Below are 72,089 nucleotides of genomic sequence, written 5' to 3'. Positions count from 1 at the left end.
TAGGTAGATATTCTTTACCACTGAGAGAAATATCTATTTTATTTCTCTAAGGGTTTTCTTGTTGTTTACTTGTATTAACTAGTAATTCATGTTGAATGTTAACAATAAAGAATCTTTCTAATACAATTATTTTCTTTTGATTTATTAATATGATAGATTATACGAATAGATTTAGATTTCCTACCATTGAGCATTTATCCCATTTCTCTTTTTTTGTGAGGAAGATTGGCCCTGAGGTAACACCTGTTGCCAATCTTTTTCTTTTTGCTTGAGGAAGATTGTTGCTGAGCTAACATCTGTACCAACGTCTCTGCTCTGCATACAGACGGTCAGTTAATGCCAGCCTTCCAATCCCACTTCTCTCTCTTGCCCCCCTGTTAATATCTGAGTCTGTGCTGTGCAATACAATGGTAATGGGCCACACAAATTTATTGAGGACTTAGAATGGGACAAATCTGAACTGAGATGTGCCAGAAGTGTAAAACACACCTTAGATTTTGGACATTAGTACAAAAAAAGAATGTAAAATCTCTCAGTAATAATCTTTATATTGAGTACCTGTTGAAATGATACTACTTACACATTGGGTTAAATAAAATATAGTAGTAGGGCTGGCCCAGTGGCGCAGTGGTTGAGTGCCCATGTTCAGCTTCTTGGTGGCCCGGGGTTCGCCGGTTCAGACCCTGGGTGCGGACATGGCACCACTTGGCACGGCATGCTGTGGTAGGCGTCCCACATATAAAGTAGAGGAAGATGGGCAGGGATGTTAGCTCAGGGCCAGCCTTCCTCAGAAAAAAGAGGAGGATTGGCAGCAATTAGCTCAGCGCTAATATTCCTCAAAAACAAAAAAGAAATATAGTAGTAAAATTAATTTTGCTTGTTTCTTTTTACCTTTTTTTAATGTGGCCACTAGAACGTTTTAAATTACTTTGACATATATAAATATGTACGTACATAGTTACCTATATCTCTATTTGGACCGTACTGATCTAGATGAATTCTACTCCTTGGTTGCAAATATTCCCAAGATATTTTGAAATTCCTATTCAAAGATAGTTGAGCATACTTGTGATGGATGGTTGCAGTAATGGCTCTGATTTGTTCTCATCTTTCTCTCTATCCATGCCCTGGATAATCCCTTCCCACACTCACCTGGGCTTGGCCACGTGACTTAGTAAATATGAGCAGAGCCTTGAAGAGTGCTGTGCATTAGGGCTGCCCTCTCTTGCTGCTGGAACTCTGAAACCCCAAGTGAAGCAGCCCTGGGTACCCTCACAGAGGATGAGAGACCATGAGGAGAGAGGCCACGCTGTGTTCGGCACCCGTGCTGTCCCAGCAGAGCCCAGCCCCAAGCCCCAGTGCCAGCAGACCAAGCCATGTGACTAAACCCAATCAAGACCAGCAGAAGTGTCACCCACCCAAGCCACAGAATCAAAAGCAATAATAAAATGTTATTGTTTTCAGCCACGAAATTTGGATATAATTTTTATGCAGCAAAGGCCAACTGATTCAATACTTTCAGTCTTCAAGACAGAGAGCATGCCATATGCATAGTGAGGAGTGGTCATAATTCAATCGAATGATATGTAAATATAAAACACATTGCCAAATTCCCTAAAGTCTCCTACAAATGGATTTTAAACTAGCCAAATATGTCACTGGTGTGTCATTTCTTACCAATGTCCTCCCTAACTTCATGGGCCTTATCATACAGTTCAAAATTTACATACTTGATAGGTTTCTCTCAAGAAACTTCCTCCTCTCCTGACCATTTATAGACAAGCACTCTTGCCTCCATGTGGCAAGTTTTATTGCCCCTACAATAAGTAACTTTTCGTAGGGGATGTGACCAACGAGTGGCATAGCCAGGACATCTGGATCCTAATTCATGACTTTCTTCCAGCTGACTAATCCTCTAAAGCTGGCCTCCTCCCCATGGGGTCAGCAGGCGTTCCCCGGGGCCAAGAGGGAGCTCATCTCCCAACCGGTTAAACCTGCCACTGAGAGCAGATCCAGGAGCCAAGTAACATCCTGACTAGAGTGGTTCATGCATTGCGCTCTAATCAAATCAATTGTCCGAGAAATTTAAAACACGTTTAAATGAAAAACACAAAGAACATGTGGCTGGGGTGTGATAATAGCGTAGGGTAGAGCCTCCTTCCAGGTTTCTTAAAGAGACATTCCCATCCTAATGTGTTTGCTTTCTTTCGATTCTCTGTCTTCCCCATACCGACTGTGCTTTGTATCCCCTTAACAAAGTGTTATTCCAATTCGGAACTTTACATCCAAATTGTCCAATTATCATAAACAGTCTACTTTCAGAAATGCCCATTACATTTTCAATGACTGAGAAAAAATATTTTTGATTAGCCTTAGACTTCTGTATCAAAATTAGCCAGAACCAACTTCTAAGATTTTTATATAACTCTTTCTGCAAAACTAACTCAATTTCAAGTGTCTAGGTTTTCAACATTTGAATTTGACTTACCGAATGAATAACTCAGGTCTAAAGACACAACGAGCAAGAGCCAGGGTTCAGGGTATCGCCAGTGCTCCATGCTCTACATGGAGGTGTAGATTGCACACGCTTGTTCTAAAGCCACCACATTGTATGTTGGCTCTTTATCTTCTAACTCATAGCTACAGAAAACTAGATACACCTAAATATTGCCTTTTGTTTCAAGTCACTGCCACATCATCAATAAGAGCACACTACTCTCCATTATATTCTTTTTTTTTTTTTGAGGAAGGTTAGTCCTGAGCTAACATCTGCCTCCAATCCTCCTCTTTTTCTGAGGAAGTCTGGTCCTGAGCTAACATCCATGCCCATCTTCCTCTACTTTATATGTGGGACACCTGTCACAGCATGGCTTGACAAACGGCGTGCATAGGTCCTCACCCGGCATCCAAGCCGCCAAAGTGGAATGTGGGAACTTACCCGCTATGCCACTGGGGGGCCCCTCTCCATTATATTCGTGAGACTTGTAGGTTCCATTTTTATTATAAATTTTAGAAACACTAGATAAAGAGTTAAACTGAAGTTTAAACTCAATAACACTCAAATATGGATTAATCCAGTTTTGTTAATAATAATAAAAAATACTATTTTGTAAAATATTTACATATTTTATAAAAGTTATCGCATTCATCCTCACGCGAATCCTGTTGAGTAGAAAGAGCTCCATTGTACACTTGAAGAAAGAAGTTAAGATTCTGAGAGTCCAACTTGCACAAAGGCAAATACTGCCTGGCAGAGCCAGCTTTACTGTCAGATCTGTTCCATGGCAAAGCTGCCTCGAATTACTCTCACTACATCAGTCTGAAAGTTGCTTCTCCTCTCGGCGCCTCTGAATTCACATCAGGAAAATAAGGAGATTAGAAGTTGTGTTCTCATGGTCCTTCCAGCCCCAACATTTGTTTATTTGGGTCTATCATGGTGGGTTTGCCCATTTCTCTATTGTTGGCTTCTCTTCAAGTCTTGATGATGCGTTACAGGGTCAGGAAACTGAAGTATGCCTGCTCAGTTGTTAACATCATGTGTTACTATTGATCCAGGTGAACCGAAACACTGATAAAATGTCTGACTGATGGCATCAAACTTCACAAACAACGGACAAGTTTTGCAAGTTTAACAAGTTCTGTTTTGAATTGCTTCTGCTAGATGGAGGTGGAGAAGAATGTTGAACTGATGGGAAAATGGTCTTTCTCAAAAGCACATGCTTAGAAAGTTTTCTATTTTATGATATTCATTTTCTGGCTACTAGAATAAGCAAATCTCACACCAACCAAGAAGTAATACAAATTTCTGCACGTTTCTATACGATGTGCTTGTGAAATCACTACCTAGATGTTAGTTCTCCATTTCTATTTTGTTCTCTATTTCTGTTTCTCGTATTGTGGTTGTTTCAGTGCAGTTCACGTCATTTCTGTCTGTCGGTGTGAAGCGTAACTGTGAACAGAAGCAAGACAGGACAAAGAACTTTCCAGCACAGTTCTACCCTGTTTTCTATTTTTAGCAATGAGTGGCAAAGAAGGAACATGGCCTACAATTGTACAGGCAACCGGGATTATCTTTGCTCTGAAAATAAGCAGGGAGACACTTTTTTTCACTCCTTTTTATTCCCAAGTCCAGAGGCTCCATCAGTCAAAACAACATTTGTTAAATTCATTAAATTTTACTTCGTCCAAAATAATTAAGTCCCATGAGATGGGGCAATAGTCCCTTTGAAAGCCACTATAGTTCTACTTGATATCTTTAGGCTAAAATTTTCCCCTTTAATCTAATCTAAACTTTCTAATTGAAGTTTATGGGCTAGCCGTATGCAACTTTTGCCTGTGTTACTAGCTTCGATGAGTTTCTCCCGTGTAGTCACAATTCACATAGCGTAACATTGTAAACATAACATCAGGTCATTCATATAATTGTCTTATTTGCTTAGTGACCACAGGAAAACGTAATCAGAGTTCCAAGAAGAGAAAGAGGAAGTACGCTTCTTAATATATCTGAGTATACAGCATTCACCACAATTATGAACATGTTGGTGGTAAAAATGACCTTCCAAAACAAGAAGTAATGTAAAAATGAGAAAACACGTCAAATGGTTCTTCTGTTTACTGGTATACAACATATTTGCCAAACATATTCTTGAAGTTCAAAGTCAATGCCAAATGTGAATTTTGAGGCTTATGGCTGATTTATATGTTGAAATTTGCCCTTGCTATTTCTTGCTAAGCAAAGAGTGTTTCTATATCATGCATAAATAAGAAAAGTACTGGAAATATATAGACAAATACCACCCAATTTTCTTCCTGGAATAAGTGCATATAGTTTATTATGCATGCATTTCTGTGAACAACTTGATGTTACATCAAGACAGGATTCAACTCTTCTGCTTTTCACATAAGTCTCAGCCTAGTCATGCCCATAAAAGACTGGACATTCACGATTAGCAAAGAGAAATGTGTGTCACAAGAATATCGGACTTGACTTCAAAGTCAACGAAATGGAGAAAACTAACTGGCAGTGAACTTTTAAAAATAAGCTTTTTCAAAGTTAAAAAGTTCTAGAGAAAGGAAATTTTGAAAATTTATTAAAGCTCGGAGAAAATAAAAATCAGCTATAAATTCTACCACTCCAAGAATGACCACATTTTGGCGTATTTCCTTCTAGTATTTTTCTATACACATATATTCTTTTTTAACCTAGTTGGTTTTATACTACAGTACTATTTTATAATCTGCTTATTATAAAGGGCACCACAGTGAAGATCCTCAAGGCTAAATCTTTGCACAATCTGTTTGTTTCCTTGGAGCAAATATCTGGAAGGCTAATTGAGAAATCAAAGGGAAAGTGCAATATTTAAGGCTTTTGAAAGCAAGTTGCAACATCACCTCTGAAATAACTATACTACTTACTCTACCTCCAGTAATGACATTTCCCCCAAATCTAGCCAAAATTGGGTAGCGCTTTTCCTTTGAACTTTTCCAGTTTAAGAAGAGAAAGATGGGTTCTCCTTGTTTTATTTTGCATTTGTGTGAATAAAAGGGTCATTTAATTGATCGCCTCTGAAAATGCTTATTAGGCACTTCTTTTCTCCTGTGATCTTACATTTTCTTTGCGCATTTTTTCACTGTGATAATAAGTACTCTTATTGATTTGCCAGTTAGATATGAAATATTTACCTCTTTTCTGCCACATAAACCAAAAGGATTTGTCCTAACTTTGTTTCAGGCATTTTGAAGTGAAAAAATGTTAAGCTTCTGTATAGTAAAGTCTATCAAATTTTTTCTCTATAATTGTCATCTTTGATGTTTGGGTTAGAAAATCTTTCTCATGTTAGATATTTATCTCCACTCCCACCACCTCTGTAAAGGAGACAGCCTTGATGCTAAGCCAAGAAGAGTTTGAAGTCTCTAAGACAAAACTGAAGCAGGCGTTTTTTTTTTAAATGGCATGATGTCACATGATACCTTCTGATATGTATGAGGGATGACATATCGATTCTTGCTTTAGACAGCCAATCACCACACACAAATGAAATAGCATAAATTAAAAACGATGTACTGTCATAGCAGTATTATGCACAATAGCCAAAAAGTGGAAGCAAACGGAGTGTCCATCAATAGATGAATGGATAGCAAAATGTGGTACACACGTACAGGGGAATATTATTCAGCCTTAAAAAGGAAGACACTTCTGACACAGGCTATAGCATGGATGAAACTTGAGGACGTTACGCTAAGAGAAATAAGTCAGTCACAAAAAACCAACTATTGTATAATTCCACTTATGTAAGTTGCATAGAGAAGTCAAATTCACGGAGACAGAAAGTAGAATGGGGGTTGCCAGGAGCTGGGAGGAGGAGAGAATGGAGAGTTGTTTTAATAGGTATGGAGTTTCAGTTTTGCAAGATGAAAAGGGTTCTGGAGATGGTTGCACAACAATGTGAATGTACCTAACACTACCGAACTGCACACTTAAAAATAAAGATGGTACGTTTTATGTTAGGTGTATTTTACCAGGATTTTAAAAAATAACGTATGCTATATCTTCCCTTTGTGTTACTGTGTAGGAAATTTACAAAACCTCATTCATTTATTTAACAAATATTTATTGAGTACCCACTATGAGTTGGGAGGAAACAAGACCAGCAAGGTCCCTAGTGTTTGGAACTTACAACGCAGTGGGAGAAAACAGACAATAAATAGATCAATACACAATTAATAAGAAAATATTTGGTAGTGATAAGTTCTATAAAGAAAATAAATTAGGGTTTTGTGATATTGAGCTAACTGGGGACTACTTTAAATTGGATGTCAAAAGTTGTTTACTTATTTTCTACGATATTAAGCATACGAGGCGAGAAAAACAGCCATTGGGCTATATGCCAGCAAGGAAAGTGAATACCATGTTGAAGGGCTTAGTTCAATTCAGGCTGTGTTAATGCTGTTTTAAAATAGAGAATGATCAGAGTTTAACTTTTTTTCATAGTTTAACTTTTTGTCATAGTTTAGCTTTTATTCTATAGCCTACCGAACTGGACTTGCCATTGGCAGACCAGTGACAGTGTTTGGGGCCTTATTCTACGGAGAAAGTAAAATATAAAGACCTGGTCTAGGGGCTCTGATGACACCTCATAACAGCATGCTGATCTGGTGGTCTCTCTCTTTGTCTGCCAAAGTTTGTAGCTTGACTTCCAAGATTTCTGCAGTGATTGGGATATGCAGTAGGAGGTGTCTGGTATCCAGCCTGTGCCGGCTCGCGAGGGACCCAGCATTAGCCCCTTTAGAATTAGTCTCTGGGAGCCTGCTATTCATCTGGAAGCCTGTGGCACTGTAAACAGATTCTTATCTTACCACGGGGCCCCTCTTCAGAAAGAAAACTATGATAGGGCTGGGGATCAGCTTACACAGACAGGTACTAATCTCAGCAATAATTCATTCCTGCCCCACTGCGAATCATGCTTTATTTCCCACACAGCCTTACGTTGAACTCTGAACTCGGAAGCCTGTGGCACAAAGAGCCCAGGGCCATAATCAGGTGCTATATTTAGGGCAATCCTCTCTTTCTCTTATTACCACAGAAAGTTACTCCCACAGGGCTGCATTCTTTGTCATAAATATCTGGAGCTATCCTATATCTCACTGTTTTCTATGCTGAGGACAAGCAAACATTCAAACAACAAACAAACAAGCTTGTTTACTGAGATGCATTAACGATCTATTTTGGCCAAGCAGACATCTGTCCGTGGATTCTGTGGATACCACGTGGAAGAATACAGAGCAGAAAGAGATGAAATTGATTTGCTGAGTGGCTCCTGTGGGCCGGGCACCGAGATGGATTTGAAGGCTGAAGAGAACAAGACGAACATGGTACCTGTTGCAGTGAATTTACAGACTAGCTAGACAACTAGATGATTCAAGTAATAAGGAACGGTGGCAAGTGCTAGGATAGAAGAGGGAGCGTATGGAAGTCCGCAGGAGGAAAAGTTAACTCCATCTAGGGAGCTGAGAAACCGTCCCAGAGAAAATGACATTTAAGCAACGATGGGAAGCATGCCTTGGGGTTGGGAAGCAGAAGGCGGGACTCGAGGAAAAGAAAACAGCACTTGCAAAGGTCTAGAGGCAAAAGGGAGCCCAATACTTTGGAAAAATGAGGAAAGAATCTGGCTTTCCTGGGTTATGGGGTGAGGAGATGGTGATGGGACGGAGCGGGAGATGAGCGGGGTGCACGCCTGGGGCTGGACTGGAGAAGGTCGTACAAAGGGTTGATGCAGGCACAAGATCTGATTTAAATTTTACAGCATCAGCTCTGAGGGCCTGTGTGGGTACGAGAAAGGGAGAGAGCAAGCCCGGGTGTAGGAAACCAGTTAGGAGTCCCTTAAAGAGAAAGATGGGAGGGGGTCTGGCTTAGGCAGAGGCGGTAGGAAGGAGTAAGTGGAAGGACTAGAGAGCTTTAGGAGGCAGGACATACAGGACTCTCTTCCCCCTCACAGGGGAAGAAGACTGGGGCTTCGTTCACTCTACAGAGGAGTCCAAGTGAGAAGGAAACTCCCTGCTGTTCTAAACAACAATAATTTAGGTTTTAAAGTAGAGACAAACTGTAAACCACTTTCAAAAGCAAAAACGTCAGGGCTGGCCCGGTGGCCCAGGGGTTAAGTGAGCATGTTCTGCTTCGGCGGCCCGGGGTTCACCGCTTGGCAAGCCATGCTGTAGTAGGCGTCCCACATATAAAGTAGAGGAAGATGGGCACGGATGTTAGCTCAGGGCCAGTCTTCCTCAGCAAAAAGAGGAGGATTGGCAGCAGATGTTAGCTCAGGGCTAACCTTCCTCAAAAAACAAAAACAAAAGCAAAAATGTCCTCTCAGAACTGATGGGGATTTCAACGCTTTTGGCCACACTGGCTTTGTGTCCCATACTTTCCTAACCCTAAGAATCCCCTCGGGGCTTATAAACACGCGAAGTCCCATCACACTTCCCTGGGGAGTCCCATTCAGGAGGAATCTGTACTTTCCCAAAGTGATCACCCCGGGAGATCTTTATTTCAGACAAATTAGGGAGTTTCTGGGGCATGGGACACCCACACTGATGATGTTCTCGTATACGCTATGTATATTGTATGACTCCGTTTATACAAAACTTTAGAAATTATAAGCTAATCTGTACTGACAGAAAGCACATCAGTGGTTGCCTGGGGACAGGGGTGCTGGGAGAGAGAAGAGAGGACATTGTCAAGAACAGAAGGAAACTTCTGTGGGTGATGGATTCGCGTATTATCTTGATTACGGAGATGGTTTCACAGGAGTACACATATATCCAAACTTAGCAAATTTAATATGTGCAGTATATTGTATGCCAATTACATCTCACTTTTAAAAATTAAAAAATACACCAGTAGCTTCCAATATTCAGTCTCAGAGAAAGTCTTAGACCAAATCTCACAACACATTCATCCTTTTATTAGTAAGCAGATGCAAAAACAGTCTTTCAGCCTGTTCCATAAATGTGATGAAGTCCCAGGTGTCTGTCCATTTAGATGCTCCAACAGCCGCTGTCGGGAAAGTTCACTGGAGGCCACATCCTCGCTCGCATCAGGATTGGCCAACCTTCGGGCTGGGGTCGGCAGAGATGGAATCTTCTGGGGCAGCCTCTAAACACAGGGTATTTCGTCAATCAAGCCTGGGGCAGTATTCTTACAGGTCTTGTTACTGGGCTGTCTAGATTCTAACACCCTGTTCCTGGAGGGGCAAGAATGCCTGGCTGGCCAGTCCACGAATCTTAGACGGCAATGAATTCACCAGTGAAAGAGCGTTAGTAACCGGTATTGTGTTAACCATCAAAGTCTGGTTCTGATTGGAGGCAAAGAGAACTGAAGCCTGGAGATCCTGCTTCTGGAGCGCGGCTTTTTGACTCGAGTCTTTGAAATGGCAGCTAATCACCCTCAGTGCAACCATCCTAATCTGGGCAACCGGCTCCTACTAAAGCCTCAATGAAAACTAATGCTCTCATTCACACCGCAGTGCCCACGCCGATGTGTCTGGAAGTAAACTACCCACGATACAATAACCATTCCAAGTTTGTCTCTCTTTTTTCCCATTCTTTCTGAAAACGTCTCGGCAAAAACAAAGGAAAACATCACTATACCCATCCCCATTCTTTGCACCAAAACAGAGATTAAAAAAACATTTGAAAAGCACTTTGAAAAACTAAGGTTCTACTGGGGCCCACATGGTAGCATAGCTGTTAAGTGTACATGTTCCACTTCGGGGTCCAGGGTTCACTGGTTCAGATCCCGGGTGCAGACATGGCACCACTTGCAAGCCATGCTGTAGTAGGCGTCCCACATATAAAGTAGAGGAAGATGGGCACGGGTGTTAGCCCAGGGCCAGCCTTCCTCAGCAAAAAGAGGAGGATTGGCAGCAGATGTTAGCTCAGGGCTAATCTTCCTCAAAAAATAAAAAAGTAGGTTCTACTAAATCCATTTAAAACAAAGGTAGTTGGAGAAATTGTAGCCCTTGTACACTGTTGGTGGGAGTATAAAATTATGCAGCTGCTGTGGAACACAGTAGGGCATTTCTTCAAAAAATTAAAAATAGAATTACCATATGATCCAGGAATTCTACTTCTGGAGAACTGAAAGCAGGCACTCCAAGAGATATTAGTACACCTATGGTCATAGCAGGATTATCTGCTGTAGCCAAAAGGTGGAAGCAACTGAAGTCCATCCATCACAGGACGAATGGATAAACAAATGTGGTATGTCCATACAATGGAATATTACTCAGCCCTGAAAAGGAAGGAAATTCTGACACATGCTACAACGTGGAGGAACCTTGAGGACATTATGCTAATTCATATAAGCCAGTAATAAATATTATATGACTCCACTTACATGAAATATCTAGAATACTAGAATTGATCAAGACCGAAAATAGAATGGTGGTTGCCAGGAGCTGAGAGTAAGGCAAGGGGGTAGAATGGAGAGTTATTGATAAATGGGTAGACTTTCGGTTTGGGAAGATGAAAAAGTTCTGGAAATGGATAGTAGCGATGGTAGTTCAACAACATGAATGTACTTAATGCCAATGAGCTGACCACTTAAAAATGGTTAAGATGGTAAATTCTATGTTATGCGTATTTTACCACAATTTCTTAAAAATCTAAAGCTTTTCGAAAAACAAAAGTAGTGATTCCTATCCCTCGTCCACTCAAACCAACACTTAATTAACTTCGATTTTTAGAAGCAGTTTTAATTTTAACCGATTATAGCGATAATCCATTTCCATTGTAAGAAATATGGAAAAGGAGAAAAATATTGCTAAAGGATAATTTTTAGAGAAATGTGAAATCATGACTCTCACACAAATATAAAATGAACACGTGTCAAAGATTTTATGTAACTCATTATTAATAAGGGAACCAGAACAGTGTCATGACTAATTCAAAGGAGAATGCAAAGAACACAGAGACATCTCCAGGCAAACAGGCACGCTAAAATGAGTTTACAGATCAATGTCAGTTCATCAGTACCCACTGGGCAAAATCCTTTACATTCTCCTGACACCAACTCATTTGCATTTCTGTGGACAAAAATCATTGGCAATACTAGGTTTTCCACAATTTGCAGAGTTGTAAAATAGTTCAGAGACAAAGCCACAGGATCCTATACAGTTAGATAAACCTGAAAAGTGTGCTAGACAGGACACGCAGTAACACCCTCTCTTTTTGTCTGCTTAAGTCTTCTATTTGGCTGAAAAAAGTAAAATAAAATCCTCTGTAACTCACTTTGATTCTTTTTGTGTTTGGTAAATTTTTTTCTTCATTGCTCCTTCCTTCCTTTCTTCCTTCCTTCCTCCCTTCCTCTCTTCCTCCCTTCCTTTTCTTTCTTTTCTTTTTTTTCTTTTTTTGGTAAGGAAGATTGGCCCTGAGCTAACATCTGTTTCCAATCTTCCTCTATTTTCATTCTCCCCAAAGCCCTAGTACATATTTGTAGGTCATTCTAGTTCTTCTATGTGGGACGCCGTCACAGCATGACCTGATGAACAGTGCTAGGACCGCGCAGGGGACGTGGAACCGGGGGCCCCACGTTCTGGAAGCCCTACGTGATCTTAACCACTGGGCCGGCCCCAACTTTGATTCTTTCGAGTCAAACTTAATCGGGAGTGTGGAACCTTATTAAGCACACTAAGCAAGGTTTATTAAACAAATTAAACAAAAGCAACATTCTGGGACACGTTACTCGACCAGGTAGATCCTCCGCGCACACCTGCCCGGCGCATCTCAGGTGGCGCGGGAAGCGGGGCACCGCCCACTTGGCCACGAGTGGCTGCAAGTCAACAGCCTAGAGCTTCGAGGGGCCATCGCATCCCGCTGGGAGTGGAGGAAGGAGAGGCTAGGTCTGCAGGGCGCACGGGCCAGGACGGGAGTAACACTTTAGCAGCCGAGATCCAGCGAGAAGCAGGGCAAGAGCGCACGGGGAGCGGGCGCGGCAGCCAGCGCAGCGCCGCGTCTTTCCAGCCCCGCCCCCGCCGGCCCGGCCCGCGGGGAGCCCGGGGCGGGGCGACCTTTGCTCGGTCCTGGAGCGCCCCGGCCGCGGGGAGCCGGGAGGTGGCCGCGCGAGGGGGCGCGCCGCTTTTTGCTCGCCCCTCCCGCGCCTGCTCCCGGGTCGGGTTTGGCCCCGGCGGCCGCCCCTGGATGCTGGCACTCGGTCCACGGTTTCGGTCAGACCCGCCCGCGAGCTGGTTTCGATTAAGGCCGAGCGGGAGGGCGGAGCGGCCGAGTGGGGACAAAGCGCGGCCTGGAAAGGGCGGGGGCAGGAGCCCGGCGCCCTGCTGACTTCGGGGAACCGGAGTCCGGGGCGCTCTCCGGGTGTTCGAGGGCCCGATCGCGAGGCCGCGGCCGCGGAGAAGGCAGCAGGTGCGACGTCCGGCGGGAGCGCGGCGGCCCGGGATGCGGACGCCGGTGGCGATGACGGTGGGCATGGTATTCGCGCCCTGCGGGCTGCTGCTCAACCTGACCAGCACGCTGACGCCCGGCTGGCGGCTGGTGAAGGGCTTCCTCAACCAGCCGGTGGACGTGGTGCTCTACCAGGGCCTGTGGGACATGTGCCGCGAGCAGAGCAGCCGCGAGCGCGAGTGCGGCCAGCCCGACGACTGGGGCTACTTCGCGGCCGAGCCCGTGCGCGTGGCGCGGGGGCTCATGGTCACATCGCTGGCCATCACGGCCCTGGGGCTGCTGCTGGCGTCGCTCGGCGTGCGCTGCTGGCAGGAAGAGCCCCGCTCCGCGCTGGCCGGCCTCTCCGGCTTGGTGCTCTTTGCCGCGGGCCTCTTCAGCCTCATCCCGGTCTCCTGGTACAACCACGTCTTGGGGGACCGCGCCGTCCTGCCCGCCCCGTCCAGCCCGGTCACGGTGCAGGTCAGCTACAGCCTGGTGCTGGGCTACCTGGGCAGCTGTCTGCTGCTGCTGGGCGGCTTCTCGCTGGCACTCAGCTTCGCGCCCTGGTGCGAGGAGCGCTGCCGTCGCAAGGCGCCCTCGGGCGGCCAGCGCCGCAGCAGCATCAGCACCGTGCACGTGGACTGGCCCGAGCCCGCGCTCACGCCCGCCATCAAGTACTACAGCGGGGGCCAGCACCGGCCGCGGCCCGCCGACCTCGGCGCCGCCGGCCCGGCCAAGGTGGGCTTCCCCATGCCGCGGCCGCCGCCCAAGGCCCACAGCGACCCGGAGGAGGACACGCTCGACGGGGAGAAGGCGGCCGACTCCCACAGCGCCTCCTCGCGCAGCACCCGGCTCTGCCACGGCTCGCTGCCCTGCGACTCCGACCTGTAGGCGGCGCCCCGCAGCCTGCTCTGGCCAGACGCTGTCTGGGCGAAGGACTCGCGCCACCAGGGGCCGACCATGAACTTGTCTGTTACCTGGCCCCTGGAAACACCTGCCTCGGAGGCGAGCCCCGGACGCGTTCCTGTAACTCGTTTGGAAGGCGATCTTCCTCTCCTGTGGCCAAACTAGACTCCGTGGACGATTAGTTCAGGTTGGATGTGGTTTTCTTTTTTACAGAGTTTAGCTTTCCTCCCCAGAGGAATTAGGGTCCTCTTAAGGAGTAACAGGCTTTTCTTTTAGCTGAAGGAGGTATAGGAAGGGTGACGTTTGCATCGTGTGGACCAGGGACAATAACAACAAAAAGTCCAAATCAGCAAATAGAAGCTCAAAAACGATTTAACACCTTGAAACAATAATATTCTGAGATGCCGATGAACTTTGCACCAGTATAATTATCAACTTTTTTCTGCTGTATACTTCATTTTCATGCAAACTCTCAAGAGACCAATATATTTCTGGCTATGTTCGAATGAGGCTCTGAAACGTAGAGCCGAGCAAATACCAGCAGCTTTAATGGCTTTTATGGAATGAAATAAGCTGATTAACTCCTATGTACATTTCTTCATGTATAAATAGCAGTTATCTTCTTTATCACTTATTTTTGGTGTGAAAGTGAGTCTTGAGGTCACTCCAGGTTTCTCTTCTAGAAGCCAGAAGGAGAATGAATGGACTAACGCTTTACTGTTCTATTTCTTGGCTACCTCACCCTGGATAGAGACTACAGATCAAATATTTGGTACAAAATGGAATCTGTTCATCACAGTAGGTTAATGTACAAGTGTATATATCTCTTATTTATAAATTATAAATTTGAAAACAAGAGTTTCAGTATACTTACAAAAGCTTTTTATTTTATTTTATTTTTGGTGAGGAAGATTGGCCTTGAGCTAACATCTGTGCCAGTCTTCTTCTATTTTGTATGTGGGATGCCACCACAGTGTGGCCTGATGAGTGGTGTGTAGATCTGCACCCGGAATGAACCCCAGGCTGCTGAAGCTGAGCCCTCAAACTTAACCACTGCGCCACTAGGCAGGCCCCTACAAAAGCTTTTTTGTCTCCTGTGCAACCTGTGGGAGTTTAAATGTTCATTACTAACAATATCCTGGTTGCCTAGGCACTGTTTCTGAAATCTAGCTCTCAGATCTTTGCACCTCTTAGCATAAGATTACTAAAAGAAGCCAATAGGCCCCACTTAAATCCATGATTGCATTCAGGTTCATGCTGTTTCTGTGCAAAGCCAAGTATTGTTGAAAAAACTAGACGCACCAGTTTCTACGTGAGGTGACACTAGAAATCTTTTCCTCTTGTAACAGTGGAGCCTAAAGTCACAGGGAGGCAGCTGTGAGTTCCATGAGCAGGAAGCCCTAATTCCAAGTGGTTGATTTAATGGTACCCTTACCTGAACTGAATCTCATCTTGAAAACCTGCCGTTGGGGCCAATTCAGAGGTAGGGACGTTCAATTCAGTAAGGGCTGATAACTAAACAGCACAAGCTGCTCACTAGCAGTGGAAGGGACAATATAGATTCACTTCCCTTGCCATTTTGTGCTGGAATCACCTGTCTCTATCTTTTTGCGACCAAACTTAAATGTGGAGTCATATCAGGTGGGGATCTCTTTCAAATGCAAATTCTGATTGGCTAGGTCTGCAATGAGGCCCCCGAATGGATTTCCCAACTAGTTCCCAGGAGGCAATGCAGATGCTGATGGTTCATGGCTCCCACTTGGGGGCTGCAAGGCTTTCCCTGAGACTGTGCCTCTCTCAAATTTCAATCCCAACTGGCAGCAAATAATCGGACCTTTGAGAGCCTGCCACCTTGAAGAGTGAGGGGACTTGCCCTAGGGAACAAAGCCAGAGGGAGAAAAAAGCAACAGTGCTTTTTTTTCAGCTAACACCTCAAAAGGCAGAGATTAGGGGCCTGAGAAGTCAGGACCTAGCAGACACATAAAGCTACTGGGTTTCGGGCAGGTACCGAATCGACTGAATCTTGCCTGCATGGTGATTCCAAATATTTCTAGGGAGGCCTTGATAAAAACAAACAAAACTGGTGTTTTGTATATTTTCACTTTTCCTTCTTCTCAGTTGTTCTCCGCTGGCTTACATTCAAAACACTTCCTCTCTGGTGAATAAGATTTTGTTGCCAAGAGTTAGAATTCCGTTTTTGCCCTATCAATAGAAGTAAACCCCGAACTCCCTTTCAAAAATACAAACTTCCTTTTGCTATAATAGTATGCAAGAGGCGTGGAAGGAAACTCTGCCTCAGGCTGAGAGGAGAAACTTTTCCTCCCTCTTGCAGGTCAAAAGAAAGCTTTTATTCAGGACTTGAATATTTTTTGGGGGGGAGCTTGTCAAAAATATTAAAAGGTTCAAAACATTTGTTCAGCTAGGTAACAACGCTGACTCTGAAACCATGTTCTGGTATCTATTCAAAGTGACAACAGAAACAGTCAAAGGGAAACAGAGTAAAAATAGTTTTTAAAAAAAAATTTTATAATCTTTTTATCAAGAGCAGATAAAAAGTTCAGGAAAGTTATCCTTTTTTTAAGAAAGAGAAGACCCAGTTTTAATTTCGTACCAGTTTACTTTTGATATATAAATTTGTTTACTTAATTAAATGTTTTTTCATCTCAGCCAACTTGACCATACATAAAACTCTTCAGGGTTTTACTTTCATAAAACTTCTGTCGCTTATTTTTTATATTCAGAATTTGTCCCAGTGCTTTAGACAAATTTATCTTTCTTAACTCAACAAACAAAAATATTTCCATTCTTTATACCTTTTTAACTGAAAACATATATTTTACTTTTCTTGTACACAGACCTTTTAAAAATATGTTTTTTCATAGAAAGTTCCTCAATATGCATAAAACATGTTTATCAATAAACCTGAGCACCTTTCAGTTTCTTTGAGATAAGAAACCAAAGGCAGACAAATCTATGCTTACTAATCAACTTTTAATATTTTATCTTATGTGGAAATGACCTAGATACCCAATAAACTGTTATTATTTAACTTAACTTAGTAAAGCTATAAAGTTTGTTTCCAAGAAGATTTTGGAAGCTGTTTTTTAAGTACACAGACCATAAAACGTAATTATTGTTAAAAAGTTTCTCCAAAAACCTATTATCTTTTTACATCTATTTAATTTACCTGTTTTCAACAATGATATTTAGATCGTCTATCAAAACCTCATCAGACATTAAACAAAATCAGCTATTATTCTGTTATTACTCTTGCTGACAAATTTTGTAACAGAGAAAACATGAGCTCATTTCTGCATCACATCCAATGCTGATAACTCAGGGGACATGCCTATTTTAAATCAAACCAGCAAACTTAAACAGGCTTTTATTTACCAAAGGTCATTTTATATCATGTTAAATAACTTTGCTTTTTAAAAGTTTCTGTATATTAGAGACTGTGTTTCGTTAGGAGAGATTTAGAATCATGTCTTTTAAGGGTGACCCCTAAGGTGGACTCATCTGAGACAGATCTTCCCCAGAATGGCCATTACAATTCCAAATTGTCTCAAAAGTTTGCTTATTTTCATTTGCTTAATTTTAGATCAGGAATTTCGGGGGAGTTGAAGTGGTGAATCTCAGTGAGAGAAGAGAGAGGAGCAGCAGATTTGGCTTTGGCTGCTGGCATATTTTATTTATTTATTTTTTTAAAGAGGCAGTAAAGTATTCCTGATTTTATTTAGAAGCCTCAACTGATTAAAAGAGGCTTCCAGTTGTTGTAGCTGGGTTTTTCCAATTGCATATGTAAATACACCAGTTTGGGTAAACTGAAATTGCCCCATTTTGGCCATTTTAAAGTGAGATCTCCTTTAGTATGTTTAATTAATGTTGCCTGAATGGTGGATTTATATGCTCTTACAATATCAGGCAGGGGAAACGTCCCCCAGTGAGACATAATGTTTATCCCCACAATATAGTCTATAATACAATCAGGCAAAAGAGATATAATCATTTTATATAAAGCTGATTTAAATATACCAATTTTTACAAAACCTTATCTTAATTTTTCCAACTCTTATACTTCTAGTTATAACTTATATTAGAATTCCATTAGCAAGTTCTGGCATTACATTATTATGTAGGGAAAGCATTTCTAGCTAGACATAACATCCATTCCCAAAGAAAACATCCAGGCAAAGTTGACATAACCTCTTCATATAATATTAGCTTAAACACTTTAATCTTTTTTTTTATTTTCTTTAAGATTGACACCTGAGCTAACAACTGTTGCCAATCTTTTTTTTTTTTTCCTGCTTTTCCTCCTCATATCCCTCCAATACATAGTTGTACATTCCAGCCATGGGTCCCCCTAGTTGTGGCATGTGGGACACTGCCTCAGTGTGGCCCAGCGAGCAGTGCCATGTCCGTGCCCAGGATCCAAACCGGAAACCCTGGGCCGCCAAAGCGGAGCGCATGAACTTAACCACTCAGCCATGGGGCCAGCCCCTAAACACTTTAATCTTTGTAGTCTTATAAACCTGAGCAGCCTAACTGTTGTCCCAAACAATTGCTGGTCAGGTTTCTCACTGTGATTTCAGCCTCCTGACCTTTTAAATTTTTTCAAACTGGGGTGAATAGAACAGGCCTGTCTGATGTCCTTTAATGTTCGGGGGCCAAAAGCGGGATCCCTTTAGCCCATTCAACTTTAGGCAGTGTTTTAATAAAACCTTTGTCTTAACTTTATGTCTGTTCTATTGATCCCATTTTACCCTTTAATAACTAGCTAAAGATTTCCATCCTGTTGGGGTGAGTTCTGTGACAATTCCCTTTCTGTTTTCTTTTTGTTAACTTAATATTTTCATAAGCACATGTAAAACCACAAGAAGAAGCTGAGACCCCAAGTCTGATTAAGTTTGTAAGACTAGTGATTGTATTTTCCTTTTAATTTGGTCCTTTCATAGGTACTAATAAAACAGCTCTTTATGGTGAGAGCACTCTAAAAATTTTCCAACTTAAGGATCCATTGTCTGGCCATTTTCTCTCCAGAGTTTAAAGAATATTGTGGCCATGCAGTGTTACAAAAGAAAATCATCCCCTTTAGACATTGGCTTATAACTATAATTAGAGCATTTACTCAGAACCAGACCCAATGGGCTCTGCTTGGGCACAGACAGCATGTTTCCCATTCTGATACACAGAAACAGACAGACACACAGATCCAGACACAGAAAAGCCAGACACCAGTGAACCGTGTCTCAGATTTACGGCAGAAAGTCCTACAACTGTTTCTGCTCCAAATGTGGGCCCAGATGGCCCCTCCATGAACCGAAAGGACCCCAGATGGCCCCTCTCTGAATGGGAAGAAACCCAGATGGCCCCTCAGTGAATGGAAAGAAACCCAGATGGCCCCTCAGTGAATGGAAGGGACCCCAGATGGTCCCTCTGTGAATAGAAAGGACCCCAGATAGCCCCTCCATAAATGGAAGGGACCCCAGAGGAGGGGAAGGAAGTTCACAGGTGTCCCCAAGGTGACTTACCCTATTTCAGATGGAGTCCATTGATTCACCAGAAGAACAGACAAACAAATCTAGAACCTGTTTCCTTGCCATAAGAAATGTGCCTAGGGTCAGTGGTGCCAGGCCAGATGGAAAGTACTGGGGACAGTCCCTAGGGCAAAGCACCTAGGCAGCAGCTGGACTGCTTCCCAGGAAATCCCAGTCAGTCTGGGGCCATGGAGCCAGGGGCAAGAGCCTCCTGGCTGGCTCACCAAATTGTTAGCACCTACAAACATAGGTTCCCTATCCACCACACAAGAGGGGCCAAATAAAAACTGGAACACGAGGCTTATGGCAAGGAAAAGGTTTTGATTTTGGATTATATCAGCCGGGAGATGAGAGTGAGCCCTCAAATTTGTCTTGTTTTGTCTCGGCTCCCTGAAAGATGGGAGGCGAGGGGTTTTAAAGTTTTGTGAGGAATGTGGCTCTTGGGGGGGGTGGGGCGTGGTCAGTGGCCTTGCTGGTCAGAGCTTTCCCATCAGCCTGAGTTTGGCCTTGGGATGCCGCTTACAGGGAGGAGGAGGAGGTGATAAGGAATCCAGGTTGATGTCCTTGGCTGTCCGTCTCCATGGCATATAGTGGATTCTGGAGCCAGGGAACCAGGGAGTAAGCAGGGAAAGAGTGCTTTGGTTTTAACCCCATATATGCTGGGTTTAACTTAGGGGAACTGATATCAGGGCTGGCACCACTCCCACCCCTGGGTTTCGGGCCAGTGACCTCAGGCCACAAATTACTTTCTATGTACATGGCAAGTTGTGTGTAAGGTGAGGAAGCACTTGGGTAGAGAAACAGCTTTTAGAGGTAACTTATTAAATTCCTCACAGGCACTAAAGAAGTGTTAGCACCCATTCTACAACTAAAAATAAACAGAAACCATCTATGCCCTTACCTTCAATTTAGAGGTCAAATGAGAAAGTACATCAAGAAAATTACACATTTGAACATTCAAAGCTTATGTTCAAATACAATACCTCTATGCTGATGGGTGAAAGGAGTAGTTTCGGGTACACATGGGAGAGAGTAATGAGGATGAACAAACACAGGCCTTGGCCAAATCATTAATGGAATTTAAACTGAGTGGATGATATATAAGGAAGATCCTGAGGGTCTTAAAGAGATGAATGGCAGCCCTTCCTTTTAGGGACATCAGAGTGAAGATGTGGGGTGGGTATAGGGGGAGAGATCCTGGTTACTAACCTTTTCCAGCTCTCTGTGGCTAGGATGAGGCTCTGAGGTTCTAATATCTTTCTCAGCCTCATGGGGCTGTCTATACGTTGGCAGAATAGAATGTTCCTCACCAGCTATTCATAATTCAAATTGTTTATATTTGATTCTGAAAACATTCTATAAAACACGTTGAATTTGCTCCAGACTGTATTCCCTCCTAAAGAAGCTATTAGCCTGATAAAGTGTGATCCCTCCCTTGTTTGTTTCCCAAAGAGAATAAGGATAAAGTGCTTTATTTAACTCTTAATTCCTAACAATGGACACAAAAGGTCAAATTTTGTGTAGGTCTCTTTGTGCCTAAAGCATGAACCAATTAACTTTTCCAAAGCTCCTTATTCTTCCAGAAGAAAACTTAAACCTCTTACCAGGTTACAGAAGTTGAGTTTCTATAAGGAAAAGAAAATTTTATATCTGCTCTAGGCTTATCACTCCATCTATTAGGTGGAGAGAAATTAAGTAAGAAATGAACACCTAATATAGAGATTATCACAATAGAAGGCTCTTATTGTTGATAACGTGTCATTGCTACAAATAGATAAGGTTATTAAATTGACATATTAAAACCAATTTAGGGGGTAGGGATGGTTAAGAATTAAGTATAAAATCTTAAGTATCCATTTATAAAATTAAGTCTTTCTGGTGACAGGGACATTCAGTGTGTTTTGTAAATTCTTGAATAGGGAAAGCATAACAGGATGTTAAACTAGATTCAAGTGGGATAATACTTAGGCATACATTCATAAGAGGCCAAGATTAAAGATTACGTAAGCCTGGGGCAGGGGCTAGGGAGAGGAGGTGCATCAAGACATACTAGAGTTGGCTGCAGTCAGCTCTTTTTCTTGGGAAGAGAAGAGAGGAAGTTTTTCTGGGGCCCAAACAGGAAGCAGGGTGGAAGAGTAGAAGGGTGGGGCTGGAGTAACTTGTCAGCGGAGCACCTGGGAAGTACATTGAGCTAGCCAGAGCACAAGTCCCGGAAGTGTGGCTAGAGGAGACAAAGGCAGCAGCTCAAACAGTCCTGAGAAAGTAGTGATACTGTTGTACATCACTCGTGCATGCTTTCCAGCTGCATTTCTGTGTGCCGTTGTGATGCACTTTTGCGCAGAGAAAGGCAGAGCCTTGCCAAGGGCAAACTTGGCAGTGAGGATGGCTCTCTGGAAGTAGCCAGAGAAACTTAAGACTCAGCCTGTGCGTGAGAGGGGTCTGAGGTATGTGTTGCTAAAATGGTTTCTGTCAAATATAGCTGAACCCCTGAGGCAACTGAATGATTCTCATGCATCTCCCAGGCTCAGGAAAGGCGGAGCCCCCAGCATTTGTTCTTCAGGTCAAGTTGATGTGTACTTGGGAATTTTTATGTGATTGCAGAGCACAGTTTATTTAATGTCCTATAACCCACAGTAATAAGCCTAGGGCTTCTCTGTATGCTTGGCAGCCCACACAGACTCATTCTGCAAGAACTAAATAAGCATAGTCTAGAAAAGATCCAAGCAAGAAGCGTCTGCCACATCAAGTTGTTTATCAGAATTTGGACTCATGTTCTCAGTCTCAAGTACTATGCTAAGTAGTGTACAGGTATTTTTGTATTTTCATTCAGTGCCCAACTGGCCTGCTGTAGGTTCTGTTAATGCCATTTTTATCATTGGGGAATCAGTTTCCTGATTAAGTGATTTGCCCAAGATTGCTGCTATAGAATTTTAGACCACACTTCTGCTTTGTTACCTATCTCCCAACACAGATTCAATGCCCTTGATTCCTTATGTGGGTGTGAATAAAGTGTGATCCAGGAAGACAAGCAGAGGTCTTTGCAGTCCAAGGGGCTTTGGGACCAAAGTCACATCTGCATGTTTCCCCAGCAGGCAAGAGCTAGTTGAGACGAATCCTGGTCCATGCCTATAACTCTGTGTGTTGCTGCCCACAGTATCCGCCCACTTCCCTTCAAGGAAGTCTTAGACAAATCATTTGTCTGAGTAGCTACATCTGTAAAGTATGTTCACCTGTACAGAGTTTTAGACTCAAATGGAGCATAAGAAAAACAGTTTTATAAATTTTCAGCAAAAGTGAGAAATTACACTAAAATGTATCTGAGAGAAGGAGGGGTAAGGAACACTCGAACATTTGCTACACTGCAGAAACTGGACCTCTATCCTAACAGGTGAAGATTCAAGAGAGATCATTCCTCTTTGTGAAATGGGGAAACAGGTTCAGAGAGATTAACTAGCTCAAAGTTAGTGTCAGAGCCAAGATTCAAATGCAGAACTTCTGACTAGTACTGGGCCAGGCGCTCTGGGATTAGAAAGCTCCTGTGGATAAATAATAATCTAAATTACACAGAGATTGTACTGAAATCTGACCCTATAAATAGTCAGTTTTTCAACACTCACAAAACCGGATAACCTCCTCCAATTTAAAAAGCAGTTATTTTAATAAATAATCATTTACGACAAACTGTTACAGAAGTTCAAACAGTACACCATGAAACGTGTAAACAATTTTTATTGAGATGTTTCAGCTCCTGCTTTACCAGGTTAGTCAGTCTGTAAAGAGGTTAACAATTCCTGTAGGAAGAAAGACTTGAAGTTAGAGAACACAGACTACATTAAAACAAGGCAAAAACACAGTTATGGTTGAGCTTCAGAGCAGATAGAGATTACAAGGGGATGTAAATTTTAGGGGTGACTGCAACTAACCCTAATAAGATCCCACCTCATGATAGGATTGAGCCCCTCTGGAAGGCCTCCCAAAGCTGACTTTCTTGATTACTATTTCATGCATGTTTCACTTTGGTTTGAACAACTAAAGACTGAATAGAGTCTAAAGTCAAAAAAGATACTGAGTATTCATTTGATATACATAATAGCATCATTTGCCAATGACAAAAAGCTCTTGAAGTTAACACTGCCTACTTTCACCCAGCGAGGATTTTCCAGATGGCGTGTTCTTTAACTGTGTCTCACAATCTGTTTTTTCCTCAAAGACACTTCCTAGGCATACCTGTTCATCATAGGCTTCATTGACAAAAGTCTCACTATTCATTAGATTTACTTCTTCTTGGTCACTTTCTTTATAGCAGGTCGAATTTCTCGATGATGCTGTACTGTTTCTAGAAATCAAAGAAACAAAGTCAAAAGAGTTGTTTCTTGAGGCAGAAGCTGAGATTGGGCTATCGTTAGAAATGGCCAACTCATCCCCTATCAAAAATTATTGTTATGAGAATTATGCCCTGTTTTCACTGTCTCTTTAATAAAGCAAATGACCTAGAATGGGCAACACTTGAGTCAATTATGATTTACTAGGCATTCACTTCACTTTCAAATTGATATATCTTCTCAATTAAAGGAACCTAGGTAATTAGAGTCAATGAGAACTGAATCCAAGGATAGGTAAGTGGCAACTGGACACAGGTGAGTCAAGAAAGCAGTTTAATGTAGTAGAAAGACCTGAGTTGATAACCAGAAGCCCGAGGGTAGCATCCCAGTTGATCCTAACACTAACCAGTTAGCTATTAAATAGCGTTCCTTGAGGCAAAGACATATCATTTCTCCTGGCCTTTTTTTCCATCAGTGAAGTGAAGCCTGGACAGAGATGTAACTTTCCCTATAATGTCCCTTCACAATATGTTTATGTAATCAGTTTAATCAGTTTCTTCGGTTACTGTATCTTCCAACTCTAAAGGTATTTTGTCATCACTCCTACTCTAAATCACCATTCTGTTGTCCTTGTTTGTCTCTTTAATCCAATGACTCGCTAGCTCATAGACAAAACTTAATGCTTTTTGCCTTAAATCTTTCCTGAGTTTCTTTATTTCACTTCCTGTTATGGGCTGAACTGTGTCCCCTCCAAATTCATATGTGGAAATCTTCACCCTGCAGTATCTCAGAATGTGACCATAATTGGAGATCGGGTCTTTAAAGGGGTTAATTATGTTAAAATGAAATCATTAATTTGGGCGCTAATCTAATACGACTGGCATCCTTATGAGAAGAGGAGATGAGGACGCAGACGTACAGATGGAAGACCATGTGAAGACACAGCAGGAAGTCTGCACCCACGATTCAAGGAGAAACCAACCCTCAGTCTCAGAAGAAACCAACACTACTGACAGATTGATTTCAGGCTTCCAGCCTCCAGAACTGTGAGAAAATACATTTATATTGTTTAAGACACCCAGTCAGTGGTATTTGTTACTCCAGCCCTAACAAACTAATACACCTCCTAACAAATTTTTCCTCCACACAGTCATTGGCACTAACCCTGCCTCACTGGAAAGGAACCTTCTCACTTCATCCGAGATTGTGCCACTGACTGCTGTTGAGGCACACTTTATGTGCCCCTTACAATAATATTGTTTGCCCCAGGTCTCACTCAAAGAGATGGTCCCAATTATTATTTTTCCAGATCATCTAACAGCATGATGCATCTTAGCTGCTTCATCACCTAACTCCATCCTCAGAGGGCAAATTTCTAGAGTGGACTCACACCTCCAACCCCAATTAATCTTATTTTAATCCTATTTTATAAGCCTTCTTTGGAGTAAAACTCTCCCATGAGGACATTCATAGCAGCTCACCTTTTAAATTCGTGTTCTCTTTTGAAATATACGTATGCTCCCAGAGCCACCAGAACAACTGATAAGGTAATGATTAAGCTGAGGGCGATGTAGCCAGGGGCAGGTCCGCGCACTGCCTCTTCGCAGAACTCTCCGCCATATTCCATCAGACAGCTGCATTTTCTCAGCTCACCTTCCATGGTACAGATTCCCCGCCCATTACAGAAATCGCTGCTACAGGGCAAATGTTTTGACATCTGTGAGTCTTTGGGCCGAACAGATGCCCCTCTTTCCTTGGTGTCTGAGGTCTTGCTTTCTCTAGCAGGAATCAGAGGGTTTAGTGTTCTCCTGACAGGATAATTCATCCCTTCTGGATCCTGATAGCTAGCCTTGGTGGACTCGGGAGCCTGGAGAGAGTGGGCAGCTTTTGGAGTCAATCTTTTTCCAGCCTCTGGCTTTTTAGGTGTTGGTGTTGAATGGGTTTTATCTGGATAGGTACCTACAAAATAGTAGGCATGAGTGTGGCTCTATATACATGTACCACATAATGATGTTTCAGTCAATGACAGATCACACATGCGACGGAGGTCCCATAAGGTTAGTACCATAAAACTACGTGTGTAGTAGGCTATACCATCCAGGTTTGCGTAAGTACATCTATGACATTCGCACAAGGTTGAAATTGCCCAACAACACATTTCTCAGAACACATCCCCATTGTTAGGTGACACAACTGTATTTCACAACATCAAGAATTCTAGCAGACTTAACCAGATCAGTTTGAATTTACGAAATCATAATCACTACTATTACTCTTGGCCAAACAAAAAACTATTAAAAGCTTATATAAAAAACCTGCATATCTTAAGGCACTTAAAATGCTGGGTTTCGGGACTAGTGTAGTCTATGATACCAATCTCTTTTTAAATGATGGTATGCACAGTTTTAGCCAAGGTAGATTCCATCCTTTACAAAAATATCTTATTCTATAAGGATTAGTGTGGTAGATCTAAGGAGCAAATACCTAGACCAGAAAGATTTTTAAGATGTAAGTTTATCTGGAAACATTTTAATTTTTTTAAGTCCGAGTAAATGATAGTCTTAGCAAGGTCTACAAGTTGCAAATATTGAACTGGATTTGGTGGCAGTGGTGGGAGGGCATGCATAAGGTGCGGAGTAGGCAACAGGGTGCTTCTAGCCAAAGAGGAATCCAAAAGTTAAGTTTGTTTTTAAGGCATCTCACCATATTCTCCACCATTGTTGGCACAAGTATTATTCCTCATATGAACACTGAAGACCAAAGTACCAGGAGGGATGATAGCACTATTAGCAGTAAAACTGATTCTTGGTCTCCACCTTAAGTTGGTACCATAGGAGTATTTCTACTCTTTGATGGTAAGTAAGGTGTATCCAGAGGAAGCCAGTCTAACTTTTAAGAAGTTTCATGTAAACGTCAGAGTGAAGTAATTATTAAGGAGCAGAGCCAACTCTTGGGCCTAGGTCATCGGGAATGGGAGAGAAAGTGAAGGTATGTGAGATTTCTGGTTGAGTTTTAAAACCAGGTGGTGAAGGTGATAAATTTCTCACTCGTTGACGCCCACCCCCCTTCCTTGAGTCACTGCTACACAGGGCTTTCAAGGAAACCACTCTCCTCTGCCAGACCATAGAATCAACTCTGGGAATCAATTTCCATTATCTTTCCTAGTGAAGAAGAAGTGATTAGAGGTAATAACTGGTCTTCCAGCTAGGCAGGTTTTAGGAAGACGAGAATTTAAATTGAGAAGTCAATGAGAACTCTTCACTCTAAGATTCCCTTTCCAAATCTTTTTCTTTAATGGTTATGACCAGTTTCAATATTGAGCCCACTGTCTCTTCAGTTCTACAGCTTATGTGACTTGGTTACCAATGGAGCTGTAGCTTTAGAATTAGAGGATGGTCGTTACAGCAGAATTAGATATTATCATCACTCAGCTGACTGGCCATGACAACACCTTTCCAGGAAGAAATTATTGGGCACAGTATTTCTATAACAACCATCTACAGCTAGCATTTAAGTACTAAGTGACAGTGTTCTGTCCTAATATGACAACTTTATACACATTCTCTGTATTCCTTAACTCTGTAAGGTAGAAAACACTATTTTCTACATCAAAAAGGGGAAATCAAGACAGGTCAAATAGTTTGCCCAACCCCCTTCCCCTGGGCTGTGCTCACTGTGTGATCAGTTTAAATGGACTGAATCAAATCTACGTTAAAATGACTGCTCTTTTAGACAACATACAAACTATCCAGTTCTTTGGAGCTCACTATCATATTGTCTATTCTAAAATCGAATCAGAAGGCATATTAGCTTTCCACAAGGAGTCCACAAAATCTATATGCAATTGCCCATAGTTAGAAGTTTCATATTGTTCAGTTTAAAGAGTACACAGTGATAACAAGGTAACAGTTTAGAGGATAAAAGTTTGAGGAATGTTGCAGAAATAGATATTACTAAAAGTAAATTATTCATGATGAGGAATAATGGGTCCTGGGTAGGAGTTACTCACAGCCCATTTCATCAGATCCATCCAGACAGTCTGCACGACCATCACACACTTGCTCCATGGGAATGCATTTCTGGCCATCCTTACAGGACTGTAATGGTGCAGCGCATTGGGCAGCTTCAATACATTTGTTTGTGTCGGCCAAGTAGTACCCACGGGGACATTTACAAGTCTGTCCTTCAGGGTTTGGTAAACAAATATGGCTACATCCTCCATTGTCTTTTGAGCAGCTGTTACTACCTGTGGATCCCCGGCCCCCCCAAAAAAATATTGATTTAGATCGTTTCAGAAGCGTCTTCTGCAAATTTTATGCAAACAGACTATCCGAGTTACCAGACCCAGATGTTTTTCCCAGTATAGACAGCTCTTCAATTTAATTCCTTTTAGTCGACTAGGTAGCCTGTGATTGCTCATTCTTCTTCATGGATTAGGATGGCTTTAGAAGCCTAGGAGTTCAGACAGGGACTGGCTTAAGAGAAATTGAGGTGACGTCTGGCTCATTCAAGACCCCATTGTGAGTTCTCTTCTCTCCTCACACCAAGTATCCAACATCAGAACAAGAAGGGCCTTAGAAATAAAGCTCTCTTTAGATGAAAACAGGGAGGGTGTGGTCTCAATTATCCCTCTAAGAGTCATAGATAGGGAGAATAGATTGGTGATTGCGAGAGGTGGACGGTGAGGGATGGGGGAAGAAAAAAATGTCTGATTGTCAGCCATTTATAGCTTCTCATAGTTCTCCAAGGGTTATATCTTAAGCTTTAACTTCTAGTGAGGTTTCACCTCTTGAGATATTCCAGGAAGTGAGGAATAGATATGTATGTAGTGCAGATAAAACCTACTTTAACTGTGACAGGGACCCTCTTTCTGCTTCTCAGAACTAAGCCACAGATTATTATCACTTGGGTGACAATTTGTCACACTGAGGAATGCTAAAAAGGTTCTCTCCACAGAGCCAAGACTTCCGGAGTTTAAGCATGACTAACAGCAGTTTATAAGCTTTAGCTTTCAAAAACAAAGCAATGGAGCAGTATTCCCTTAAGACTAATAGATTCACCATACACGGTAGCGGGAAGTGTGGCTAATTATTTGAGCCCACATTGTTGGTGTTAATCTCAACTAGGAACAGATTTCACCTATGACTACTTTAACCAAGCCCATCATCATCCTCCCCAAACTTTCAGGTAGGCACTCCATCTGTCTCTATAAGCAAGGTGGAGAAAAACATCTGAGCACCCCCAAGTTGATAGCTCAAGGATTAGTTAACATCACAAGTAGATAGAAAGGACAATGAGTACAATGTAGACTAGTTCCACCTTAGAGCTAAAAGGGGATTTCAATTATACCTCAGCTGTAATTCAGTCCACAATAACAGAACTGAAAACAGAACCCAAGTATACCAAACCCCAGCTCCAAATTTTTACCGTTGTGTCTCCTAGATAAGTAACAGGACTAGTTATATAGCAGAATCAGACTATATGTAACTGGGTAAAGACAAGAGAGTTATGCAGATCTATAGGAATCTGCCAGAGAAATATTTTAATTTAATGGGAAACACAAAGATATTTCAAGGAGCTACTGCAAGATGGAGTACCCTCTTCATGGGGAAATTCAGTAGACTTCGGTGTTATAATCACTGCAAGGTTGCTTACCCTGTTGATTGAGTTTACTATAAACTTTTAAATCCACAATCTTCTGGTCTACTTGGAACCACCGGTTTTCTACAAGTTCTGCCTTGCTGTACCAAACGTTAGTGATTTGAGCTGAAACAGAAGCCAGTGACCAATCATCAACAAAAGTGAAATTTTATCTTAAGACAGTTTCCTGGATGAAGAACATTGCTCAGTAGGAAAACTGTCTCTCATCTGCATAAACTCCAGTTGAATAACAAGAGTTTTACAGAAGAGACGTGTTTTTCTAAATCTTCTTTCTGGGAAGAAGCTTCAAAATAAATAAAAACAGCCAGCCTTTCTCGAAAATAAAGTCAGGTGTAAGTTATGTTAAGCACATTCATATATGTCCAGATATATAAAGATAGAAAATTTAGATACGAGACATTTAAATGCAGCCCATACAATTGATGGGTAATGATTTTAAACATTGTTCTGGAACAACATTTCTGCAAATGGCTTATCCACAACAAGAATTCGCCTGGGCATCTTAAAATAGATGGCAAAGGTCTCACCATATAACTAATAAATTAGCGTCTCTGGGGTAGGATCTGACAACTTGTTTTTGCAATTCTAATGTGGTCAGCCCAACTGATCAATGGACCAGCCTTTGCAAATAGAAGGAGATAGATTTATTTTAAACAGCATTTTCCAGTTTCACCAAATCTAGACTCTAGCCAGAAACAATATATAAGAGCACTGTGGTTTAGAACAATCATCCTGCAAGTACAGAATGCTCTGTAATGCACCCAGCACTTTCATGTGTGTTTAGTCCCCTGAGACAGATACTGTTCTCATTTTACAGGTAAGGGATTACAGCTACTAACTGACAGGGCAGTTATACCACCTCATTCCAATTCCTGGCCCAGTTCCCTCTGCACCATACCATGGTGTCCTCTAAAGCCAAGAGCCTCCTATGAAAGGCAGAATGGGATTAAGCATATTCATATATAAAGAATAACCAAAAAAGTAAAAGCTACCCCAAATCTTAGAATCCCTGTTATACATACATGTTAGATCAGGGAAGTTACTTAGCCATTCTGCGAAAGAAAGACACTGCCAAAGATGAGTGCTAAGCAGTAGCAGATTTGCTTTAGATACCCAGGAGTCAATTCAGATCACAAAGACAATCAGATGTAGAATTAACACCTACCATCATCAATTGTTGTCCAGAACATCATGCCTTGGCCATATGTAAAGAGGTTAAGGCCCCGAATGCCTCTGCGGTCTACTCTGTATCTAGAGCCATCTTGTTGAATGCTTTCTATGAGTCCTCTCCCTAGAGAGAGAGGGTCAGTTAATTTCACTTAGCCCAAACAGGGGTCCTCTATCCTGTAGGCTTCTTTGTGTCTTGTCCTGCCTCCCCTCCTAGAGGACACCGTCTGCCATGCATTCTTTGAAGACCAGTTCTTCTTCATTCATTCTGCTCTAACAGTGATACACAAAGATTCGCTCATGCATGTTTGTTAAGTTCTTGATTTTATTCCTTCACAAAGGTGCAAGTGCACAACTCTGCGAGCTACCATATGCTGCTCAGGATGGGCAATGATTGTATTGGTTTGGAAGGTGGTTCAGAAAATGTAGACTCAGACCTAAAAGCTATTTGAAGTGATGGCTGGAGACAAGAAAGCAGAACATCACCATTTCACTCCGACCAAGGTCCCTCAGACTCACATTTAGGATATAGATAATAACTGCTTACCAGCGTCAGCCCAGTACACTCGGGTCTCTGAATCTGAAAAGGTCAGGCCCACAGGGACCTCAGATTTCTGCCACAGCACCTTCCTCCTGCTGCCATCCATGGAGGCACATTCAATGCTGGAGCCACGCTTACTGTCCTCCTGGGAACCCTGGTCCACAAAGCACATGATTGCAGTAGGTGGGTGGAGCACAACAGAGGTTGGGCGGTAAAGATTTTCACTGAACAAGACAGTGGAATACTGGCCTTTTGAGGAAGCTACACTGATGTGAGGATTCTCACTGTCAATCCAATATATGTTTCCACTGAACCAGTCCACAGCAAGGTCGATCACTGTCCCCTCCACAGATATGATTTTCCTCCAAGAGAGCTTTCCAGATTCTTTGAGCCTCAGCAGTCTGATATCACCACTATCCGACTCTGAAAGGTAGAGGGTCTTTTCCTGGACAAGGTAATCCACTGACGCAAGCTGGTTCACATTGGTAAAGGGAAGTATCCTATGTTCTGGTAAAGTTGCTTGTCCTAGCGAAGTTTCTAGATTTTTCACATAAATCTATGGAAAAAAATGAGGTGGATGGCACCAGCTGAGTCTAGTCTAATTCTTCATCTTGATTTTGCATTCATGCTAAGATATGCAAGTTCAGATTTTCATATATTCTACCTTCTAAAAGCAGATAGCAGTTATTTCTCTCACTTCCTGGAACTTCAAATACTTAAAATTCCCTGAATCCGTGAGTTTTGAAGATTTACTCCTCTGTTAAAGGCCCTCCCCTTTATTTTTGAAATTTATTTTTACTGCGATATAACTGACATATATCATCGTGTAAGTTTAAGGTGTATAACGTGTTGATTTGATACATTTATATATTAAGGGCCCTCTCCTTGAAATGAGACTCCACTTTTAAGATCTTACTGAAACTGAAATTCATCTTCTACCCCAAAATGTCTTTTGTCATTTGAAAGTGCCAAAGTTGACAAGTCTTCTGGATGGTAGAAGTTAGGGGTGACTTACTGGTTAGTACCTTTTATCCTATGATTTAAGAAAAGTTCCCTCATGAAAGGTATTTGTGCCCCAGGCTAGAACCCAGCCAAGTTCTTGTATTTGGAATTACTCTACATCGTCAGCTGGTCCTTGGACAACTAAACAAAGTTAAACACACTCTCAGATCCCTAACCCCACTGTGTTCTGAAGTACGAAGTGTTTCTTATGAGTGTTTCAGTAGGAGTGGTCTTCATTTCACAGCTATTTTATTTTGGTCATGATAGCTCCCAGAATACAGTGAATATTAAAATTTAAGTTGTATTTGAAGAATATTCCAAGGGAAAGAGCCCCTCCTACTTATAACTGTAATGGAGAATTCAAATTACTCAAAGTCTGAAATGGAATGTGGGCCAAGAACAGATACCTGAGTAAGCCTGTGGAACAGTACCTGTGTGATAACTGTGGGCAACACAAGGAACAGAAACGCAGACTCCTCGAGTGGAACACAGCTGATGCCGTCATCTGCAAGCAGGAGTCCAACTGGGCAATGACAGCTTCCCTTGGATCGTGGGCTCAGAAGGCACAAGTGAGAACATCCTGTGTCCAGACAAGGATTAGAAGACCTGGGCTGTAGCACAGCATGCATTATCTGGAAGAAAATAGCTACATGTCACTATGAATTACGGAATCCTTATAAAACAGCAAATGAATAAACTGTGCTTTTTAATCATTATAGATGGGTGTCACTACAGTTTGTACTCGGGAGCTCATACATGTAGCCTCCTCAGGGAGAATTAGGGGGATATTTTGAAGAGTATGCTATAGACCTTGAGTCCATAAGGCTGTTCAAAACGCTTGATGAGGACAGCCCTGTTCTTGCCTGTCGTCTTCTTCATGCGCTGTACTGTTCTCGTCTTCATTTCAGACCAGAAAACTTCATCTTCAAACACAGCGACCGAAAAGGGGTTCTTGATTTGTGTTAGCTGCAACATCTAAAATGGTGATGGTGAGGTGTCTGGGATGAGTTTTACACCAAGCACATGACATTCTATACAAGCCTAATACTAAAAGAACACTTACACTAATACCAGTACCATCTAGATTGGCAGAGCCAATACAGTGAAATTTGTCATCAGACCAGAATATCTTCCAACTCAACTGGTCAAGAGCTATGCTAGTTGGCCAGCCAAGACCTTGATTGATGAGTATTTTTCTGCTGCTACCATCCATTCCAGCTTGTTCTATTTGAGGTTCTCCTCCAATTTCAGACCAGTACATTAACCTATATGGATAAAGTCCATTTTAAGATAAAGTATTACCTCACAGAAAATAACATCAATTCATTCCTTAAAACACTGATTTACAGCCCAACTATTTTTTCCTCAAACTTAAACTTGGTCTATATCTTAAGCATAATTTGTGAAGTAGTAAAAGAAGGTTTTCCTTGAAATTTTATGGTAATTGATTGGTCATCATTTACGGGTAAAATATCTATAATGACAGCTGTACAAGAAGCCTAAGAAATACATTAGTCCCCAGCCTGGAAAATATCCAGGGAAACTGCTAATCTTTTCTGGGCCAGAAAGTAGGCTAGTTCCATGGGCAGATGTGTGCCTCAGACCTCATTCTTGGCCACAAGCCATTAGATGCATTAGAAACTACTGCCAATTTCCTGAGGACCACGTTAACAGATTCCTAGCTGAAGGTATTGGAAAGAGAGAAAAACAGAGGGAAGGTATCCCGTCTGGGTCACCTTTGGACCCTGAGTTTTGCTCTATCTTGTTCTTACATTTGATACACACACCATCCCAATGAGGCTTTAGCTCTGACAAGTAGGAAATATTGTCTCTAAGTTCCTGGCTCTTTGCAGACAGAAAGAACTCTAGATAGAAGAACCCAGATTCAACCCCAACACACAATAATTCCCTCCTCCCCCACCAATCACATTATTGTAAATTAAACACCATCCCCAGTTCCATTCGCCCTCCTCCTGCTATTTTAAAGCCATAAAAATTCTCCATTCAGAGGTATACTTATTTATTATAGCGAAAGAAAGTATAAATAGACCACCAAGTGGCACATGCACATCTCACTTTACTGATATAAAGGACTTTTTCCAGAAGCTTTCAAAATTACTATGTGTATGGTTGACCCACATCACCATAAGATCTAAAGTAAAGTCAGATGAGGTTTCTATTCGCTCGAGCTGTGTTGAATGAACACGGCCAAAGTAGAACTAAGAAGAAATAACAAACTTAAAGGACTTGATGAGGCATTGTGACACCTGGACTCACCCATTTAGGGGATCTAAAGCCAAAGACCGTGCTTGATTCAAGTCGTCGTCCAGGACGATCGTGTACTCAGATTTTCCTCTCCAAATAGCAGTCAACTGAATTGCCAAAATCCGGCCAGCTGTCCCATCCATCCAGTAGAGATTTCTCCCGATCCAGTCAACCACTATACAGTCTGACTTTATCCCTGAAGAGAGGAAACCATTTGACATGTGTACTTAGGTTCAATTATAGCTTTTACTAGGTTCGAGCTCACAGGGTTCAGATTTGCATGCCATGTTAATTCATTTCCCAACTTGTATATGCATCTCCATCAGAGCAGTCTTCTCTAAAATGCTCCAAAGTACTATTTGTAGGGGAAGGTGACCATTAAACATAATGATCACTGGCTGATGGTTTGGCTGATTCCCCTATCTATTGAGATGAAAATGCATCTTTCCATTACTAACCAACCAGCAAGCCTTGATCCTTTTTAGTTAAGAAGATACAGTAGTACCCCTTATCTGAGGTTTTACTTTCCATGGTTTCAGTTACCTGCAGTCAACCACAGTCCAAAAATATTAAATGGAAAATTCCAGAAATAATACACAAGTTTTAAATTGTGCACTGTTCTGAGTAGCATGATGGAATCTCACACCATCACGCTCTGCCCCGCCCATCATCCTTTTGTCCAGCGGACCCATGCTGTATATGCTACCTGCCCTTTAGTCACTTAGTAGCCCTTTGGGTTATTAGATCGACTGTCACGGTGTCACAGTGCTTGTGTTCAAGTAACTCTTATTTTATGTTATGCCCCAAAGCACAAGAGTGGTGATGCTGGCAATTGAGATATGCCAAGGAGAGGCCATAAAGTGCTTCCTTTAAGTGAAAAGGTGGAGTTCTTGACTCAGTAAGAAAAAGAATCGTAAGCTGAGGCTGCTAAGATCTACAGTGAGTTTTATTACAGTGTATGTTATAATTGTTCTATCTTAGTTATTGTTGTTAATCTCTTACTGTGCAATTAAACTTTATCATAGTTATGTACATATAGGAAAAAACAGAGTATATATAGGACTCGGTACAATCACAGTTTCAGGCATCCCCTGGGGTCTTGGAATATATCCCCCATGAATATAGAGGGACTACTGTGTAATAAACCAAAGTTTAGAACGTTAATGGCCATTCATTTTATTTTCATGCTGTGTGTACTTAGTAAGGGCAAGGTGAAAGCATACCCAGGGACACACCTTTCACCATGGTCCCTTTCTTCTTCGTGTCCATGCTGATCCACTTGATACTTTCCGCACCGAGATCTGTCCAGAAGACTTTCTGCTCCACGAGGTCATAGTCAATAGAGAAAATAATCAAGTTCTTGTCTGTAGTTGCCAGAATATCTTCTTTCAAGCTCCTCAATCCGTAGAGGAGCAGGTTAAACTGAATTGCCACAAGCAGGATTGGTTCAGGACCTGTCGAATAAGAACCACTTTCAGCATGGCCTTGAGGAGTTTGAACAGCTAAGGAATGGGAGGACAAAGTAGAGTTGACCTCACTGCCAGGCCTGCGATACCAGCCAGCTGGTGTCTGAGTAGTTCTTCCCTCGATGTAACGGTTAAGCCAATACTCATGGTTGGAAGATACTTAGAATAAAGGCATGATTAGCTTAAATTGAAACCCACATTTCTAATTAAATATTTGGAGGTAAGTGGGCTGAAAAAAGTACTTGTCAGGACTTCAGACATTTATTCTAACTTCAGGTAAGGTTGACCCCCAGATAGAGCCAGAGTTAAGTCTTGTTATAACAATGCCTTATGAGTAGACACTATGAGACTCAAATTCAGTCTCAAAGACAAGGTATAAAAATGAGAATGTGCTAGGCTTGCTCTGAAGACAGATAAAGCAGGCAGGAGATTTAAGACCTGAGAAAGAGCTTTGCAGTGGTATTCCTGGAAGATTTAGGACCTTGAAGCTCATGACTCAGGGCTGAGGAGTTATTCCCAGCTCCAGTTTACCTGTTGCTTTACAGGTGTGGCCATCAGGCTCCAGCAAGTAGCCAGGATGACAGGTACAGCTGTAGGAGCCCCTGGTATTGACACAGGTCTGACTGCAAGGCTGACCACCCAACTTCTGGCACTCATCCACATCCTTGCAGATTTGGCCACTGCTCTTCAGCTCAAAGCCTTGCTCACAAGCACATGTCTGAAAGAGGTTGGAAAACATTAAGACTTTCTGAAGACAGTACAACACTGACATAAAGGCCTCAACTTGGCTATAAAAAGCACATGGCAATACACTCAATTTCAGCAAATCAAACAGTTCTTAGAACCAACTTCATTTTGAATAGTCACTCTCTCCATCTTATCAACACTGCCACACACCTCATACCTTTGCCACCACCATGGGTCCCAAGTTAACAAAAGTGTCCAAGTTCAGCCCAGGTCACCTAGAAACCCCAGCAGAATCAGTAAGTGAAGAGGCATGCAGACCTGAATTAATCAATTGTCTACCCATAGAGATGTTACTATGACCAGACATCAGAACACAGTTTTCTTCTACCTGCCCATCAGAATCAAGTTCACTATGCTCAGCCAACTAACAGTGCTGGACTAGAGCAGAGGCAGTCCTCAATTTAAGGACAGGCCATATTCCAAATGCTCATATGGAAGGAACTTCGAGAGAACTTCTTGCTTAGCCCCAAGTGTTGCCCAGAGCTCACATCTGGGGCAGGAAGTGTTGCCCCCTTTCACTAGAGCAAGTTCATAGCTGCTAGAGAACAGAAACTGAACCAACTCACAGGCCCCTGTGGGGACTTGTAGCAGGAGTGAGAACACTGCGCTTGGCCGCATGCTGATGACGAGCACTTTCCACCTTCATCCGAGCCATCGGCACAGTCCTCCTTCCCGTCACACACCAGGCTGACGTTGAGGCAGGCATGGGAGCGACACTGGAACTCAGAACTCTGGCACTTCTCAGGGGGGCCTGGAGAGGACGACTTTCTACTCTGATAGTCTAACCCCCAACATCCCTCCCACAGCAAGGCTTTCCTGTGTACTATCAAGACACCTCCATCTAGTAAAGGAATGGATTTCAGGTCGTGCAGCATCTGCTGGCTAAGCTGGTCTCTCGCGCCGAGAGAAAGCCAGCAGTACCTTCGAAGCCGTGTGCCTTCTCCCACAGCGAGAGTGCCCTGCACTTACATCCAGCCTCATCACTGCCGTCCCTGCAGTCACGCTGCCCATCACAGAGCCACGAGTCAGGCACACACTGGTCTCCACTGGCACAGGACCACTGCCTGGAGCCACAGCGAAGCTCCTCAGGGTCACAGTCCTGAGGAGACAGTGAGTGTCTCTGTCAGCCAGCGACATCTGCATTCCGAGTCCAGGAAGGGGTTCTCGGAGGAAGAAGCCTGGGTTATGAGAGAACTCTTAAGTCTCTTCTGCCACGAGGCCAGATAGAGCCTAAAAATTCAGAGGTGACGCGAATCAGGAGAAACTGCACAGCTGGAGTTTAGGTGAGGCGTTCTAGGTGATACAAACGTGGGTGGGAAGTTGGAAGAAATGTCTTATTTTGCCAAACTAATAAGAAAGTCTTATTTTCATTTAAGAAATGTAAGCAAAAGAATCTGCCCTAGAAACTCTTCTCTAGAATCCTTCCCATCATTTCTAATGCAAACCCTGGCACATTAAAAGTTACAGCATCTTTTGCACCTAATCTGACTTGGAAGCTCAAATCTGGTGCAGGATGTACAAGAGGAAGAGAGGGGGGACATTGTGCACATGCTATATCCCAGAACCTTTAGAGACCTTCTCAACCTCTCAGAGATTACATGGCCTATCTCACACCCATTTTACTGATGAGGAAATGGAACATTAGGGAGTAAGTATTTCTCAAGGTCAAATGCAAGCAGTAGGATTCAAGCCCAGGTTGCATCTCAAATGATGTGGGAGCTGCAGTGTACTGCATGATGACAATTAATTGAATATCTCTGACTTGGACATTTAAGCCAGGGTCATCAAGACCTAACATTTGCAAACCTTCTAATAATAAAAGCCTCTTAAAAGTTTGACTTTACACAGGATGATCTTGATTCTTTGAAGTAGTTCCAAGTGGCTTCCTGGGCAGTAATTATGGGAGACATCTTTGCTCTTGTGTTTTCCCAAGTTTTCTACAGGGAAGCACGTGTTACTGTTGTGATTAGACATCTACTTTATTTTTCGGAAAGAACATTGGACTACCTTCTCATCGGTTCCATCTTTGCAGTCTAAGTCGTGGTCACATATCCAGTCTGCCAACACACATTCTCCACTCCTCGGGCACTTAACCTCCCCTCCTGGGCACCGCAGCGGCCAGGCAGCAGGACAGCCTTCTTCATCTGAGTGGTCCAGGCAGTCTCGGTTGCCATCACAACGCAGAGAGTAAGATATGCATTGACCATTCCTACATCTAAATTCAGATGTGCCGCATTTTTCATGAACTGGAAAATAAAGCTTTAGGTAAGAACTCAGGCAGATGTAGAAGTGATTCAATGGCAAGTAAAATGGTTTGAAGACTCCCTGGCCTTCTGCTGTCGCCTTGGAAACTCAGCCCCAGCAGGTGATAGGACAGAAGGCAGTTCAAGTCACGCGTTAGGCCAGAAAAGTCCTACTGATCCAGCCCAGAAAATCCCCTCTGTCCTGGAGAATAAAGCCTGAGGGACAGCGATGGGAGGACATGTGGAAGGAGTGTGGGAAAGGCAGGGTAGGGGGATTCAGCTTTGGGACCTTAATATCATCTATGAAAAGAGAAATTCTCCCACAACATCCAACATACTCTACAATTTATGTTCTTGGACTCAGTGCCTACAGAAGGAAGTAGCTTGACTTGGTTCAAAAAAAACGATCAGGTCTTACACAAAACTGTAAATACGTATTGAAAAGTAAATTATACCTTGGGTTCTTCTCTACTTCCTTCCTGTATCTCTTTCTCCCTGATGTTCTTCCCATAAGCCAGGTCACCTCCACATCTAAATCTATCATGGTACCTTACCCAGCCTCCTCTTCTTCCCACTTCAAGTCTCCAAATTCTCTCTCTATCCTATGACCACAGGGCAATGAAGGTCTTTGAAACATGTCATTGAGAAGAATAAAAATAAAGTGTGAGTATCTCATAAAAATGAGGAGATAGTGATAACACCTACACATAAGATGGCTCATCACATGAGAAGACCCAGGACCAAAATTAAAATCTTCAAGGAGGTAGATTTGAGCTCAACAAGAAATACTACTTTGTTTTGGTAAGTAGACTGGTTTTCCACTACTGGAAATCTTGTCATGGAAAAGGGAATGTTACAGTGTGATATCCAAGGTCCCTCCAACTCAGGAACTTTCATCTTAGTCTGTTAACTCTGCAGTAACTACAGTCCATCCTCACTATTTGTGGATTCAGTATTTGCACATTCACCTACTTGTTCAAATTTATTTGAAACCCCTAAACTCAGCACTTCCACACTTTCATGGTCATTTGCAGAGATACACAAAGCAGCAAAAATTTGAGTTGCCCAACACACGTTTCCAGTAGAGGCTGAACAAAGCAACGTTCTGCTTTCTTGCTTCAGCTCTCATACTATAAACAAGTGTCCTTTCTGGAGTCTACTTAGGACGATGCTTTTCACATTTTTATACTTTTTGCTGATTTTGCTGTTTAAAATGGCCCCCAAATGCAGTGCTGAAATGCTGTCTAGTGTTCTTAGATGCAAGAAGTCTATGATGTGCCTCAGGGAGAAAATACATGTGTCCTATAAGCTTTGTTCAGGCAGGAGTCACAGTGCTATTGGCTGTGACTTCAATGTCAATGAGCCAACGATATACATTAAGTTGTCTTTAAACAGAAACAGACACAAAACAGGGTTATATATTGATTGGTTGACCAAAATGTTGTGACTAGAGACTCACAGAAACCCCACTCTGTATTTTTCTAGAAACAATGATTCAATATTCACTAATTCACTCTTTGTGTGGCAACTTTATAGAACGTTAAGTACCATGCATAATGCAGTTTAAAATATATTCCAAGGAAGTCTCCTGGAACTTACTACATCTTTGTTCATCTTTTTTGTCAGCACAGTCTGGGTGGCCATCACATAGCCAGCTCTTAGGGATACAGCGGGTCTTGTTGTCACAACGCAGAGAACAATCCTCGGTGGGCTTCCAGCAGTCCCACTCATCAGAGCCATCCAAGCACTGCCGAGCCCCATCACAGTGGTACTTCTCCTCAATGCACTTGTCTCCATCCAGACACTGGAAGACCCCTGAATGGAAAGGGCCAAAAGCCAGCACCATAAACTCAGTCATGCTGAAGGTCTGAAATTGGATTAATGCACCCTCATTCCGGAGGTTGAGAGTTAAATAGGCTGCATTTTATTTTCTAGAGTTTTACATCTTAGTTGATCCATAAGCAAGCTTCAACAAAGTGCTCAGGTCAATTAAGTCAGTAAGCTGAACGAGGTTGTTTAAATAAGGCCTCATATTTGTTTGGTTACTTTAGCGACTTGTTAGAACATTACCACGTCTGTTATAAGTGGTCCATTTAGGTCATTCTATGGCTCAGCCCCTATATATAAAAGCAAATATTGAAACATTTAAGCAAATGTAAGGAAGCAATAGTTGCATTATACCTGGTAAAACACTTGACTTGAATGTGATAAGATGGACACTCCCAGAATCCCAGACTGTGACTTATCTATGATAATTTATCTGGGGAAGGCAAGTTTGATGATAACAAACATTCTGGCAATTCATACCCTGCACCCAAAATGGAATCAATATACCTGGAACAAAAGACTGAGACCAGGAGATGGTGACGCACCTGGTTTGTTGCAGAACTGGGAGCAGTTCTCTTCATCCGAGCCATCCTGACAGTCCGGCTCGCCGTTGCAGAGGTTCTCCCGAGAAATGCATTCCTGCCCATTCCGACAGGGCACAGAGGATCGGGTGCAAAGTAGAGGGGGTAGTGGAGGACGAGTAGGAGGGGTGGTTGTGGCTACTTCTTCAGCCGCAGGATCTAGAATAAACAGTTGCTTCAGCAAGTCAGATCCTTAGGCAACGGAGATGTGCTTGCACTGTCCTCCTCCAGAAAACCATGTCATGGCTGGGTAGCGACATTCTCCTACCTCATGGGAAGAAAAAGTGAAACTGACCCAAAGCCTAGAGCCCTCCATTAAGTGGGATACATTCACTCATCATCTAATGGCTTTGAATTTGGGCACTTTTTTCTCTTTTCAGGTCTGTTAACTTTAACCTTAATTTTTTCACTATCTGATGCTATATTCTAGGAATGAAAAATAAGGTAAGTTTCTGAAGATAGAGCCTTGTAGTGTCTAGTACCCTGCTCTAGCATCTTATGGTCTTGGTCAGGGGCCACACAACGTAGGCACTCATTTGTTGTGATGTCTAAGTTATGCTACTCAAAGTTACTCGTTATCACTCTGCAGCAACTACTGCAGCAACCCAACAGATTTGTTAGTAGAATAATCAAAGTTGGATTTCTCATCAAAAAGTCAACTGTTTATTGGCACACTTTGCCACCTAAGAAATATGTTCCTACAGCTAAGGCCTCTTAATCCTTAAGATCAGGTTAAACCAACCAGTGACTCAAAGTCAGTTAGTTTAGACAGAAGAGGGAGATGAGAGACCTCTACAGAGTGGCTACAGAGGCAGGAATGGTACTGCCCCTCTTTGTGTCTACTCTTCCCTCCAGCTGCTTCTGCTGACAAAGCCTACAATAGGATTTCTTCTTTTCCCGGCTCAAGATCCAGGATCAGATTTTTTGGCTCTGTGCCAAAAGTTTATATGGAAAGAAAAAAGGTAAACCAGCCTTCAGGAGGTTCATCTGAATGACAAGGAGCAGCTTCAGTGGAGAGCACTGCTTTTCCTGGTGTCCGCAGCCCCAGAGCAGCTATGCAAAGGGTCCTCTGCAAGATGCTACTGCTATGGAACATAGGGGTTCCTTGGTGAAATCAGTTTGGGAAGCTGGTTTAGGGCAAATTAAATGGATCTCTTTACTGCCAGACTAAGAGCTTTAATATGCTAATGTGCAAGGTGATTCCCAAAAGAGGTTACGGTATGCAAACATCTTGGAGTATTGCTCAGGGACTTGTGTGGTTTAGCGTCTTCAAGAAACGTGTTAGAATCTTGCTCTTCCGGGACACGGACATTTATGGAGAAAGCCTACTGAATTGTGGGTTGGAACAACTGCCAAAGCAAACATACAGACACCCAGGATTTGATCCTATAAAAACCCACTGAGAAGAGCCAGGTAAAGGAGATCTCAGAATAATCCCACAGAGGAAGACTCACCGGGAACCTGCTGGTCCTCTGCCAGGATGATCATTTTCCTGATGTGTGGCTCTTTTGACACCGAGAAGGGCTCCACCATCCTCCTGTTCCACAGCATAAGAGCCGCTCTGTTCACGGTCACCAGGTAGGGCTCATGGGCCGCTATAATGCCGTCACTCCAGGTCTTGTTCAAAGTGTAGGTTCTATTTTTTAGGAGACTCAGACTTTGCAACCCTAAGGAAGAGCCAAGCTCTTACAAGTTGATATGGAACAAGTGGGCCGTGACAGTGGGGAGGCATGGGTACCATTTGATTAAGGTTCAATGAGCGCGAACTGAAAATAAGTGAAGATTCTTCCTATCAAGTTTTGCAGATTTTAGTTAAAGATAGTCAAAGGAAGTGTTTAAAGCTCCAGGAAAGGGAGGTCTGCCATGTGGGAACATCAGATGTGACTTCACCATCTTCCATGTCTATACTAAAATACCCGGTTACCAGCACATAGCAGCAAGGCCTCAAGGATGCCTTCTCAGTGAGAAGGCTACCAAATCTGGCTACGTGGTATAACGGATACTGTCATCAAGTTATAACTGAAGCACCTGTACCTCATCTGCAATGGAAGTTTGGTTCCATGACTTCTTGTAGAAGTAGAAACAAATTCTGAACACTGCAAAAAGCTATTAAGTATGTTATTTCTGGAGTATTCTCTTTTAAATCATAAATCTAGGCTTATAGATGAGAACTGATCTTGAGGTCGGTGACTTGTGCCCCAGCTTTAACTATGAAAATCAGAATTTGAGCCTACGTCTAAAAAGTTCTAAGAATGACTGGAATCATTATACTAAAACCAGACTCTTGCTCATCCCCTTGAGCTTCTTCCAACTGCACTGGTGGTGTAGTGCTTACCTAACCCTTTGGTGGTCCAGAGGATGCTAGATGCACCGAGGTCTAAGGCCACATGGGTTTCTGCTGTCCAGGTGCCTCTCCAGACTTCTTGTCTGTTTTTGCCATCGAAGGTCATACTTTGCAAGTATTTCCCACTTTCTACCCAGTAGAGCATTCTCTTTGGCCAATCAAGAAGAAGATGCAGTATAATGCTGCCCGTTCTGTAGAGGGTATCTGTGTCTGGGCCAGTGATTCTAGTCTTCTGAATAGCACTTCTGTCACAGGGGAGCCAGTACAAGTCCCCAGTGGATATGTCCACACTTGCTGAGCAGACTGCAAGGACGAAAAGTAACTCCCATTACAAAGGACATCCAAACATGTTCATGCACTGTCTTAAGCTTTAGGTCAAGAACAGAAGTGAGTGGCTGGCCCGGGGGTGTAGTGGTTAAGTTCGCACACTCCACTTCAGCAGCCTGGGGTTCACAGGTTTGGATCCCGGGCATGGACCTACACACCACTCATCAAGCCGTGCTGTGGTGGCATCTCACATACAAAACAAAGGAAGATGGGCACAGATGTTAGCTCAGCAAAATCTTCCTCAAGCAAAAAGAAGAAGATTGGCAAGAGTTGTTAGCTCAGGGTCAATCTCCCTCACACAAGAAAAGGGGGGTAGACAATTGGGGGATGCAAAGACCAGTCCTTAACAAGCCTACACACCTCATTCACATGATGGGTCCCATCATGCCTACTCTGATTCTAGCATCTTGTCTGTCATATGAGCGCATCTGATCCTTGCAACTACCTAGCAAGGTAGACATTCACTGCATTTTATAAGTTAGATATGTAAGTGGCAAGGCTTGCATTTGAATGTAGGTCTGCAACTTCAGTCACATTCCTTCCTCTTCACAGGTTAAGTATGAAAAAATCAATCAATTACATGTCAAGTGACTAAGACTGAAATTGCTATAGGAAAGCAAAGGCTGAACTAAAGTGACATTGAGACAGTGACATGAAAGGCCATTGGTAGAATGGATGGACAATGAGATCTACAACTAGAAGACACAGATATGATAGGGACCAAGTAGATAAAAGGCACAAAGTGTTAGTTTTTAGATATGAATAACCCAGTTAGCCACTAACCTACAAAGTGTTCCCCCTACACCCAACACCCATCACAGCTAGCTATGCCATTGGGTCTAAGCTAGGTATTACCTCCCCTGGGATGCAGTGTAGCATAAAGGTGAAGAGCAGTAGTAGGCTAGCAAGTCAGACTGCCTTGTTTGAAACACTGTTCCATAATAAGGTGTCAGTTCATTTCTGTGCCTCAGTTTCCACAAATGTATGATAGGGACAATGCCTCTCTCATAGAGTTATGAGGATTAGAGTTTATACATATGAAAAGCTTAGAATAGTGCCAGTTATTTTAGAGCAGTGTGCTGGACGTAGCTTGCACAAGCTCCTAACAGCCAATTGTTAAATTCAGGGCTTCTGTAAGCTTGTGGTTCAATACAGTTATTATTAAAAACTAAAGTATATAAACTTAAATCATATTTGAAACAAAACTAATAAATATTCAAATCATTGCCTAATCATTTTCCTACATTTCCCCTTATCTTTGCTCTTGTTTGTTTACATCCATTGCATCTGTATGGTGGAAACACCACATTCAAGCTTTGCTACTGCACACCCCCTTCCCAGCTCCACGTTCAGTGACGTTACACTGCCAGCTTGACGTCTGGCTTTGTGGGAGTATTTACACCACGGAAATTGGCAAACACTACAAATCAGGGCTTGAGTTGGTTTGGGTTGTGTTTTCTAGACCAGGGACAGGCAAAAAATGGCACTTGGGCCAAATCCAGACTATGGTCTGTTTTTGTAAATAAGTTTTAGTGGCACACAGCCATGGCATTCACTCCCATATTGTCTATGGCTGCTTTTGAGATACAATGGCAGAGTGCCCAACAAACCTAACATAGCTACTGCCCAGCCTTTTACAGAAAGAGGTTGACAACCTCTAGTCTACAGGGGTAAGAGAGTGATAGAGAAAATGTTAGTATTGCGGATTAAACTCACAGGTGTTGTGTCTATAGCCGTTACATTTTAAATACCACAAAAAATTGAGGAAATATTTTTCTAGTATTTGAAGACTGTTATCCAATTCCACAAATAAGTCATTTATGTCATTGATGAACTAATTCCAACTACTTTTCATTACTTCACTACTTCACTTTGTTTACAGAAACAAGGGCGGCAACCTTCACATCAATGACAGCATCGACGTCTTTGCCAAATCAGATGGCGATCGAGCATTTGTTCATAGTCGGATTTTGTTAAATCCTGATTAAATTGCAACAATAGGTTGTTTTTTCATTTTGAATTCTTGGATCAATGTGTGAAAATCAGTTGGCTATATAAAATTTACCATAAAGAATGTTGTATATTTCATTATTTGTAAATTGTGTTACACATCCTTTATACCAGTAAGCTTTATTATAAATGTACGCAGGTGTATATATATATATACACATATGTGAATACTTTTTCTCCCCAGAGAGCCAGTTGTTAAATACATCCCAGAAGACCACTGGGTATCATATTAAGAACTCAAATGTTAACTACCAGGGAAGTTGACATACAGGCATGGCACGGAAGTCAGGCACGAGTGACAGAATGGAGAAGCCAGTACACACCACGCTTAATGTGCTGTAAGTTCTTCTTACTCCTGGGTGTTCGAGTGGGAGCATAGCTTTACTAGTATTCCCCACGTTTTCATGTGGAGGAATATGCATAGAATTGTACTTCTATGTTCTCTCCACATTTCTCCAGCCACTCTTGCCCAGGAAAGAAGTGACTTAAGATTGGCAAGTTACTAAGAATAGACTGGCCATACTCAGTCCAGCTTCTCTCTTCTGTGTTGGGCTCTGCCATCTGCAGAAAACATGTGCTCGCCTCTAGAGATAGATTTAACCTTGGCGCTACACAGATTCAAGGTGGAAAGTCCAGGTGCCAGGGTCACAAAATACTCTTTGAGTGATACCACACAGGTTCCTAAATGCATGAATTCTCTTCTAAAACAGAGTTAGGAAGCCCTCCCATTTTTGATTAGGAATTTCATCTGTGCTTTCCAGCCTCAGTTTTCAATATGAGGACAAGATTAACACACCCAAGAGAAAACAACACCGACGTCAGTACTTTGATGTAAGGATAAACTGAAAGCGGCATGCTCATGGGTGTAAAGAGGCCCTGAGATCTGGAAACAGGCCTAGACAGCAGGGGTGAAGCTGACTACTGTCTATAAAAGGCCTGCCTGGGTTTGTCAAGCTTTTCAGCCACTGTATAGGAAAAACATCCCTTTGTGTCTCCTTGACCCATACCACAACACTTCTGACCCCAGATGGCTGGGTTTTTCCCCAACACCAAGCAATTCTGCAACACCAGCTGGGTGTCCTCCAACTCAATTCCATTCTGACCCTATCTACCTGGAGGCAGCATCAGCTCCCGCAGGTTAAGGGCTCAGTCCCACAGGACTGCCCCCACTTCAGATGCTAATCACAAGTGCCAGGTTGTTGCCTGTGCTTCTCATCAACTAGCTCTAAACCAGGGCTGCTGTAACCCCTCTCCTTGAGCTTGATAATTTGTTAGAATGGCTCACAGAACCCAGGGAAACACTTGTTTACGTTTACTGGTTTACTATATAAAGGATACAGATGAAGAGACACATAAGACAACGTCCAAAGGGTCCCAAGGGTAGGAGCTACTGTCCCTGTGGAGTTGGGGTGCACCACCCTCCCAGCACACGGATGTGTTCACCAACCCAGCAGCTCTCTGAACCCCATACTTTTGGGATTTTTATGGAGGCTTTATCACATAGGCATGGTTGATTAACTCCATTTTCAGCTCATCTCCCCTCTTCAAAGAATGGGGAGTGGGGCTAAAAGTTCTAAGCTTCTAGTCGTGGCTTGGTCTTTCCAGTGACCAACTTCCTAGAGGCAGTGATAAGGTTTTTAAAATTTTTCTGGCCTTAAGTCTGGGTAAGGTAGAAATGGACCTGAAATTCAATTTTGCATGTATTGCAGAACCCACCAAGAGTTGCCTCATTAGAACAAAAGTTGTTTCTATCACCTAGGAAATTCTAAGGGATTTAGGAGCTTTATGTCAGGTGCTCCTGTCACTCAGGATATTACAAAGGTTTTAGGAGCTCTGTGCTGGTAACCGGGGACAGAGACCAATATATATATGTTTTCTATTTTTCAGAGCCACCTACCACAGGGACCAATATTCAACACTAGAGCTGTCTCAAATGAAATGGTCAGTCTCCTACAAATCGTTGATATAATAATTGTAATGCAGAAACTAATTAGCAAAGATTAGCCAGTAGGGAGAAGATAGCATTTTAATTCAGTGGGAAGAAATTCACCATCAGGGGCTTCCCAGACAGCCATCAGAGGTATCACAAGATCGCTGCCCATTTCAGTTTCTCCTGAAAGTTCCCTAGGTCAGGTACTGGAAGCTCTTTAGGTGCCAGGCACTGTGCTTGCCCACAGGACTCTGGGTAGCATCTACTGTTCTCCGAGATGTCTCAGGAACATGTATTTCAATATGGCACTTCTTGTAGTAAAGCATATACTCAGAGTCCCCAGGACACAGACATTAAGAAATCAAAATTACTCACCCTAGAGCTCAAGCCTCAGTTCTCTTTTACAAAGTAGACGTTTGCATTTAGGCTGAGTACAGGGAGCTGAGGATAGGGTGTGGTATTTAGGAGTGTGGGAGGGGAGAGAAAGTATATATTACCATATTAAGAAAATATCTTGCTAGTTCTCTCTGAAATCTGAATTGCAAATCACTTCTAAATTAGTATAAGAAAAATCTGCAATGCAAAATTGAAGTATTTAAGGTCCATTTCTCTCCTACCCAGACTTCAGGCCAGAAAAATAGAATTTTAAAAACCTTATCACTGACCCTAGGATTTCCCAAATCACAGTAGCCTTTTAACAGTCTGCACGCTCCTCATAAGAACAAGGGTAAAGCAGAGACACTTAATAGTTAAATTAGTTAAAACCACTCTTTGGCATTAACGTTGATTCAGATCAGGAACAGGTAGGATTTTTTGGCCTCAGTTCTAGTTAATTTTGGAGTCAGAAAATAAAGGGAGGGGGCCAGCCCCAAGGCCAAGTGGTTAAGTTCGCGCGCTCCACTTTGGCAGCCCGGGGGTTTCGCTGGTTCGGATCCCAGGCGCAGACATGGCACTGTTCATCGGGCCATGCTGGGGCAGCATCCTACATAGCACAAACAGAGGCACTCACAACTGGAATATATAACTATGTACTGGGGGGCTTTGGGGAGAAGAAGAAGAAGAAAGAAAAAAAAGATTGGCAACAGATGTTAGCTCAGGTGCAAATCTTTAATAAAAAAAAAAAAGAAAAGAAAGGGAAAAACACAAAATAACTACCCCAACGTACCTGTATGCTCTGTCCAGATCTCTTGATTTTCTCCTGAATAGCCAGTTGAGTAGAACAGTTGTCCCTGGGCATCTGTCCAGTAGATGAGGTTTCTTTTCCAGTCAATATCTAGTAAATAGATGTTCCCAGGATGCTCTTGAACTAGTGTCTTCTCTATAGCACTTCCCATAAAACCAACTTTCAACAAGTAGAGACGTTTGCCAGAAGAAAAGACAAGTTTTAACTCTACCAAGGAAAAGAGGAGACTTACTATTTGACCATTTGTCAGAGAAGTCCCAGGCTCCCTACTCAAGCAACGCCCCTCCCTCCAGCTAAGGTAGCCAGAGAAAGGGATCTTAGAAAGTTCACTTCTGAAACACATGGACAACACGCACACCCCAGCTTCCTCAAAGACGTCAGTCATTTGGGCAAATGAAAGTGTTGCTCGGTTTTCCCAAGGCACTAAGTCTTTTGAATTTCTGCTGAAAGGTTCACACAAAATCATGAGGATGAGGGCAGGTGTGCTGCTCCATTTGACTCAGGAATGTCATCAAATCCTTGCTTATAGCACACAAGGCTCAGTGCAAAGAAGTTTAAACTCTACTGCCTATTTAAAGAAAAGTTACTTGGGTATTTAACTTTATATATAATGTTCAAAATACAATTTAAGCTGCAGTCTTGAGTTTGGCATGAGAGCCTATTACACTATGATTGCATTCCACGGCTATCCCTATGAATTGCATTTTTTAAAGATAGTTAGAACATGAACACATTTACATCAGTTATGCTTAAAACCTCAATGTTCTAGAGAAAGAAGTCAAGTAATTTGGAAAGAGATGTTCAATGGATTATGCAGCCTTAAATATTTCAAAGATGGAACAGCAACATAAAGAACTTATGTTAACAGTATTGAAGAGCTGCTCTGCTTACAAATGAGTCAGAACTCACAATAGTCATAAGAATATAGAGGCTTTGCTTCTTATACCAACTTAGTCATTAATTTTTCATGTAAAACTGAGTGGTTTAAACTATTTATTCCTGTTTTAAAACTAATAAAACCCAAATATCCATTGATGGATGAATGGGTACACAAAATGTAGTACAGACACACAGTGGAATATTACTCAGCCTTAAAGAGGAAGGAAATTCTGACGCCTGCTACAACATGGATGAACCTTGAAGACATTAAGTGAAATAAGCCAGTCATAAAAGGAAAAATACCATATGATTCCACTTATATGAGGTACCTAAAGTAGTCAAATGCATAGAGTCAGAAAGTAGAATGGAGGTTGCCCGGGGCTAGGGCGAGAGAGGAATGCGGAGTTAGTGTTGAATGATGTAGAATTTCAGTTGGGGAAGATGAAAAAGTTCTGGAGACGGATAGTGGTGATGCTTGCACAAAAACAAGAATGTACTTAATGCCACTGAACTGTACACTTTAAAATGGTTAAAACGGAAAATTTTATATTATGTGTATTTCAGCCCTGATGGTCTAGCAGTTGAGAATTGGTGTTCTCACCACCATGGCTTGGGTTCCTTTCCTGGTCAGGGAACCACACCACCTGTCTGTCGGTTGTCATACTCTGGTGGATACGTGTTGCTGTGATACTGAAGGCTATGCCACTGGTATTTCAAACACCAGCAGGGTCATCCATGGTGGACAGGTTTTAGCAGAGCTTCCAGACTAACACAGACTAGGAAGAAGAACCTGGCAGCCAACTTCTGAAAAAATTGGCCATGAAAACTCTCTGAACAGCAGCAAAGCATTGTCTGATACAGCGCTGGAAGAGGGGAGGATGGCACAGAAAGACCAGGTAGGTTTCCACTCTGCTGTACACAGGGGCACTAGGAGTCGGAATTGGCACTAACAACAAATATTTTAGCACAATTAAAAAACTAATCAAGGTATTTTGGTAACAACACTTGTTATCAAAGTAGGTTGTCATTTTAAAAATGACTGATCCAGAAATAGAAGCTACATTATTTCCAGGTCTACCGTGGAACGTGCCTCCTTGAGCCAAGCCCATTCCACCCAGTGTACTTACCAGTACACGAGCCAGAAGGTAAAAGAAACATTCCCTCTGGACAAACACACTTATAGCCCTTGGGATGGATGGGGGAGAGGAGACACAGGTGGCTACAAGAACCTGGAACACATGCTGGGTATCTGCCTATTTCGAAACAGAAACAAGATATAATTTCAGATTTTTTTAATCTATACTAGTCCAAAACTTAATACTCAAGGGGAGTTAAGTCACTTTCGCTTTAAGAGAAACCCCAGTATACTTGTTACCTTCTAGATTAGGCAGGCTGACCTCTGAACTCCTGTCTTTCAGACAGTGACATTTATCTATCTATACTGAGCTCGGGTCAATAAAGCTTCAACCAACAGCATCTTCTCCCATAAAGTTAAGGCAAAATGACTGTCTAAGTTGCTTGTAGGAAGACTCCCTTAGAAGGAAATAGTGGTCCAGGCTCTCTACTTTGGTTAATTTCTCAGATCCATTTAAGAAGCATTATCTGAGTTAAATCTGACATACGATTTCAGATTAACAAAAGTTTTTAACTCCTAATCAATGAACATTTGACTTCCTTCTATAAGCAAGATGCTTGGCTTGGTTCAATTTTCTGTCATCGATTGACATGTCAGTGAGTAAGCTATTCCAGCCCTTCTGTGAACAGCTTACTACCTTGTTTTGTATATTTCAGACATTAAAAATCTGGTTGCTACATTGGACAAGCATAAGGTACATGCTTGGAATGAGTTTCCCAGTAGATTTTTTTGTTCAGTTCATCTTACTTAGAAGTCCTGTAGAAGTCTGGAACGATACCAAGAACATTCCCCCTGCCTTAAAATAGCAAGTTCCAACAACAGACCGAGGTAGTAATTTAGGTATTTTCCATTTAGTATGCATTCTGATTCATTAAGCATTTTGAAATCAAGCTGTCAACTTACTCTTAGGCTGCCTGGATTTGTGGAGGACTGAGAAAGCAGATATGGAGGTATTCAGCAGCACCTCTCTCTTCTTTGGGGCGTGGGGTGAGGTATGAAATAGCTGTATTTTACTTGCCCAGAGGAAAGAGTTCTCAAATACAGCTAGTCCTATCGGCTCTTCATCTGGCAAGAAGATCTCAGGAAAGGTGTGCCTTCTGGTACCATCCACGTTTACCGTCTCTATGGACTGCAGGTTAGAGAGGCTCATGAGAGCATGGCAGCATTAGCAAGAGGTGCTGACAATGTTAGGGAACCCCAGTTTCTTGGACACTGATTAAACATCTTTATGTGATATCAACTTGATGGAGATGAACTTACCTTAGGATTCATGGAGGTTCATGCCAAAGCCAGGGGAATGGACTGCTTCTTGTACAAACTGGGGTCACATTGTTCAAGTAGCTACTATAGCTTACTGTCCACAACCAGACATTGTACCAGATCCTTTCACTACATTCTCCAACTGCCTTCTGAGTTAGGCATTCTGTCTCTTCTCAGAGAGGGCAGTGGGAGCTCAAAGAGGCATCATAAGTAGCCAAAACCACAGCTGGAGGTCATAGGCTTAAAAATATGACTCCCAAGCCTATGCTTTTAGCCACCATGTCATCCTAGTCTTTTAGTTTGATGCTTCCAAAAATGATATAACATGAACTGTAATATTAAGACCTAGAAATATGAGTACAAGACACGGAAGTACTTAAGTAACTGCATGCTTTCAAGGAAGTGGTCCGCCATCTTAAAAAGGTTTTGTATCCCAGATACAACACAGAACATGACCTACGCTACCAGGAAATCCCAGTGCCAAGTTTAACCACAGAGTGTTTAAGAAAGTCACAGTAAGTCTCCCAACCTATGCTGATACAATCTGGCTCTACCTAAACACACTATGCAATTATAGCTTGCTATTCTCAATTTTCATGGCGAGAAGATACTTCACCAAGTTGGTGTAAGACTCAAAAGAAATTTGCACTTACCCATCGTCATCCCAAGCCCCTACCAAAAGGGTTTGCCTTTTCCTCCTGACCTATCTATGGTACCTCTTTATATTTACTGATCCAGTAGAGCCTGCCCATCACATGGTCAAGTGTCAGTCCTACAGGTTCCTCCATGTTTACAACCGCAAGCACCTTCCTATCAGAGCCGTCCATCCCTGCAGTTTCAATAGTCCTCATGCCTTTCTCACCTCGATTTACCCAGTACAAGGACCTGAGAAAAGCACAAGCACAGATGTTAGAGAATAACTCAGTTGCAGGTACATTATGCTAAACAGCCAGGCTCGCTTAGCTCTCTCGTACGGGCCTTATATCATTGCATTGCAGAGAATGCTGGATATTCCTGCTCTTAGACTCAGTAGACTTTGAAAAGTTTGACTCTATAATATACAATTTAGACTTCAAAATTCAGAATTTTTTGCAGCAAATGGGACCTAGGTTGAAAAGGTTGAAGTGTTCTCTTGTCACCTTAAATATCTAAGATAACCAATGATTTAGGATATATTCCAAAAGAAACACTACTTACCTCTTTTCAGGAAACACTATCAGCTGCTCTGGCACCAGGTCCTTTTCCAAAATTTTGACGTAACCTCTGCCATCACTTAAACCAGCGTAGATGACTCTTGTGAGGCTGCTAGCCCAATACAACTGCCCCGTGACCCAGTCCAAAGAGATGCTGTTCACTGTTTTAAGTTCTGGAGATACAGGAGAGAGTGTTACGTTCCTGTATTCTTCTACATCTGTCTTACCTTGAGAAAAGAGACTCGCACAAAACTTTTCTACATCTTCTGATTTCAAGCAATACAATGAGGCAAACAGAACACAGCGAGTGGGGGCCAGAGTTGTGTTAAGGTGTTTTCAGGATAGAGTGGGCGGTAAGGAAACACAAAGACCTTAGCAGAAGCTAACCAAGGAATCCAAGAGAATGTGACCTCACTTGGGGCAATATTTATTACAGAAGTCTCAGGCGAATTGTTATGAACTCTCCCTCATTTTTTTTTTTCTTGAGGAAGATTAGCCCTGAGCTAACTACTGCCAGTCCTCCTCTTTTTTGCTGAGGAAGCCTGGCCCTGAGCTAACATCGTGCCTATCTTCCTCTACTTTATACGTGGGACGCCTACCACAGCATGGCGTGCCAAGCAGTGCCATGCCCGCACCTGGGATCCAAACCGGCAAACCCTGGGCCGCCGAGAAGCGGAACGTGCAAACTTAACCGCGACACCACCAGGCCGGCCCCATGAACTCTCCCTCTTAACTGCTACCAGAGGATTTCTTTGAGCCCAGGACTATGCTAAGCACTTCCTCACAGGCACTGTCAGTTGAATCCTCACACTTGCCCAAAGAGACAAGGGCTATTACCCTCATCTTAGAGAGGGCGGTTCAAAGGAGTTAACATCTTGCCCAAGGTCCGATACCTAGTGATGGGGCTGAGACTAACCTTGGCCTGAGCCCATGTCCCCGAACTTTCTATACTGCTCAATAGTGATTTAATTCTCAGGTTATGCTCTATCAAGCTCCTGTAGGGCCAAACTACATAGTCTTAATCTCAATCGGGATTTTATTTACTCTCACTATTCATGACAAGTAAGTCACAGAGGAAGGCGTCTGGATGAACACATGTGCTTCTTACACTATGTTTAAGAAGCTAGGGCTCTTAACCTCGAGAAACATACCTGGATAGAGGGAAACAGAGTTTGGCTTCCCAAGGACAAAAACATTTAAGACTTCATCCACCCAGAAGTACATATTTCTCTCAAGATCATATGCAACAGAAGTCGGCCTTGATTTTATAGGTATCAGAGTCTCATAACCGCCTGTTCTTCGATTCAGGACACCAAGCTCTCGGTCTGTTGCAATAAGAATTTTAACAGCATCACCTGTAATAGAAGTGGAAGCAGTGACACATTACTTTGAAACTTTCTTCCACATCATTCTTTTTAAATACGTTGTCCTATCTCCCACGCCAAAATTCACTTATTTCTGAAGTCCAGACGCAGGTGTATCCAGAGGAGATCTAGTTGACCACCTTAAGCGTCTCTTCCTCCTCTGAACTCCAGCACATTAAAAGTAATCTTTGGAACCTTACTGCCTTATTTGACTTCAGATTCAGCACTTCTCCCCACCTAGACAGAAATCCTCTCCATGCCTTGAACGTAGTAGCCAAATATATTTAAGTGTTCCAGCAGTAAAAGCACAGGCCACACTGAGGCATCATTTGGGTCTCTGGAGTACCTAGCTGTGTAGCCTATGGAAGAACTAAGTCTTTTTTTTTTTTTTAAGATTGGCCCTAAGCTAACAACTGTTATCAATTGTTTCTCCTTCTCCTCCTCCTCCTCCTCTTCCCCCTCCCTCTCCCCCTCCCCTCCTCCTCTTTCTTCTGCTTCTTCTCCCCAAAGCCCCCCAGTACATAGTTGTATATTCCAGTAGTAGGTCCTTCTAGTTCTGCTGTGTGGGACGCCGCCTCAGCATGGCTCCATGAGCAGTGCTGGGTCCACGCCCAGGATTCAAACTGGTGAAACCCCAGGACGTCGAAGTGGAACATGCGAACTTAACCATCCAGCCATGGGGCCAGCCCCTAAGTCATTTTAAAGACACTTAATAGCAACTGACATTCAAATAGACCACGGAATGTTATTAACAGCACCTTCTTTATGGAAAGAACAAAGTCATCTCTAATACTAGAACTTCAAATGAATCATCTATATCACTTTTCTCTATAATTACTGCTGAGAATAGAGCAGGAGCTAGGCTTTGCTTCAGGCACTGAAACCCACCTGTAACTTGACAGTCGGTGCCATTGTAGAGCTGGTAACCTTGAGTACACTCACAGGAGTAAGAGCCTGGTGTATTATGACACAGCTGGCCACAAGGACTGTAGGCCGTAGAGCACTCATCCACATCTGAAGACAGAGAGCCAAAAGTTAGGGCAATCTCTTGAGTATTTTTGTTTTTTGGGGCCACTTTTCAGATGCTCACTGGACGTGTACTATGTGGAAGTCAGGGTGCAGGTGCTGCAATCGACACCCCTGCCTCCCTAGAATTCCCATGCACATGAAGATAATTCAGCAGAAACGTCCATATAGGGACCCTAGATGTCTGGCTGGTACAGAATACTAATCTATGTTACCTAGCAACGTTCTTGGGGACGTGTCACTTGTCAAGCCAGCCAGAGCCTACTTCAGAATGATAAATGTTAGGGCCTAGAGTTCACTACTGTGCCATGTGACACCTCACCCAGATGACGGAAAAAGCTTAAGCCTCACAGGTATAACAGGCAGAGTTTAGATAAGGTACTATCCTCTCTTAGTACTTAAAGCTGGATGGCAGGGACCCTGTACGGTATGAGTCATAGAACTGGGAGAGTTGGGTTTTTTTTTTTTTAGCAGGAAGGAATGTGGTTCCTTGTAGTCAACGATGCCAGGAAAATATTATTCCTCCAAAACTACGGTGTCCTAAAGTAGTATGATGCCTTCAAAGCCCAGGGGAAGAATAATCAATACATGGCTACAAGTCAAGCTGAGCGGCCCATCAAGGCCTACAATGGGCCATAACTCCAACAGGCTGCTGCAGAAACCCGGGCATGTGTACAAGACCCAGACCCCCTCCAAGGTCATGACCAGACTTCCAGTGAGGAAGTCATTACAATTCTTGATGAATTCTTAATATAAAAGTCATTGGTAAAGGTAACTCTGATGCTATCTAATAGCCAGGGCCTTTCCTCTTGAACCTTTCCCACCTAAGCAGGTAGGACTGCAGGCAGAACCCACGGAGAGGGAGGAAAGTATAGGATACGGGTCACTGACCAGGCTCAGGGTGCAGCACTGATCTACCCTTAGGCCAAAGTGTCAAGACAATAAGTCTTTTACCCTCCTAATCACATTTTAACCTAAAATACAGTCCCATATTTTTATGGACAAGTGCTACAAATTAATAGCCATAACCTGTTCAGATTGTTACTAAATAATGAAGATACATGAAATTTATTTTAGCCATTCTGGTGTCATAATCCCATTTTACAAAGGGGAGAAGTGAGCCTTGAAGGATTGACTCAGAGAAGGTCAGCTAGCAGGAACAAGCAAGGATAAACACACAATAAGTCTGACTTCAGAATCTGTCCTGTCACCCACACTGTGAAGTGATAGCTGTATTCATTCCCTGACAGAAACCCATCAACTCCATAAGAGAAAGATGCTAAATTTAACATTTTCTCATTAGTCAACAGTTGACCTGCAATTCCCACAAAAGAGGAGGATAACATGCATGGACAAGGATGTGGAGAAATTGGATTCCTTGTGCACTGCTGGTGGGAATGTCAAATGATACAGCGGCTGTGGAAAACAATTCGATGGTTCTTCAAAAAGTTAAACATATAATTTACCATATGATCCAGCAGTTCCACTTCTAATGAACACCCAAGAGAACTGAAAAAAGGGACTCAAACATATACTTGTTCACCAACGTTAATAGTGATGGGGTTCAGGGCAGGCCACCCCAAGATGCGCCACTCTCGTGTGTGTATTATTTCGAGATGAAGACAATAAAGGCTCAGAAGACTCACGAAGAACGTTCGAGCTTCCCCCACTAAAACTGCCTAACTGAATTTAACATAGAAGGCCTGTTCCAAGAAGGTGCTCATACCATATGATAGCTATAGTGTAATACGAAATAAGTGTGATAGAAAGACACCAACAAACCCATTTTTTGGCCCAGCAAAACCTGTTTAACAAACATTTGCATTTCCGTCTCCATGTAAGTTGTCTTCTTCCCCTCTGAAATCCCAAATCACTACCCCCAACATCCTCCTTGTCTGGAGCTGAAGATATTTAAACAGGCAGCCTTGGCCAGACGGCTGAGTTACTCAGTTTCTCCTGAGTTTCTCCCATGTATACACGTTATTAAACTTTGTTTGATTTTTCTCCTGCTAACCTGCCGTTTTAATTATTTGACCAGCCATAAGAACCTTAAGGGAAAGTGAAGGGGGGGAGGCGGAATTCTCCCACTTCCCCAACAATAGCAACATTATCCACAGTAGCCAAAAGGTGGAAACAACCCAAATGACCATCAACAGATGAATGGATAAAATGTGGTATATATATTAAATGGAATATTATTTGGTCTTAAAAGAAAGGAAATTCTGATACATCCTACAATATGGATGAGGCTTAAAGACAGGCTAAGTGAAATAAGCCAGAAACAAAAGCACAAATATTCTATGATTTCACTTACATGTGGTATTAGAATAGGTAAATTCATAGAGACAGAAAGTCAACAGAAGTTACCAGGGGATGGGGAAGAGGGGGTCTGGGGCGTTATTGCTTAGTGGGTACAGAGTTTCTGTTGGGATGATGCAAAACTTCTGGAAACAGATAATGGCGATGGTTGCACAACACTGTGAATGTAGTTGATGTCACTGAACTGATGGCATGATCAAATAAATGATTAAAATGGTAAATTTTATGTTATGTATATTTCACTATAATAAAAACCTTTTTTTTTTTTGGTGAGGAGGATTTAGCCCCGAGCTAACATCTGTGCCAGTCTTCCTCTGTTTTGTATGTAGGATGCCTCCACAGCTTGGCTTGATGAGCAGTGTGTAGATCTGTGCCCAGGATCCGAACCAGCGAACCCCAGGCCACCGAAACAGAGTGCATGAACTTAACCACTACACCACTGGGCTGACCTCAATAAAAACTTTTTTTAAAAGATGAGCCAAGGGCTGGCCCTGTGGCCGAGTGGTTAAGTTCACACGCTCAGCTTCAGTGGCCCAGGGTTTCGCCTGTTTGGATCCTGGGTGCGGACATGGCACTGCTCATCAGGCCATGCTGAGGTGTCATCCCACATGCCACAACTAGTAGGACCCACAACTAAAAATACACAACTATGTACTGGGGTAGAAAAAAGCAGAAAAAAAGAAAAGAGAAAAAAGCAGAAAAAAAAAGGAGAATGGCAACAGTTGTTAGCTCAGGTGCCAACCTTAAAAAAAAAAAAAAAAAAAGATGAGCCAAATGAATTCTGACCTCCACAGCTCTGACTGTCCAGCTGTAATTGCCATCCAGTTCCACATGAACACTGGACACCCCACTTTGTGTCACTGCACTGCCCCTCACAGCCCCCGTTGGCCAGAGAGCAGTTTTTACCTGGTAGAGACAAGACAATGGTCAGCACCCTTGAACACAGTAAAGATCAAATGTTTTGCAAACCATGTTGTGACACAAGCCTCTACACTTCTATGAGGAATAGATGACTGGTTAAGAATAACCTTTAACCCAGAACTCTTACCTAGGAAGGTGGCGGTTTCAGGGGAAGACTGGAGAAGAGGGAAAGCCAGGAGTCATGGAGCAGGGGAAAGGCATTTCTGTGTAGGCCCACGGTCTGGTCAATCCCAAGTGTTAGTATATTGTTCACCGGGGGAGAGGCCAGCACCCTCTTCTCTATTTTCTCTAGAGAATTTATGGGTGGCTGGGACCTTTATGTCAGGAAGTGATGTAATAATTTACTAATCCAAATAAGTTCTCTATACAGGACCAGAAAGCTGTACTTTGTCCCATTGTTTAGGTTCTTAGAATCTCTTATGTGTTCCTTTAGTAAAAACCTTCTTTCAAAGCCTTTAACAGTACTAAAGAGGTTTCATCATCCATGTCTAAGACCAGATTTTAGGGGGAAAATAAGACAACAAAATGACCTGGGGACAGATGCTCGCTCTCCCTCCACCCCTACTTATGGTTTAAGCCAGAAACACAAGGGTTTAAAAGCCAGAGCTGCTTGCTCAGTGCCCACCACCCCCACCTCCCTCCGCACTAGGAAATTATCTTCCTCAGTCCTTTCTCTGTTAAATCCTTAAAGAATTCACTATTTTGTCTTCAAGAAATGATGTGCTTCTCAGTGGCAGAGTCTGTATTCTCTATTCCAGAATTTTAGGAGCACTGTATAGTTTGAGGTGTTTAATGTATTTCCCTGAAGCTTCAGGGAAAATAACTCTCTAAGTTTTACAGCTCAGGTAACATTTGCTCACACTCAGGAGACTAACGCCAAGGGCTGGAACTTGTAAAGTGTAAGGGATCCATCACTGAAGGATAACTGCTTATGTAGGAGTTTGGGTCCAAGCATTCTCTCAGAGAGCAGACCCCTATGATAACCAAGGCATTGAGTTACTTAATCTTATCCTCCCAACTCATATGTTAAGCCCAGTAGCTGGATTCTTACCACATGTAGTGGGTTCATCGGTACCATCCATGCAGTCTGCTTCCCCATCACACATCAGGGATTCTAGGATGCATTTGCCTTCATCACATCTAACCATGCCTTCTGGACAGGAAGCTGTGTAGGAAGTTAGGACTCTTTTTCACTAATACTTATGGTGGGGGTAGAAATAGACCAGTCTTACAGTGAGCAAGGCGGCAATATTTCTATAACCCAAGGCAAGTCTAGGTAGGAAAGAAAGTTTTATCTTTTTAAGTAGAGTTTCAGGGAATTAGGACATAAGACTTGATAACAAAGATGTTAAGACCTCTGGGCACTGAATTGAAATAGTATTAAAATTTAAGTGAACTAGTATTAATATTTCTAATTGATATGGCATTACAGTTAGTCAACACTAGCCCTAAAAGAAGTAGTCTCCCAAGAAACCATCTTATACTTTATTAGAAAAATGTTAGAATTTGAATATATTCAACATTGCAGATTTAACTCTAGAAAAGAAAGATTGAATGGGATTGTGCTTCACCAAGAAATTGGAGGTTCCACTGCATTGTGTATATGGGCCAAAGAAATGCGGTCCTCACCAAGTTCTTTTGGGGGTCTCCTCCTTTCAGGAGGAATCTTCCCCTTCTGTATGCACTACACAAGGAGGTGAGGCATCTGTTAGGAGGCCTCATTAAGATGCTGACGCTCAGGTGTTCTGTGCGTTGGCCATAACTGAATAGTGGAAGCATTCCAGGCAATGCTTACAGTGCCCACTGCAGAGTTACTATTTAAGACTGCCCCATGTTTCCATGGATAACTAACTCTTGGCCATTGCTAGGAAAGATGCTGTTTTAGATATAGGATGGCAGTCTCAGTCATAGGCATTAAAATGCAACTTGCAGAAAGCAGCCCATATAGTACAAACTTCCCTTTAAACAAAAGTCGGGCATCAGGGGAGACTCACCACAGACTTCCTCATCTGAGGAGTCCCCACAGTTGTCGATGCCATCACACTTCCAGCTATCCATGACACACACCTTGTTCTTGCACTGCCACTGGCCAGCCAGGCAATGGTTTCGAGCGCAGCGCGCTTTGTCAAACCCATCCTCACAGTCATGGACATCACAGAGTTCCCAGGCATCACGACACTGAGAATTTCCTGGACATTGGATTTTTTGGTCTGGACACCCTGTCAATCTCTCTAAAAAGAAGGAGTTGGCTCAGTGAGACAGACTGCTATATTATGAACTTTTTATAGGACTTATAGTTTGCTCATGTATTTAGTCTATGGAAAACCAAGAACTGAAAGAGATGGTAGCCATTGGAGAAGTGGCTACAATTTTGTATACTGAAGTTTCACCCTAAAGAAGTTTAAAAAAAGTCAATAAAGCTGATAATCTACTTTATATAACTTTGAAAAATGGAGAAGTGGGTAAAAAAAGTCACCTGTAAAGCCAAAGACAATTTAACATCTGGGTTTAGCATGTATGGCATAGGCTATTGAGTGACTTGGTTTACCTAATATGGTTGACGTTAATCAATGTTACTAAGAAACAGAACACGACTAAAGATAAGAATAAGTTACACATACCACAGTCAGCCTCATCGGAGCCATCTAAGCAGTCACCAACACCATCACAAAGCCAGCTAACAGAAATGCATTTCCCGTCATCACACTGCCAGGCCTGTGGATGTCCGTGACATATTTCCTCTTGGGGCCAGCGGCAGTGTTCGAGAAGAGGCAGAAAGGAAGAGATGTCAGGACACTAGCAGCTTGTAAATCTGGATTTCATATTAAGTATTTTCATTAGCCAAAGAATAATTCCCAATTTGCTAGTGGAGTCAACCCTAAACTTGACTGTCGTTTTCATGTCACCCCTGACATCACATAGTACCCCTACCTGACCAAGGCACAATGACCTAGCAGATCAATAAAGCTTATCCTCCCCATCGTTCTTCTAGAACGTCGCTGTCCAATAAAACTTTGTGACAATGGAAGCTTTTTATATCTGTGTGGTCCAAAATGGCAGCCACTAGTTCCCTGTGGCTACTGAACCCTTGAAATGTGGTTAGTACGACAGAACTGAATTTCTACTTTTATTTAATGTATTTAAATAAACTTAAATCCCCACAAGTGGCTAGTGGCCCCTGCATTGGACACTCTAGTGTCGTTGGTTCACTTCTTTGAACTCCATCGGCGTTTGCGGCTGCATGAAGATCTAGAACAACCTGGGAACTGCTGGTTTGGGGTTTAATGAGACCTCCAATTATTTCCACCTACGTATACCTATGGCAGAAGCAAGCAAACTTGGGGGGCTGGGGTGAAGTGTATGGGGGTCAGAATACAGGGCATTTCTGCAAGTAGGAAATTTTATTCCACCTGTAATGTCACACGTTTTAATATCAAAGGTTTCATGTTAAATTAGTTACAGTAGGTGACCATCCCAGGAACGTGCACGTAGAGAAAAGGAACATAGCCCTCGCCAAACTCTTTGGGGGTGGGGGTGGGGTTCCCTCCTTTAACGAGGGATTTCCCCCTTTCATATGCACTACACAACGACGTGAGGTATCTGTTAAGAGGGTTCCTCATATACCGGTGCTCAGGCGTCCATTCTGGGGCTCTGAGCACTCCTAGCACAGAGGTATTTGAGTTTTATTTTTATATGTTTTTAGGAATATTGGACCTAAGCTAACATCTGCCACCAATCCTCCTCTTTTTGCCGAGGAAGATTGGCCCTGAGCTAACATCCATGCCCATCTTCCTTCTCTTTATATATGGGGTGCCTGCCACAGCATGGCTTGCTAAGCGGTGCATAGGTTCACACCCAGGATCCGAACCGGCGAACCCCAGGCCACCAAAGCGGAACGTGCGAACTTAACTGCTGCGCCACCGGGCTGGCCCCAGTATTTGAGTTTTATTTTAGCAAGTCATTTAAAATGGCTAACTTGGCTTCTATTGGTTTTGTAGTTTTCTTTGTACTCAATTTACAAGGTGATTTTTCAGTCATACAAAAATCTTGAAGCATATAAAAGTTGAACTAGTTTATCGTATATAAAAGTAATTGTGTGTGTTGGAGTTGGCAAGGGTTTCCTATAAAGGGATCTCTGTATTATTCCAGTTTGACTACCTGCCACACATGGCTAAGCCTGAATTTAAGGTGAGGAGCCAGACTTGGGCTGGATTTTCCATCCCAGCCAGCCCTCTACATTTGTTTTGACAATAGTGCTACCAACGCTTAAAGAAACATCCCTGGCCTTACTCAGTGGAAGCCTGCAACAAGCCAGAACACCCAATATTTCTGAATACCCCTGAAGAGGGTACAGACCACGCAAACTGACGCTGTCAACCAAGCACAGAGCCACAAGGGCCAGCTGTGGACGAGTACCCGGCACAGTGGTGACAAGAGCTTACCGCACTGCTCATCGGTCCCATCCGGGCATTCCTGCTCGCCATTGCAGAGCCAGGCCACAGGAATGCAGCTTCCACCACACGCAGCTTGCCTCGTCAGGTTACACTTGACTTCATCTGCATTGGAGGGCCAAGAAGCAAAGCCATGAGAGCTCCTGGCTCCTTTGGGTACAAGAGAGCACCTTTTCATGATAAGCTGTAGTCAAACGTCATTTTGAAAGACCTTCTTTCATCTAATGTCCAGGAGAACACTAGGGGGATTCCATACCCTAAAAACCCACACAAATTCGCCAGTGACAATCCTTGGGAACCATTTTTTCTGGTGTCGTGGAGCTGTTGCTGGAGTACTGCCATTGGCCTCCCTGTTTTCCTACCAGAATGGGGTAGATTGGCTTCCTCCAGCTCTGGTCTGGTCTTAAAGACTCAGAGCCTGAAGAGTTGCAAGTTTAGAGGTCTAGGTTCAAAGTACTTGACTCCACTTTTAGGCGTGTGTAGACACATCTTAAAATGAGAGGAGGATTTTCGGTCCTACCTACCATCTTTCTAAGAATGCCTCTAATAGCCTGGTTACAAATATTTCTAAGTTTTCAGTTATTTACATGAGATTGATTTTTACTATCAATTTTATTCAAGTCATGAACTTGTGTTTGTCAACCGTGAATGATTCATGGTCAAAAATAAGCCTGTTATGGAATGTGGTCCCCAGAGGGAAGCATCAAGAAGGCCTGATTGTACTTAATTTACCGTATTGTCCTAACTTTCAAAGCGAAGATGCCAATCCTTGGTTCCTAGAAAACATAAACCACATGGCATGTACTGGTAGAAGTCTCTGCAAGATATAGTGAAGACCAGCAAGTTCTACTCCCAGGGACAATTTGTGCGTATGGAATAGAAAGTGGTATGCAAAGCTATGTCATGAAAGTTGACCATGGAAGGCCATTGCATAGACTCACCTTCTTTGGTAAGGGATCATACCTTGTCTTGTATCCCTCTAAGACAGCGCTTTTAGCACTCAATGTTTGATTTTAAAAGCCTGGCTTATGAAAAGCATTTCTAATAAAATACTCAGGAAGTATTGTTTATTAATGGATAGCTAACAACTTTGCCATCTCCTCACATCCATCCAGGCAATCTCTCTTGACTTGACCAAAACCATGAAATCGAGAGGAGGTGACGTCAGCAACCACTAAGATGGCAGCGCAGGCTCAGTCGTCAGGCTATCCAGCCTGGAGTTTGGGTTAGAACACTTACCAACAACAACCTTGGGAGAGTTACTTCCTCTCTCTGACCTCAGTTTTCTCGTCTGTAAAATGAGGCTAGTAAATAAGTGATCCCAAGAAGAAGATTCAAGGATTAAATGAGCACAAAGCCACTTGGCACAGCGCCCACCACACAAATGCTCACAAAGCATTAACTCTTTTGCTCCTTCTTCCAGCAGATCCTTCCAGAAGGATCCCAATTAGGGTTGCAATCAGCCCTCAAAGACTCACACTGCGGGGTGAGTCACACTTTGAACGACATTTGGCCCTGCTGAGTCTCAGTCTGGAGAGCAATGTGCGCACAGATTCTACATGTCACCTGCAGATGGGTCTCAAACATTACTGTTCAAATTTAGGTAGATGCTCACTGTGAATAATAAGAAATTTGTTTATGAATGTATTTATTTGCATATTAAATCTATGGTAGCTTTCTCATAGCTTATCAATAAACAAAGTACAGTGATCATGTGCTGCTCTAAAACAGACCTCATAAAGATGTCTTCATACCAGAAGGCATTGGAAACCACTGCTCAGTAAAAAACACAAGTAACTTTAAGTCTTGTTTCAGGAGTGGTGCAAACAGACCACACAGGACAAGGACTTCCTGTTACAAGAGATGCTCCACCAGGTTAGGCAAAAATCTGAGGGTTAGAATCCTTCCTGGAAGATAAACAACCCAGTTGTTAAGTGGCACCTTCCCCAAACTAGTTAACTGTACCTTGACCAAGAGAGTCTGCATAAGTTAAAATGATTTAAAACCTGCCTTCCTTCTGTGAGGGCCAATCAGAGCACCTGCCGGACAGATCCACAAGTCCGCAGGCCAGGCCGTTGGACACACCCCGGGCACCTGCTACACCTGGCTACCTCACCAGCCAGGCCCGTTTGGGAACTGTGGGTGTCTCGGTTACCCTGGGACCCCGACTCACCTCTCCTCTGCCTTGGGGTCTGCCTAAACCTGAGTGCTATCAACAAGTGCCCCCGGAAGTTGCTTCCTAACGGCACCTCAGGCCCACGCCACTTCCCCAGATCCGTTTCTGGAGTGAGGTCCGTCTTCCCGAGGGACCGGGTTCCAAGAAGCTAAATTTGCTGCCTGGTAGACCTGGGCGACGGGCCTCTTTGAGACCAGGGCTAGAAAGTGCATCCCACTCGGCCTCCCCTAGACGCTGGAGGAAGGAAGAACCTGGAAGGGAGGGTGCACCCCGCACTCAGGTGTGGCGAGAGCTCCCTTTCCCACCTGCTTGAGAACATGAGAGGAAAAGACACCGAATTCGTCCCCTGAGCCCACTACCCTGCCACCAACCCAGGCCAAAGGGCCGAGAAGCAGGAGGGTCACGCCACTCACCCGGCCGCCTCTCGAGGAGGCCCAGGTTCGCCCTCCTAGATAAAAGGTCCTGCAGAATGCGGAGGCTGGGGGGACGCCGCGCCCGCCCAGCACGGGTGCCCCAAGCTCCCCTGTGCCTCCCCCGCCCTGCTGCGCCCCGGCAGCCCGCCACCCCTGGTCCCCGCAGCGTGGAGTGCAGCCCCTCTCCAGGGCGCCCTACTTACCCATTCCGGAGCCCCCCAGGCCGCCCAGCGCGGCCAGCACCCGCAGCAGGAGCAGAAGGAGCGCCTGGCGCCCCATGCCTGTGGAGGGGACAAGAGGGGACAAGGCGCGGGAGACCCCGCCCTGAGTACCGGCGCCTCCGGGCTGGAGACGCGCTCGCCCGAGGGAACCGCAGGCGGGGCGCAGGGGGCGCCCGGGGCGGGCTTTACTCCCGCCGTCGCCGCTCATTGGGGACGGCTGGTGGCGGGGGTGTAAGGGCCGGGAGGCGGGAGGGGGACGCGGAATCTCCCAGGGAAGAGCTGGCCGGGGAGGAGCGGGGCTGCGGCAGCGTCGCAACGCCTCGCATCCGTCCCTCCGCTGCTCTTAGGGGCGAGGAGTAGCCGAGGCTCCGTGTCCCCTCCTGCAGTGGGACAGCAGACACTCAGCCAATTCAGGGCCTGCCATTGCCACCCTTAGGGGCAAGGTAGGGGTGGTCAGCCACACTTAACTCAAGATTTCTCAAACTTTTATGTGCACACAAGTCATCTGGAAATCTTAACGCTCAGACGCTCATCCTGCGGGTCTGAGTCTATGTCCAACAAACTCACGGGTGATGCCTTCTTCAATGCTGGTCCTCGGACCTCACTTTGGAAAGCAAGGGCTCAATAGCTCCGAGCTGAGGGCGTCACTGTGACTGCAGGTGTCTGGGGCTGTGCTCTGCGAGGACTCCCTGTCTGCCTCCTGTCATCCCAGCGCGCCTGGGCAGAATCAGGGCTTCCTGACCTCGGTCTGTGATCACAGCTCTGAGACTTCAGTCATCTTTGGTTGGTGATCAGCAAGCTGTAAATACAAACAGTAACAGCACAAAAGCCCTGAAAAACACTGCTCCCCTTTCAGACTGTATCACTGCCAGGAGCGGCATGTCTTAACAAACGGTTGAACTTGGACGCGTATGGAATTTGATGGGTCCAAACCAGAGTCAAACCACATCCCTGTAGGGTCGTAGACTCATAGGACTGGAAGAATTTAGGGGCCTTTTAATCCAAATGCTGCCTTTTGGGGCTGAAACGATGGATAAAAATGAGAGTTCTTGACACATTCCCACAGGCACCGGCCACCCTACCCCCCCCCCCCCTTACTTAGCTAAACTGTGACATTCCTTCTTTCCAGTACACCAGGAGAAGTGAGTGTCAGATTCTTGGAGAGAACACATGGAGTTAGAATTTGGAATGTAAAGCTGGCAAGGAACATTTATAGTGTTTGGGAATGAAAGGCAGCAATAAAACACGGGAAAAAAATAGAAACAGAAAAGTGAATTGCAAAATGCCTTCTTAGATTTTATTTGCAACACAATACTCCAACAGCTTTTCAAAAATCATACCTCCTCCTCATGTTCGCTGCCGGTCCCATCAAACTATACTTTGGAGACATTGGAATGCCATATGCTCTGAAGTTTTCCTTAAATTCATTGTATGCTTTGATTGCATAAGCCAATTAAAAGGGCCCTTCTGCTTTTAATAAAAGTCTCCTAAGATATATTGACTTCTGCAGAAATGTTGCTGCTTTGGCACCAGATTATTTCAGATGTTTAATGGTGTTCCGTGATTCTGAGCAATTCAGAGTTATCAGAATATGGACTAGTTTTCCTCATAGGAAGGCGTGGAAGTTGGTGGTAAGTATCTGAGATTGGAGAGTGGTAGACCCTGGGTTTAAATCTCAGCTGAATGAGATTATAAATCCATATAAATGGCAGCTTTATTATTGTCATAAACAGTGAGCATCAGCTCCTAATGACCCGTACCATCTGAGGAAGCCACAGACATAGATGATGAGTGACAAGTAATTTAAATACCATTTATATTTGTCTTTAAATTATTATATTCTTGGACTCACTCTTTCTTAGTGATGTGTGTTGTCCTTCTTTCCTATGTGTCCCCCCACATTGACATTTCATCTTTTAAATGTACGTTGTCAGCTTGTGGTAAGCAGGATAATGCCCCTCAAAAAAGTTCACCTTCTAATCTGCAGAGCCTATGAATGTGTTCCCTTCCATGGCAAGAGGCACTTTTTAGGATTGATTAAATTAAGGGTTTTAAAATGAGGAGATAGTCCAGGTTATTCAGGTGGAGCCAAGGTAATCATGAGGGTCTATATAAGGGAAATGGACGGCAGGAGAGTCAGAGAAAGAAATCCCATGATGGAAGCAGAGGTTGCAGTGATGCGATTGCTGGCTGGGGGTCAGGCACCGAAGAAGGTGGGAAGCTTCTAGAAGCTGGAAAAGGCAAAGAAATGAATTCCCCCTACTGCCTCCAGAAGGGACACAGCCCTGCAAACACCTTGATTTTGCCGCATAATACCTATTCAGACTTCTGACCTCCAGAACTCTAGGAGAATAAGTTTGTGTTGTCTTAAGCCACTGTTTGTGGTCATTTGTTACAGCAGCAACAGGGCACTAGTATAGATCCCCTGAGACCTTATTCTTGTTCTTCTCCTAACTTTACTGTTCCTTCATTGTGTCCGTCACCAGTCCTTCTGCTTCTCCCCATCTTCTGACTAAAAGAAAGTAACCTCTAAGTTTGTCATCAGCATAAGGATCATGGAAGTGGATGTGTTTAGGGGATGTAAAGAAAGATAAGCCTTTTCAGAATGCTCTTCCTTATCCCTCCATACCTAACAAAACCTCATTGTTCTTGCAAGACCTGGCCCATCTCACCTCCTCCATGTGTCCCATTCTCCATGGAGACCTCCTCAATGAGTATCACCTGCACTACACATCGCAGCACTCAATTAGACTTTGCCGTGAGGACCTTGGTTTAACAGAAATGAATCTGTTGATTTCTTACCTGAAATTTCCTAAACACAGCAATTGTATTGTACACCTCTTTTGTATTTCTTATAGTTTCTTTATCAAATATTTTGATGCAGGTCCTCTAAGGACAAGCATAAAAATTCATGCCTTTACCCACAACCAACATCATACTCAATGGACAAAAACTGAACGCCATCCCCCTGAGAAGATGAACAAGACAAGGATGCCCAATATCACCACTCTTATTCAACATAGTACTGGAGGTTTTGGCTGGAGCAATTAGGCAAGAGAAAGGAATAAATGGAATCCAAATAGGGAGTGAAGAAGTGAAACTCTTGCTGTTTGCAGATGACATGATCTTATATATAGAAAACCCCAAAGAATCTACTGGAAAACTAATAGAAATAATTAACAACTACAGTAAAGTTGCAGAGTACAAAATCAACTTACAAAAAATCAGTTGCTTTTTATACTCCAATAACGAACTTACAGAAAGAGAACTCAAGAATACAATTCCATCTGCAATCATAACAAAAAGAATAAAGTACCTAGGAATAAATTTAACCAAGGAGGTGAAGGACTTATACAATGAAAACTATAAGATGTTACTGAAAGAAATTGATAATGACATAAAGAGATGGAAAGAGATTCTATGCACATGGATTGGAAGAATAAACATAGTTAAAATGTCCATACTACCCAAAGCAATCTCCAGATTCAGTGCAATCCCAATCAGAATCCCAATGACATTCGTCATGGAAATAGAGCAAAGAATCCTAAAATTCATATGGGGCAACCAAAGACCCCAAATTGCTAAGGCAATCCTGAGAAAAAAGAACAAAGCTGGAGGTATCACAATCCTTGTCTTCAAAATATACTGCAAAGCCATAGAGACCAAAATGGCATGGTACTGGTACCAAAACAGAGACACAGATCAATGGAACAGAACTGAAAGCCCAGACATAAAACTGCACCTCTACGGACAGATAATCTTTGACAAAGGTGCCAAGAATATACAATGGAGAAAAGATAGTCTCTTCAATAAATGGTGTTGGGAAAACTGGACAGCCACATGAAAAAGAATAAAGGTAGACCATTATCTCATGGCCTACACAAAAAATAAACTCAAAATGGATCAAAGACTTGAAGAAAAGTCCTGAATCTATAAAACTCCTGGAAGATAATATTGGTAGTACTCTCTTTGACATCAAACTAAAAAGGATATTTTCGAATACCATGTCTTCTCAGACAAGGGAAACAAAAGAAAAAATAAGCAAGTTGGAGATCATCAGACTAAAGAGCTTCTGCAAGGCAAAAGGATCAAAACAAAGAGACAACCCACCAATTGCGAGAAAATATTTGCAAATGATGTATCTGACAAGAGGTTAATCTCCATAATATATAAGGAACACACAACTGAACAATAAAAAAACAAACAGCCCAATCAAAAAATGGGCAGAGGATATGAACAGACATTTCTCCAAAGAAGATATACACATGGCCAATAAACACATGAAAAGATGTTCAACATCACTAATCATCAAGGAAATGCAAATCAAAACTACACTAAGATACCACCTTATGCCTGTTAAAATGTCTATAATCACTAAGACTAAAATTAACAAATGTTGGAGAGAGTGTGGAGAAAAGGGAACCCTCATACACTGCTGGTGGGAATGCAAACTGGTGCAGCCACTATGGAAAACAGTATGGAGATTCCTTAAAGATCTAAAAATAGAACTACCATACAACCCAGCTATCCCACTACTGGGTATCTATCCAAACAATTTGAAATCAACAATCGAAAGTAACATATGCACCCCTATGTTCATTACAGAACTATTCACAATAGCTGAGACATGGAAACAATCCAAGTGCCCATCAACTGATGATTGGATAACGAAGATGTGGTTTATATATACAATGGAACACTACTCGGCCATACCATATAAAAGACAAATTCATCCCACTTGCAATAACATGGATGGACCTGGAGGGTATTATGGTAAGCGAAATAAGCCAGACTGAGAAAGACAAGCACCAGATGATTTCACTCATATGTGAAATAGAAACAAACACACAGACAAGGAAAACAGTTCAGTGGTTACCAAGGGAAGGAGGGTGGGGTGGGCAGAGGGGGTGAAGTGGAGCACTTACGTGGTGATAGACAAGACATAATGTACAACTGAAACCTCACATTGATGTAAACTATTATGAACTCAATAAAAAGAAAAAAATTCACGCCTTTCTCGAATTCACTCAACAAATTGTTGAATACCTGCTATGTTCCAAGTGCTATTCTAGGTACTGAGGCTACATCAGTGAACAGAACAGACAAAACTATACGTCTTTACAGAGCATACATTCTAGTAACGGTGGTTGGGGAAGGGGTTGGGAGAGATAGACAATAAATGAAATAAGTTATTGCATTTTATAGTATGTAATAAAGTGATAACTAACTCTTATGGAGCAAAAGGAAACAGAGAAAAGGAATATGGCGTGCTGGTGAGGGGGTGGGGAAGAGTTACCATTTCAAAGAGTGTTGTCATGAGACACCTCACTGAGAGGTATCACTCGGCCAAAGGTTTAAAGGAGACAAGAGAAAACCTCTGATTCTGACCATAAGAGAATAACAGGGTTTCAAAATGCCCACCCACCATAAACCACTAGAAGACTGAACAAAATATAAGAAACAATTATTTTCGGACATTGGACTACAGGCAATTCAGAACTGTGACCACTGAGAGAAGGGAAGCACATGAATTGAGCCCTCTCATTGCCCAGGCTTTCTGCCTGGAGGCAGTTTCCAAACTGATGCCTGGGGAGAGGGACCCTAAATAGAGCCTGGAAGACATGCTTAGTTGAGGAGACAGAGATCTGAGTTCAAGGAGGCTAGAATTTGAAGGACAGAGTTCCAAAGAGAAAGGAACTGTAAAGAAAAAGAGTTTTAAAAATGTGCATAGTGAGT

At 42.9% G+C, this 72,089-nt stretch overlaps 2 protein-coding genes across 3 annotated transcripts; one reads left to right on the top strand and one right to left on the bottom strand.

Annotated features, from left to right (window-relative positions):
• The first annotated feature begins 11,363 nt into the window (after positions 1-11,363).
• Positions 11,364-16,886, top strand: CLDN23 (claudin 23). The gene has a single exon (XM_014831036.3). The coding sequence runs from the start codon at positions 12,949-12,951 to the stop codon at positions 13,822-13,824; it is 876 nt and encodes a 291-aa protein (XP_014686522.1). The 5' UTR covers positions 11,364-12,948; the 3' UTR covers positions 13,825-16,886.
• A 1,685-nt stretch (positions 16,887-18,571) lies between these two features.
• Positions 18,572-66,497, bottom strand: LOC106824320 (low-density lipoprotein receptor-related protein 2-like). 2 transcript variants are annotated; one of them, XM_070499887.1, is made up of 33 exons: positions 66,336-66,497; positions 63,535-63,648; positions 61,714-61,833; positions 61,087-61,323; positions 60,144-60,257; positions 58,958-59,077; positions 55,715-55,840; positions 54,614-54,817; positions 53,467-53,635; positions 52,986-53,154; positions 51,913-52,138; positions 51,002-51,127; positions 48,978-49,202; positions 43,537-43,848; positions 42,656-42,868; positions 41,166-41,360; positions 40,393-40,608; positions 38,558-38,796; positions 37,520-37,649; positions 37,117-37,301; positions 36,335-36,521; positions 35,573-35,791; positions 34,350-34,533; positions 33,136-33,337; positions 32,883-33,047; positions 32,504-32,704; positions 31,077-31,626; positions 30,528-30,653; positions 29,357-29,467; positions 27,711-27,947; positions 25,183-25,660; positions 23,607-23,715; positions 18,572-23,170 (listed from the first exon to the last, which is right to left on the bottom strand). In XM_070499887.1, the coding sequence occupies exons 1-33, from the start codon at positions 66,409-66,411 to the stop codon at positions 23,141-23,143; spliced, it is 6,315 nt and encodes a 2,104-aa protein (XP_070355988.1). In that variant the 5' UTR covers positions 66,412-66,497; the 3' UTR covers positions 18,572-23,140. The 2 variants fall into 2 exon arrangements, with proteins under 2 accessions (XP_070355988.1, XP_044616575.2); XM_044760640.2 differs by having other exon boundaries at positions 18,572-23,715.
• Between the last annotated feature and the right edge of the window lie 5,592 nt (positions 66,498-72,089).

The sequence above is a fragment of the Equus asinus genome, chromosome 27 (assembly GCF_041296235.1).
Source record: "Equus asinus isolate D_3611 breed Donkey chromosome 27, EquAss-T2T_v2, whole genome shotgun sequence".
Lineage (NCBI taxonomy): Eukaryota > Metazoa > Chordata > Mammalia > Perissodactyla > Equidae > Equus > Equus asinus.
Note: the sequence above shows the minus strand (reverse complement) of the source record. Positions and strands in the feature narration are given on the sequence as shown.

Excerpts from the sequence above, each read along its gene's own strand:
- CLDN23 (XM_014831036.3), top strand. The coding sequence starts at position 12,949 with ATGCGGACGCCGGTGGCGATGACGGTGGGCATGGTATTCGCGCCCTGC.
- LOC106824320 (XM_044760640.2), bottom strand. The coding sequence starts at position 66,411 with ATGGGGCGCCAGGCGCTCCTTCTGCTCCTGCTGCGGGTGCTGGCCGCG. Across the intron at positions 52,139-52,985 it reads GGATCAGTAAATATAAAGAG|TCCATAGAGACGGTAAACGT; the intron begins GTACCATAGATA and ends TCTAACCTGCAG. Across the intron at positions 29,468-30,527 it reads CTGGACAACAATTGATGATG|CTCAAATCACTAACGTTTGG; the intron begins GTAGGTGTTAAT and ends CTTCTGTTTCAG.